Source organism: Zootoca vivipara, chromosome 9 (genome assembly GCF_963506605.1).
Source record: "Zootoca vivipara chromosome 9, rZooViv1.1, whole genome shotgun sequence".
Classification (NCBI taxonomy): domain Eukaryota; kingdom Metazoa; phylum Chordata; class Lepidosauria; order Squamata; family Lacertidae; genus Zootoca; species Zootoca vivipara.
Window position 1 is genome coordinate 336055 of NC_083284.1, and position 65714 is coordinate 401768.

At 52.3% G+C, this 65714-nt stretch overlaps 3 protein-coding genes across 14 annotated transcripts; 2 read left to right on the plus strand and 1 right to left on the minus strand.

Annotated features, from left to right (window-relative positions):
- The first annotated feature begins 15454 nt into the window (after positions 1 to 15454).
- On the plus strand, positions 15455 to 20172 carry LBX2 (ladybird homeobox 2). The gene is made up of 2 exons (XM_035134577.2): positions 15455 to 15773; positions 19423 to 20172. The coding sequence occupies exons 1-2, from the start codon at positions 15455 to 15457 to the stop codon at positions 19893 to 19895; spliced, it is 792 nt and encodes a 263-aa protein (XP_034990468.1). The 3' UTR covers positions 19896 to 20172.
- A 1853-nt stretch (positions 20173 to 22025) lies between these two features.
- Positions 22026 to 33660, plus strand: LOC118094309 (52 kDa repressor of the inhibitor of the protein kinase). 10 transcript variants are annotated; one of them, XM_060278275.1, is made up of 6 exons: positions 22244 to 22737; positions 25521 to 25605; positions 28127 to 28349; positions 29457 to 29660; positions 29749 to 29860; positions 30325 to 33660. In XM_060278275.1, exon 6 carries the CDS (start codon positions 30637 to 30639, stop codon positions 32185 to 32187), a length of 1551 nt encoding a protein of 516 aa, XP_060134258.1. In that variant the 5' UTR covers positions 22244 to 22737; positions 25521 to 25605; positions 28127 to 28349; positions 29457 to 29660; positions 29749 to 29860; positions 30325 to 30636; the 3' UTR covers positions 32188 to 33660. The 10 variants fall into 10 exon arrangements, with proteins under 10 accessions (XP_060134256.1, XP_060134258.1, XP_060134255.1 ...); XM_060278273.1 differs by lacking the exons at positions 22244 to 22737; positions 28127 to 28349 and adding an exon at positions 22026 to 22173; XM_060278272.1 differs by having other exon boundaries at positions 25521 to 28349.
- Positions 33661 to 43040: 9380 nt separating this feature from the next.
- Positions 43041 to 54491, minus strand: TTC31 (tetratricopeptide repeat domain 31). Of its 3 annotated transcripts, none has more exons than XM_060278281.1 (18): positions 54402 to 54491; positions 54261 to 54307; positions 54060 to 54138; positions 52408 to 52655; positions 51094 to 51177; positions 50936 to 51004; positions 50318 to 50488; positions 49367 to 49507; positions 48494 to 48548; positions 48243 to 48333; positions 47409 to 47550; positions 47222 to 47326; positions 45803 to 45872; positions 45479 to 45602; positions 44348 to 44422; positions 44110 to 44212; positions 43877 to 43985; positions 43041 to 43609 (listed from the first exon to the last, which is right to left on the minus strand). In XM_060278281.1, exons 1-17 carry the CDS (start codon positions 54457 to 54459, stop codon positions 43881 to 43883), a joined length of 1767 nt encoding a protein of 588 aa, XP_060134264.1. In that variant the 5' UTR covers positions 54460 to 54491; the 3' UTR covers positions 43041 to 43609; positions 43877 to 43880. The 3 variants fall into 3 exon arrangements, 2 of the variants coding, with proteins under 2 accessions (XP_060134264.1, XP_034992662.2); XM_035136771.2 differs by having other exon boundaries at positions 54060 to 54141; XR_009558102.1 differs by lacking the exon at positions 43041 to 43609 and having other exon boundaries at positions 45479 to 45594; positions 54060 to 54141.
- Positions 54492 to 65714: the final 11223 nt, after the last annotated feature.

The following is a 65714-nucleotide window of genomic DNA, read 5'->3' on the forward strand; positions in this document are numbered from 1 at the left end:
CCAGGAGGTCACCAAGGCCCCCCCCCTCTGGAGTTCAGCCTGTCAGCGGTCCCATGTTCAGAACACCACTCCTTACAGCAGTGGTGTCCAAACTTTTTTCAAAGAGGGCCAGATTTGATGAACTGAAGGGCCCCTGGCCAAAGGGTCAACCAAAGTTGTTGAGCTTTTTTTAGGATTGAAGTTGTTGAGCATTTTATGATTTTACCCCAGGAAATAAACTGCCACGGGGGCCGGATTATGCCCCCGAAACGGACCTTGGACATGCCTGCCTTAGAGCATCTTGACAAGAGTCCCACCTCCCGTTGTGGAAATGTGTGACATAGCCAAAGATGAAGGAAGGGATTTGTTAGTCGCTGTGTTTGGTCTTGTTATTACATAGTTTGTGTTTCTATTTTGTATTTTTATGTTGCGAACCGCCCTGAGATCTACCGATGAAGGGTGGAATACAAATTTAATAAATTACTAAATAAAATAAAGATTATTGGCTGTTCTTGTTGAGCTCTGCTTGGACCTTTCCTAAGAATGAGGAACTGAGAACTAGCTGGTAACCAATTTCATCCTCATCCCCTGATGGGTTGCATCCTGCCTGTCTCATTCCAAAAGGTCTTCAGAAGATGAGGTAGAAGAATTATTTAAATCGGGTTGGACATTTAGTTATTCTCCATTGCTGGGTCGCAGTTTTAAATGAGAAACATTAGTAGCTTTGAAAGTACTGTATTTTAATCTTCCTTCACTGTTGTTTTGAATGGTTTTTATTCATGTGGTGAGATATAAGGCTGGCCCAGACATAACCCAGGAAGCTACCTTTAAGACTATTTCTCTGTCCAAGCTCCAGCGTCCTCTCCTCTGTCTGGCCAGTGGCTCTGCAGGACTGCTTCAAGCAGAGAGGGGGTGACTCCACCCCCATTTTTCTGCCCGGACACTGAGGTCCAGCGCCGAGGGCCTTCTGGCAGTTCCCTCGCTACGAGAAGCCAAGTTACAGGGAACCAGGCAGAGGGCCTTCTCGGTAGTGGCACCCTCCCTGTGGAATGCCCTCCCACCAGAGGTCAAAGAGAACAACAATTGTTGTTGTTGTTTAGTCATTTAGCCATGTCCGACTCTTCGTGACCCCATGGACCAGAGCACGCCAGGCACTCCTGTCTTGCACTGCCTCCCGCAGTTTGGTCAAACTCATGTTCGTAGCTTCGAGAACACTGTCCAACCATCTCGTCCTCTGTCGTCCCCTTCTCCTAGTGCCCTCCATCTTTCCCAACATCAGGGTCTTTTCCAAGGATTCTTCTCTTCTCATGAGGTGGCCAAAGTATTGGAGCCTCAGCTTCACGATCTGTCCTTCCAGTGAGCATTATTATTATTATTAGTGAGTGATTATTATTCCCCATCTCCCTCAAACTGATCTCATAAGCTATATAATAGAGGGATCAAACAAGGGTCCTCCGGCCACACTCCCACCCCCCACTATATAGATGCAGAGAGAGATCGAGGGAGAGAAATGCAAAACACCTCCGCACTCATCAAGGAGGCAATCAGCAGCGCATCACGGGAACAGCTCCGCACAGGCGCAAGCGGGTATACCTACCGTACCTAATCAAGACTGTGTGCCCCGTGGGTGTTGCACTGACACACAAGCCATGTGCTTTTGTTGTGTTTGAATTTGATTATTTCATTATGGGAAATCTCTTTGGGAGCCAGCTGGTGGAAGAGCAGGAGAAAAATGGAAGAAATGAAATGGACCTCTCTCTCTCTCTCTCTCTCTCTCTCTCTCTCTCTCTCTCTCTCTCTCTCTCACACACACACACACACACACACACACACGGAAATTCACATGAACATGCATGCTCCAAGGCAAACAGTCTTTAACATGCACAGCCAAACACAAGCACACAGACACACAACCTTGGGGTTTATTATTTATTTCTTGATAGGAAATTACTGAGTCTTTTCTGCTTATGGGCTGGCCAAACCTCAGCATCTTTCAGTAATTAGCTGGGTCATGATGGTGCCCTGAGACAGAAGGGTTGTGTGGTACCCATTCATTTATCACTACTCTTCTCCCAAAGGAGAGGTGCCAGGATCAAGACCTCTGACTGGAGCGCCTTTCTCTTGTGACAAGCAACGTGAAGGTAAGCCACAAGACAGAGGAACTCTGCACATACCCAGAGGCACCCTTTATTATTACGTTCCATGTTCAGGAGTGCCTGCATTGCTGAGCCCTGCTTAACCCTGTCTCAAATTACACCTTCAGCTGGGACATAGAGCAGTCAAGTGCAACATTTTCCTGTTGCCTAGAGTGGACACACAGGGGAATGTGGCTCCAGACAAGGAAGACTTCCTGTCCTACCTGCTCTGGAGCTTCCTCCCTGTGGGATGGAACATTGGGGCAGGCAAGTCACAACAGTTCCTAGAGTGTCCACTAACAGGAACTCACCTGGAGGGACACCTGACTACAGGTCAGTTCCTGTTCCCTCCAAATATGCAGATGAGATGGATTAGCTGACTTAAGCCCCAAACCAGCAGCCATTCTCTCTCTTAGCTACTTCCTCCTTCGATGGGAACACATCTCCAGAGAATCTCCAGTTAGGATGGTTCTCCCTCTTGGCCTGCTGCCAAGAGTGAGACCAAATGGAGCCTTACTTTACTAACTAAGTAGTCTCCACATGTATATATTTGTAACTTTTGTAAGCAAGCCTGCCTTTCTGAGATTATGCTGTTAACTCAGGATAAAACTGTAAGTTTTCACTGTGACCACAAGATCAAGCCTGCCTTCAGATCAAGACTGTGATCAAGCCTGCCTTCAGATTCCTGCTAAAGAAGATTGTGCTGTGTTATTACGGTAGTTTAAGAGGGGAATACAGTGGTGCCTCGGATTACAAACACAATTGGTTCCGGAAGTCTGTACTTAACCTGAAGTGAACTTTACCATTGAAAGTAATGGAAAGTGGATTAATCCGTTCCAGACCGGTCTGCGGAGTACTTAATCTGAAAATACTCAAACTGAGTACTTAAACTGAGGTATGACTGTAAAGGGGAATTTACCAGGAACACGCCAGACTGGATTGCTTACCAGTAATTAAAGGATTCTAAGTTAGTGAGGAGGGATAATATCAAAACTATATATCCTCTCCTACCATCCTTAACATTCCCACAGTTGTCCTGTTGGGCAGGACCCCTGATAGGTTGAAAGGGGGCCTAATCCATCTAAAATGAGCCCATTGCATGCATTCTTGGAGAGGAGTCCTTTTGCTTTTTGGTTTTGCAGAGCAAACCCACCCCCCAAAAAAGGGGTTTTGTTCATAGAATCGTAGAGTTGGAAGAGACCACAAGGGCCATCCAGTCCAACCCCCTGCCAAGCAGGAAACACCATCAAAGCATTCCTGACAGATGGCTGTCAAGCCTCTGCTTAAAAACCTCCCAAGAAGGAGACTCCACCACACTCCTTGGCAGCAAGTTCCACTGTTGAACAGCTCTTACTGTCAGGAAGTTCTTCCTAATGTTTAGGTGGAATCTTCTTTCTTGAAGTTTGAATCCATTGCTCCGTGTCCGCTTCTCTGGAGCAGCAGAAAACAATCTTTCTCCCTCCTCCATATGACATCCTTTCATATATTTGAACATGGCTATCATATCACCCCTGAACCTTCTCTTCTCCAGGCTAAACATACCCAGCTCCCTAAGCCGTTCCTCATAAGGCATCGTTTCCAGGCCTTTGACCATTTTGGTTGCCCTCTTCTGGACACGTTCCAGCTTGTCAGTATCCTTCTTGAACTGTGGTGCCCAGAACTGGACACAGTACTCCAGGTGAGGTCTGACCAGAGCAGAATACCTGTACAGTGGTACTATTACTTCCCTTGATCTAGATGCTATACTCCTATTGATGCAGCCCAGAACTGCATTGGCTTTTTTAGCTGCTGCATCACACTGCTGACTCATGTCAAGTGTGTTTGTTGTGTTCCCTCCATTGCAGGAGCTGGCCTTCAGGGTCCCTTCTGGCTCTACAGTTCTACCATTCTATGAAAAGACAACTTTCTTCCTGCTTGGCTCCACACAAGCTCCTTTCTGACCCAGATAACGCTTTTACATCTTTCAAGCACACCAACCACCTTCCCATTCATTCTGAAACAATCCCTGTCTGTCTGTCTGTCTGTCTGTCTCTCTCTCTCTCTCTCACACACACACACACACACACTCCCATGTGTGTTTCACATCATGTGTGTTTAACCTTGTCTGGGGGATCGCCCAATAATTAGTGTGGGCACATATCCTCTTGCCCCTTTCCAGCCCCCCCCTTCCAGTCCCCCATACCACACTGCCAAGTGCTCTCATTGCCAAGGCCAAGAGGCATCAACACGACATGTGCCCAAAGGTCAAAGGGATGCCAGCAGGAGCCTGTGGGCACAGCACAAGCCCTGGCATTTCCGTGGATGGGCACCACCTGGCTGCCTCTGGGTGTGGCCAGGACTCCATGCCTGGGAGACCCTGCAGAGGCAGCTGTGCCCTGCCAGCCAGATGTGCTGGGGCTTTAGAGCCCCTTTTCATGGCTGTCAAATCAAAGTTGGGGAGGGGAGGTAGGCAGGGGTTCCGGCATCATGCTCACAGCAGCTGGATGGAGTCCCAGGGGTGCTCACATCTGTTCCATCAATCACAGCAGGGGGAGGGGCGTGGGCAGCTGTGAGGGTCCCCCTGTCTCTGCCAGCCTCGGCTCACTTGCCCCTGAGGCCCAGGGATTCTGGTGGCCAGGGAATCTGCAGGCCGGTGCCCTCTGCCTTAGACTTACTAGGGTGGCTTCCAGGGGTGGCTCCCCTGCCTGCATCACTGGAGAGGGAGGGGGTGTCACACCCTCCTGGCCTGGGATCCTTGTCCCCAAATCCCAGGCGCTGTGTGAGTGGGAGGCTGACACTCCTGAGTGGTGAGGCAAATACACTCTGCACATGCTCAAGGCAAGCATTCAAGATTATGGGAATGTTAGGGATGTGGATTAGGATATATTATTAGATAGATCCTATCCAAGCTTGTGTTAGCAAGCTTCCAATATCAGCAGAGTGACATTCCCCTTTTGTGCGCAGCAAAGCATGTGCGTTAGATTCGCTAGAATCTCTATAACAATATTACACTTTTTAGTTCAATATTACACTTCCTGGCAAAGGTCCCCTTTGTCCCTCTTAAAAGAAATACACAACACAGTGTTTATAAAATAAGATAGAGTTTACTTACAGTTTCATCCTGAGTTACAGCATAATCTCAGAAAGGCAGGCTTGCTTAGAAAAGTTACAAGTATACATATATCTAGAGACTACTTAGTAAAGTAAGACTCCATTTGGTCTCACTCTTGGCTGCAGGCCTAGAGTGAGAACCATGCTAACTAGAGATTCTCTGGAGATGTGTCCTCATCGAGGGAGGAAGTAGCTAAGAGAGAGAGTGATTGCAGGCTAGGGCTTTTGTCTAATCCAACTCATTTGCATGTCTGAGGGAACAGGAACTGACCTGTAGTCAGGTGTCCCTCCAGGTGAGTTCCTGTTAGTGGACACTCTAGGAACTGTTGTGACTTGTCTGCCCCAGTGTTCCATCCCACAAAGATCGGGTATCATGCTATGGAAAACCACCTCCAAATGTGTGGGAATGTTCAGGGACGCAGGAGAGGATACATTGTTTGATTATATCCTATTCCAACTTGTGTTAACAAGTTCCACAATTTAGCAGAGAAACATTCCCCCTTTTAAAGTCACACAGCAGATACGTTTGCTCAGGTTCACTAAAACCTCTATAATAATAGTGTCCTGGTTTTTTCCCCTTTATTCCCTCCTAAAAGATAAGACACACAACACAGTCTTCTATAAAAGTATAAAAAGAGTTTACTTACATTACACATCATTCTGTTCACAACAGGATCCCAGAAGGCAGACTGGAAACTATCCCTTAAGGAATCATAGAGATAGCCCCTTTGTCCCCGCTTGGCTGGGCATCTTTGGCTAAGCAGATGTTTTTGCTGGACTAACAAAGTAAAAAAACAACAGAGAGATGGCGGCTAGTCCTATGCCTTTTGTTACCTGCACAGGTGAGGCCACGCCCACCTCTAGTCACATGCAGAGGAACTCTGTCCCAGCCCAGGAGAAACAGTACGTTTTGACTGGCTGGTCCAGAGATCCCCTTCTGTGTCCACTCTAGGGATGTTGTACTTGTCTGCTCTTGTGGTTTCACATCCCACATAATGATGAGGAGTTTTCTAACCAAGAGCCATCTTAGGAGTGTAAAGTTGGAAGGTACCCAAAGGGTCGTCTAGTTCAACTGCCCGCTTTTCAGGCCGCGGGAGCCACTGTCTGTCCACAGACAGCTGCCGGGTCATGTGGCCAGCAGGACTAAACCGCTTCTGGCGCAACGGGACACCTCCTTTAGCTTCCTGCTGCAGCGGTGCCTAGTTATCTACTTGCACTGGTACGCTTTCGAACTGCTAGGTTGGCAGAAGCTGGGACGGAGCAACGGGAGTTTACCTCGTTCGTTGCACGGATTAGAACCGCCGACCTTCCAATTGGCAAGCCCAAGAGGCTCGCTCAGCGGTTTAGACCGCTCCGTTTGCACCCTGCCTGCCTTCCTTCCAGCTCCAACGCGGCACCCACACGGCAGCCTAAAACTAAGGTTACAAATAATACCGCTTATATCCAATTAAGTCACGAGCCATTATTTAAAAACGTCCTGCTCCAGGGGCCCTGCCACGGCGTCTGGTCTTCGCCAGGCGCTCCTCCGTTCCCTTAAGGAAGTGGCTGCAGAGCCCAGCTCTTGACAACCGAGATTAGCACACAGGCACGCACACAAATGCACAAACACACGCATCTCAAGGCCTAGGATGGAGCTGCCGGCCCCACGAGCACATTCTTTTCCATCACTTAATTCAATTTCCCTGTCAACGCCCCAGATAAGCTGGGAGTGGGGGAGATGCTGAAGGAGAAGTGGGGGGGGGAGAGATGCAAGACCTGCAGAGAATGAGCTGGGGGCCTGCAAGAATTCCCCTCTGCAGCAATTTCCTGGTGCGTGTCACAGGGCATTATGCTAGACGGTGTGCAGGGCGGCGGCGGGGGGGGGGGGTGTCTGTACGAGGCATGGAGCGGGGAGGAACCAGGGAGGGCATTTGTCTCTCCTTGCAGGTTGAAGTGTCCCTGCGAACACGCCCTGAGTCCCTGTATCCCGCTCCCGCACACAGGCTGAACTAGGGCAGCAAAGACGCCTCTTTCTTCCAAAGGTTGTGCCCCACCTTAGTCTGCTGCAGCAAAAGGGGGGGCGGGGGCGGGGAGGAAGGGTCTGTTGCGCCTTCATTATGGCATCAAGCTTTCATACAATCGCGGGATTGTAAAGTTGGAAGGGTCACAAACGGTCATCTAGTCCAACCCCCTGCAATGGAGGTTTTGTGGGCCAGCGTGGAGTGCTTCAGATGCCTCGGGTGGGACCTTAAAGACTCCCCGCTGTATTGTGGCATCAGCCGCAGCGGCAAGACAGAAGCCAGAGGGAGGCGCGGACTCTCTCTCTGGAGGAAAGTGGATTGTCTGTCCCTCGACTGAGGGCCTTTGTCTTAGCGAGACTTCCTGGTCAGAGCGCTGGGCTAAGACCAGAGGAATCGCTGCTCAAACGCAGCCACGATGCTCTGGGTGACCAAGAGACAGTTGCTGTTTCTTAGCCTAGCCTACCTCATAGGGTTGTTGTGAGGAGATGGACAACACTGAGCTATTTGGACCGCAGCTGAGAGCCCTTGTGGCAGAATGAATGGAGTGTGGGACCTGGGAGACCTTGGAGTCAGTCCCCATCTCCTCGCCTAACCTCCCTCACAGGGTTGTTGTGAGGAGGAGAGCCATGGACACCCCCTTGAGCTCCTTGGAATTTAGAGGTGTATATAAATGTAGTAAGTAAGTAAGTAAATAAATACATAGTAGTCTGGAAGAAGTGTGAATCTGGCCCTGTGATGGGTTCCAGGAGATGCCCGTTCCGCCCTTGTAAGAAGTCGATCTCTTAGTGTGGCAGCACCTTGTCCTCTGGAATACGCTGCCGATGGACCCGCAGGCCGGCTTCATCCCTGCGCTCTTTTCTGCGCCTGCTAAAAGCACCCTTGCTTAGACAAACCTACTCAGGTAAAATGTTGGTGTTTGTTTTCATCTGATTTTAATTTATGGGTGGTTTTAATTTTTCGAATGTTTTTATCGATAATTTTATTTTTGCTCCTTTTATAAACCACTTTGAGGCTTTTTACAATACAGCAGAGTATAATTTTTCTGGGTACTGATCCCGCCAGCAAGGCCTGCCTTTCACAGAGCGCCTCCCCTGGGCTGTCCCTGAGGAGTCCCGAGTCAAATCCTGGGCGCCACCCGCGTCCACAGCTCTCATCCCACAGAAGCGCAGAGGGAGGTTCGGGCGCTGGACTGGGAGGCGGCGACGGACGGATTGTCAGTGCTAAGGAGGGAGATAAGACGGCTAAGACGAGCTCTGTGGATCCCAGAAGGGATCGGGGCCACCGGCAAACAGGCGGGCCCCGACTCGCTGGGCAAGGGCCCCTCGCCAGTCTCCAAGGCCCCACTGCAGCAAACGGATGCGCGCCGTCGGAGAAATGATTTATCCGACGTGAGCCAGGCAGCCCTTCCAGGCCCCTGGCTTTGCTCGCGGATAAAAACTCTCTTAGTCCGCCTTGGCCACCAAGACGCTAAAAACAGCCACGTTAAAAACAGACAAACGAAACCCAGTAAAGGCGCTAAAGCAGAGAAGCGAAACCCTGACTGAAATCTTGAAGAACAGCTTGCACGTAAACCGCCAAAGGAGGGGATGAACCTAGTCGCGGCGCCCAGACGAGAAAGGCCCCGCTGCGCGCGCCCGGCCATTCGCTGCCCTGCAGAAACGGCGAGAGGGTCAGAATGACCAGGCAAGTCCGATTGCAGCCGGGGAGGTGGGCGGGAGGGAGCCGGCGACTGCAGGCCGCTGAGCAAGTAGCCACCCGGCAACCCCGCTTTTATCTCTCTTGCATTTCGTTACAAACGTCCACACGTCTTTTCGGCAACGGTAAAGTGGCGTACGGGGCAGGCGAGGGGAAGCGGGAGCGAGGGCGATTTGTAAACTTTGCACTTGGGGTGGTTTTACCTTGGACGAGATTTTGGGGTGCTCCTGCTTTTCCCTGCCCCCTCCCACTTCAGAGAGGACAGGAGGCAGCGGGGGCCTGCGCAGTCTCCTGAGGCCGCGGCGGATCGGTAGCCCTGGCTCCGGCTTCCCTCCTTCCTGGCTCCGCGTCAAAACTCCGCCGCCCGCGGGACTTTCGCACCTCCCTTCCTCGCCAGATGGAGCGCCTCTCTTCCCCAGTCTCGGGTCAGCGGCCTTCCACTCTCCTCGCTGCGCATCGGGATCTCCAGGAACCTACTTCTGCGGCAACAGATGCAAATAATAATAATAATAACGTTTGCTTTTCAAAACTGATGCTGCGCATCTCTACGCCAGGAGCCGCCTCGCTTTCCGCGTTGTATAAGCCGCTTGATGGAGCTTTGCCGGTTCTTCTGCATCCGATGCGCTTCCGACTGAAGAAGCATTTGGACGGTACAGTATTTTGACCGTCACCCACCCGCTCGGATAAGTCTTGGGATCGGAGCCTTTGGCGGGCAGGAGGAGAGATGCGCCTTCGAGCTGCCGCCGGTCTCGCTCAGGGCACTCTCGGAAGGCAGGAGGAAAGAGCAGGCGAGGGAAGGTCCGGCTAAGCCGCAGGTCTTGTGAGAGTGAGGGGTGAACTATGGAAAGGGAAAGCAATTAAGAAAGGACCAAAGGGAGAAAGCCCGGCCGGCGGGGCTTGCCAGACTCCCGCGCGGATCCCGGAGCAAAGCGGAGCCCGTGAGGCAGACCCTCTTGGAAGGAACCCGCGAGGGCCGGCGAGGGAGACAGACTCCCCTGGCGTGAGAGATGGGGGGGTCCCCTCTCTTCCCAAAGGCGCCTCCCTCCCGCCCCTATTGTCCAGAACCATAAGGGAATTTCGCCGGTTGGGAAAAGAAGGCGAGCTTCTTCGGGGTCGACTCTGGAATGGACGGAGGCCGGAACCTGGAGCTCCCCGCCCGGGAGACAATGCCCCGTCTTGCCCCCTCCCCGGTTCCGATCCTAATGGTTTTCATTCCCCACCCTCCCAAATTTCAATTTCCAGGCTCCCCTCCCTCAGCAAAAGCAGATGAGGCGACGCGCTGGGGATTGTTCCGACATGAAAGTCACCATCTGGCGGAGCGCTCTCCTCTCCCGATCCGCGCCCCCCCTCGGCCGCCCGCCCGCGCGGCTGTGGCCATGGCGGGCTCCATCCGCTCCTAATCGCTCGTGTAAACGGCCCATCTATCACTACGAGCGGGGATTAAAGGCCCCGAGCGGAGGGGCGCGCAGCCCGCTAGGCGCTGAGTGACAGCTGCGCTTAACCATTTCGGCTCCGGGGTGGGGCAAAACTTTTAACAGGCGGGGGAGGGCTATAGAGTGGGGGCTCTAACGCAAGAAGCGAATTTATTCGGGGTGGAAGCCTTGGGATCCGCGGGAGGAGCTTCCTCACCTGTTGTAAGCGCTGGGCCTGATCCGAACCATGGGGGGGGAGAGAATCTCTAGACGGAGGAGCCCCCCCCTACCACACTGCATTGCACCCCGCAATACCGAGGTGATTCTACGCCGGGCGTTCCTGCTTTCATTCTGGGGTTTTAGGGGTACGTGGCTTTGCGCGCGACGGTTACATAGCCCGCCGGCGGGCTTTCCTTGATTCTGCCTCGATGATATCCGAGAGACCTTTCCCCGACGTGAAATGGCGCCGAAGGGTGGTTTGGGGCCTAGCCAAGCCCGGAGCCCGTCTTCGGGTTTCTTGGGGGGAAATGGGGAGCAGGAGACCGACCGGGTTCGTGCAAAAGGAGCGGAACCTCAGCCACAGACAATCTAGGGGGCGTTCTGAACGCCGGGGCAGAATCGGGGCCGATCCTCCTTTGAAGGCTGGGCCGAGAAGAAAATGCAACCGGAAAAACGGCGGGGGATGTAACTGCCTTACTGTATTCGGAACAAAATAAAAATAAAATATAAAAATTCCTTCCAGTAGCACCTTAGAGACCAACTACGTTTGTCATTGTCTATTTTATTTTTATTTTATTTCGACGGCAGACCAACACGGCTACCTACCTGCCTTATTCGGGTTGCAGCTGACAATTTTATTTATTTAATTTAAAAAAAATTTCCCCAAACCCTTACAGCTCTAGAAAGAGCATACCGCATCCCCTTACCTGACAGATTCCTCCCACCTTTCCTAATATTTATCTTATACAGCATACGTTTCCTTTGTTCTATGTTAACCTAAAACAAGCAAAAGATTAAAGAAGGGAGCAAGAGACGATAGAGGGGTGGATGGCGGCTCCGTCCAACCTCTTTCCTACCGGGAAGGAGCTGGCCTTGCTTGGGCCTCTCCTGGGTTGGCCCTGGGAAGCCACGACCCGGCAGCCAGCGCTTTTTTCAGGCGCCGGCAGGACAGGACGCCGCCTGCGCCTCACACCTGCTGTTCCACCTGGCCGTCAGGATGCAGGGTCGGGTAATGGGGACCGCGGGACTGGGAGACGGGGCGTGGGAACCTCTTTCACAGATCAGGCCCGCAGCTCTGGCGCCCGACACGCGAGTCGGCTGGACCTTCACTGCCTCCGCTGGCCAGGAGTTAGCCTCAGAGACCCTCGTGCCCCAGGCCTGTAAACTGAACGTCTAGACGTGTTCTTGCGGGGCGGCGATTATCATGCGAATGAGCATTCTGCCCAGCGGAGGTTGTACCTTCCTGTTACAAACCCGGAGCCATTTTTATCCTCATGAATGTTGGGAAAGGAATGGGAAACAAAAGGCGACTTGTGAATCTTGCGGGGTTTCTGGCTAACAGGCGCCTTATGGTCGCCTTTCAGAGTGATTGGAGGAGCGGGCAACAGGGCTGCTGGCTCTGAATGCCCGGTGGCAAGTGGTCACGTTCACACAGCCAGAGAGCCCCCCCCCGCAAGTGTTTTGCAGTGTCTCGTGTGAACGCATCCGCCCTTTCCCTATTCTTTCCTCCGGCCTCTTCTGGCCTTCGGTGTGGGCAGAGACTACGGCTTGTAGGACGAACGACTCTCTTAGGACTTTCCCATAAATCGCGCGCCCACACCGAAGAAGATTCCTTCCAGGAGCACCTTAGAGACCAACTAAGTTTGTCATTGATTGGTATGAGCATATCTGAAGCAGTGTGCATGCACACGAAAGCTCATACCAATGACAAACTTAGTTGGTCTCTAAGGTGCTCCTGGAAGGATTTTTTTTTTAATTTTGTTTAGACTACGGCAGACCAGCACGGCTACCTACCTTTAACTAGAACCGAATATGATGTTATGGATTGGCTTGGGGCGAAGAACGTGGTGGAAGTCGGTCACAGGGCGGATGCGGAAGGCGAGCGGAAGGCTGCCGGCCCGTGGCGAGGGCTGCCGGCTTCTCCTGGGCCTTTCGCGCTTTCTCCGGAGGTGTGAGGTGGCTCTGGGATATATTGAGGTCCATGTTCCATTTCTCTTCAGCCCACTGGCTAAGTCCTCCGGGCAGAGGTTGGATGGCCATCTGTCAAGGATTCTTTAGTTGTGCTTCCTGGATTGCAAGGGGTTAGACTAGATGGTCCCCGGGGGTCCCTTCCAACTCTACAATTATATGATTGTGAACCGGAGGAAGGAATTTTCCTGCCCTCCCCCACCCCGTAACCTTCTGAGATACCGCCCCAATTCCCTCTTTTTCTGCCTGTCAACCTTTTCCCGCTTGCTCTGTTGGATTTCCTGGGGGTCTTGTGCCTCCTTCCGGCCGAGTCCGACCGGCTACAGGGCTGGGGCCCTCGGTGCGCGTCCACCGGGAGCCCTTTGCGCACAGGCGAACCCGAGGTTTGGACAGGACGGGCCTGGCCTCTCAGCAGCTGGCTGTGGAGGGGGACAGGCTGGGAGGGAGGGAAGGAGAGGGGGGGTTTACAGGCGTGCGGGATCATGGAGCTATTTGTATGAGGCTTTTACGGCCGGTCCGGGCAGTGAAACTCAAAACCTGCCCAAAGCCCCGCGCTGCGGGCCTTAATCACTCCCAGACGCGGCGCTTTTATGGGCCATTTAGAACTGGGGAGGCTATAAAACTCCAGGCAGTCGAGGGGGGGTTAGAATAGTCGGGGTGCATCCTGGACGGGAGTGGGGGACCCCATGGAGGCCCCTCTCTCCGGAGAGGCCGGGCTAGCCGTCGGGGGGAGGTCGGGCCGCCCAGCCTGTCTACAGACTCCCCTCCCCAGCAGGCGACCCGCAGGGGGCTTTGAAATGCTCTTTACAGCGCTTGGGGGGGGGGGAGCCGCTTTTTATGGCTCCCTTTACGGGGATGTTGCCCGTCTGCCTTGCATTAGCGGCGGGGGTGGCGAAGGGGCCTCGCGGAGCGCCCAGCTGGGCCGCAGGCGGCGAGGCAAGCAGCCGGAGGGCCCGATCCACCAGAGTCCCTGGGATGCAGCCGAAGCCGCCCTGCACCTCGGGCGGGGCAGCGAGTCGGCTCACTCCCAAGAGCGCAGGGAAAGAACCGGAGGGCCGGAAAGGGGGAAGAAGAAGACCCTAAGCTGGCCTCGATGGGTGGGAAGGAGGGCCCGTAGGAGGGCACACAAGGAGACGCGAGGGGCAAACGTGGAGCGGAGGCCGCGGCTCCTCTGGGCAGCGTCCCGCCAGTCTCGGATTATACGGGCCACGCACGTCAAGGACGCCCGCTGAACAATCCGGAGCCGGCGCTAAGCGAGAGGGGAACCTGAGGGTGGCCAATATAATAAAAGCAGCAATAGCACGAAAAATAGTACTACTACGAATAGTAACAACAATAGTCACAGTAATAATAACAAAGCACATCTTCAGCAACTGCAGCAGCAACAAAATTTCGTGCGTCCGCGAAGGAGAGCGTGGAGTGGCTCTCGCGGGGTGCGAAGCCTGCCTTTCTCTTCCTTCCTTCCTTTCCCTACACCAAGCGAAGGAAAACCCCTCCGTCGCTCTGTTGGCTCTGGAGGAAGAGGAACCTCTCCCCGAAGTCCCCGCGGGGCTATTTCGGGGCCGCCAAGCTGGTGAAGGCGCTGCAATTGTGCGTAATTGCGCCGACAGGTAAAACCAGAGTCCCGAGAACAATAAGCGAGGCTGCCACAAACCCCCGAGGGATATTTAGCAGGAGGGTCTCCGCCGCCCGAAGGAGAAGCAGCCGGAGGGCCCCGGAAGAACCTGGCGCTTCTCCTGCTTGGAAGAATCCTTGTCACACAGAAGGGCGACTGGCGATTATGAACCGCACTAGAGGGAGGGTGACTACCGGTATCTCTCCAGAGGGGAAGGCCACAAAGGGCGCCCCATATGCTGGTTAAGGAATGCTCCTCTCCTCCAAAGCAGACCCGATCCAGGCCAGGCGGCTCAATAAAGCTGCTGGAGAGAGGCGGGGGTGGGGGTGGGGGTGGGGGTGGGAGGCGAAGAGACAATGCCAAAACTCAGGGGGCTCCTTGAGCAGAGACACTTGCGGCAGCTTAAGACAATTGCCAGAGATGAGCCCCGAAGGGGGAGGCAGGGTCCTCTATCGCCCACCCCAGCTGCCCTTCTTGTATCTACATCCAGTTTGGCAGGGGGCGGTGGAAGGGTCTGGAAGGAGCGGGGACCACCGCGGAGCACACATACCGGGAGCTGGAGAGGCCAGGCCCAGCGTGATAAGCCGAGAAGGGGCCAGCCCGGAAGGCGCTGCTTCACGGCCGAAGCTGTCCTCGGCTAGCGGAGCCGGAGAAGCTGTTGGGTCAGGGCCCTGGCGCAGGCCTACGCCGCCTAACCGCTCCCGCGACGCCTCTTTGCTCCCGGGATCGGGGCCGCCAGCTCAGCGGTGGAGCCGAGGGAGGCCCCAGGCAGGCCTGCGAGCAAAGGCAGAGCCGCCGGGCGGTGGCCGCTTCTGCAAGGCGGCCGGAGAAGCGGGGACCCCCTCCCCTCCCCGCGTCCCCCCCCTACTCGCTCCCCCCTCTGAAACTTTGCTAACACTTCCGCGCTGGCTCCTCCTACCCGGGTGCCCAATTGATGGCCCTGCCTGTGCGTCTTTAAGGCTGGAGCGCCCGGGCGGACTTGGCTAGGACTGAACGGGCTCACCGGCGGCCAGAGGCAAGGAAGACCCGACGGGACGCCCCCTCCCCAAGCCGCGCCGGGCGAGGCCAGGCAGGGGGATGGGCCGGGGGGGCTCTTGTGCGGCGCCGCTCTACTCTTAGGCTCGGATCCAGCGGGCAGCGGGGCGGGGGGGGGGAGAGAAGAGGAGCTTCCGCGCTCAAAGCTGGAGGGGGCGGCTCAGAACGGCTGGCGCGCAGAGATAACAACGCCGGGGGATCTACAGCAGCAGCACCATGACCCCAAGGGGGTGCTGAGCCCCATCCCTGCTCCAGGAGAAGCTGGGGGGCTCCCTCCCCCTCCCTCCCGCCTCCCTCCCGCGGGCCATGACCTCCGCTAAGGAAGGGAAGGCGGCCCCCGCGCTGCCGCAGCCGGCCACCGAGGAGCGGCGCCGGAGCCCGTTGGACCAGCTGCCGCCGCCCGCCAACTCCAACAAGCCGCTGACCCCCTTCAGCATCGAGGACATCCTCAGCAAGCCCTCCGCGCGCAAAGCCCCCGCCGCCCGCCTGCTGGACAAGGTCGCCGGCTCGGCCGGACCTCCCCGCAACGGCGTGCCCGCTCCCGCTTCTCCGCTCTGCGCCCTCGAGGAGCTGGCCAGCAAGACCTTCAAGGGGCTCGAGGTGAACGTGCTTCAGGCGGCCGAAGGTAAGGGTCCGGCGCGGGGCTAGCGGGAGAGGAGGGCCGCGCTTGCCTGTTCCGCTCCGAGGGGTGACCTCCTCGGTAGCTCTCGGCCAAGGGGCTTTGGCAGGCTCGGTAATGAGGTGGCACCCGGGGGCCACCTTCCCACAAACGCTGCTGGAGGGACTGTTGAACTGCGAAGCGGAGGGAGCGGCGGCCCTGCCCTTCCCGTCCGGAGATTTATCGGGCAAAGCGAAGGGCGAGGTTCGGACCCTCCTTCGCGGTTTGGAAAGCCCAGGAGCCCCCTCCGGGGCTGGCGGGTGTCCCAAGGAGCCGCCGTGGCCCCCACTTTCCCGAGAAAAGCGCGGAGCTCCCGGAGGCGAGGAAGAGACTCATCCGCCGCTTTCCTTCGGATATCCTGATGCGGAGGTCTAGCGGCGTCCGAGGCCAAGGGCTTGTCCGCCCAGCCCTCTTTCCACAAGGTCCCCCAAACGCCAACGCCGCTTCCTCCCCTTTGGCCTTTCTAATCATTTTTTTCCTGCCCCGCAAGAATCCGCAGCCGGTTAAGTCAATATTATGTCAGCGGTCTGGATTTGTTTATCTGTCCCGCTGGCTCCACTTGACGGGCAGAGTCAGTCCAGACCGCGAACCGACACACAAACCGCCTGCGCTCTGAGGACAGCAAATGGCTGCCGCGTTGGGTCTTTCAAAACTAGACCGTTTTCTCTCTTTCGGTCCCGCCCGACGAGAAAGAAAAATGCCACCGGCCTAAACGGCGCGAATTCGTTTCTGGCGGGTGCTAAAGTCCGCGGCGGCGGCTGGGTTCGTTTACCGCGCGCTATAATTTCTCCTTGCTGGGTTTCACACGCCTGCGATTGAATTCTGCCTTCTGCTTCTGTAAAGTGACCCCCCTCCGGCCCCTGCAACACACAGAGAGACACACTATCTAGTCAAATTAGCCGAAGGATGAACGCCGAAAAAGGGCCCCAATAGAAAGGGAAACGCGCTAGTTTGTTCGGGGCCGTTTGCTCCGATGTCCAGGAGAGAAATCCGGGAGTCGAGCCGGTTGGAGAACGACCGGATAATCGAAGTGGGCACGGCCCTGCCCGGACCCCCATCTCACAAAAAAAAAAAAAATCCGCCATTTAACATCCGGCTCCTCAAAAGATTTCGCCACCCCTTTTAAAAAATGTTACTGAGAGTGAGAGAGAACATTTCGCCTCCACTTCTCCGGGGAGTTGGACCTTCCAGTTGTCGCCGCGGCTAGAAACCTTTCAGGCCGAGCAAACAATTTTCCGCCGGTGCCCCGAATTCAGGAAGGTTGTTCCTTGCTGAGCCACGCTTCCGAATAGTCAGCCCCCCCCCCAATTGTTTCCTGGGCGAAAAGCGAGTGAAGGCCCCGGTCTCTCCTCAACGCTTCTCAAAGGTACCCAAAGAGCCACTTGGAGAGGCGCAATCGGACATTATATTAATTAGTTCAAATTAATTATATTAAATCATATTCTTTATATTTTACAATTTCCCGTATTTCTTGTGTGGATAGTTACAGGCAGGTAGCCGTGTTGGTCTGACGTAGTCGAAACAAAAAATAAAAAAATTTCCTTCCAGTAGCAGCTTAGAGACCAACGAAGTTTGTCATTGGGATGAGCTTTCGTGTGCATGCACACTTCTTTAGATACTCCTCGTCAAGTACTCCTCCTTCGGATATTCCTCGTCAGTCTTTCAGCTTAAATTGCTTGCAACTCTCCAAAACCATGTTTCAACTTAATATAAATATGAGCGAGCATGCTTCAGACGACTCTCTCCCCGCACCAAAATGGGTAATATTTGAGTTCCTCTAGTTTTTCCAAAGAGCCCGTGAAACTCTCTTTTCCCCTGCGTTGTGAAATTAGCCGGGCCTCACCAGGTCCCGTTCAGCGCCCTTCGGGCAAAATTCTGACTAGCCAAGGGCGAGGGAGGCGGCGGGTGTTTTCCTTCTAATCGTGAAACAACAAAGATTAGGAAAGCGTCGTTTGTGAATGGTGGGGTGGAAAGTGGGACAGAAAGAGAATTTAATCCCATTTCAAATCCAGGCTTGTTGCTATTTTTTTCCAGGGCACTTTCAAACTTTCAGTTTAATACGTTCTTGCATTTTCCACAGCTGAAGTGGAAATCATGCGCAGGAACAGAATCTCAATAAATTAAATTGAAATTAAATTCCGGCGCATGGAAATGCATTTACTTTCTCTTTCTGTCCCACTTTCCATCCTACCATTCACAAGTGACGCTTTTCTAAGGTATTCGCAGGACGCTCAAACAGTTCACTTGCACAAATTCGGATTTCAGACCTGGGAAAGGGAAAATTGAGCAGCATATGCGAAAATAGCCACAGAGGAAAGCGGGATTTGAGAGCGCTTAGTGTCAAATGGCTATTAGTTTGGATGAGCCCATCCTGAAGAGAAGGGCCCGATCCTGTGGATTCACTCAAACGGATTAATTCTGTGAGGGGTCACAGGGTTTCCTGGAGGCGTCGGGCTTCTCTGCTGTGGGCTGAATCGTTTTAATTCTAGACTAGGCCGTCGCGCGGGCTCAACCGCCGCCTGCTCTCGGGCAGGTCCCTGGTCTAGTCACTCCCCGGCTCGTCCTTAAGACTTCTTGTCCTCTGGCGGTGGTCAGGGGGGCGGCCAGGGTTGCCCCGCCAGCAGCTGAGGTCAAGGGTCCCGCCCGCCCTTCAGAACAGCCATTTGGTTTCGTGACTGCCTCTTGCGCGCCTTTCTTAGAGGTGGAAAGGAGAAATGGGAAAATAGAACCAGGAGACCTTCGCTCTCCTTTCCCATCACACAGGACGAAGAAAGAAAATATCACTGCTATGCGGTGGTTGTTGTTGTTTTTATATCGTTATTATTATCATCCCCACCCTGACTTCAGGATAAACCTGTAGCAATTATTCATTGATCTGGAATTTTGTTCCAAATATCAGATTGGTGCCAAACATTAATCTCTATCTCTCTCTCACTCTGCCCCCACGCCAGCCCAGTTCTTTGGGACAAAGGTCGGCGCCTTGACCGCCTTGACTTCGCTGCGCGAGCGAGCAAATGGTCGGCGCTTCGCAGAGTCTGCTTTTCAACAAAATGTTATCAGCGCCTTTGAACAACGGCGGCCGCCCAGCACAGTCCCTCTTTGTGCTACTTCACTCGCCCTTCCGTCCCCACTGGAACTGGGTCCGCCTGACTGAATGGGGAGAGAGAGGGGATGCCGTGGGTTTTCCAAGATGCTCCGTGTCCCGCTAGCAACCCTGGGCTTCCCGCTCCGCGCTTCAGCCTCGGGGCGGGGAGGTTAAGCTATATGTCACCCATCGTTCTCAGGGGAGCCCCCACCCCACTCCCACCGCACCGCACCATCGGGTCTCGCCCTGCGGCCAGTATAACGCTTTCCTGCGCCCAAGGGGAAGAGGTCTCTCCCAACCCAGCAGAAGGCACAGCGAGAGGCCTTCCCAGGCCTCCAGGCAGAGGAAGCAGAGACTCCCGCCGCCCCTTCCAGCCCTGGTGGGGTAGCTCTGGAGTCGCCCCGACGGCTGCAGGTTCTTTGGCGACTCCGTCCAGACTGGGCTAGGGCAGGTGCGGGATGGGGGGCGCTGGCACTAATGCCCAGCGGGGGCAGCTGACCGCGCATCCTTCTCATCTGCCTCCCTCTGCAGGCCGGGACCCGCTGGGCGCTTTCGGGCCGCGGCAGCAGTCGAAGAAGCGTCGGAAGTCGCGCACGGCCTTCACCAACCACCAGATCTACGAGCTGGAGAAGCGCTTCCTCTACCAGAAGTATCTGTCGCCCGCCGACCGGGACCACATCGCGGCGCAGCTGGGCCTCAGCAACGCGCAGGTCATCACCTGGTTTCAGAACCGCCGGGCCAAGCTGAAGCGGGACTTGGAGGAGATGAAGGCCGACGTCGAGTCGCTCAAGAAGCTGCCCCCGGCCGCCCTGGAGAAGCTGGCCAGCATGCCCGAGCTGGAGCCCCAGCCTCAGCCTGCCCGGGCCCGCGGGGGCAGCCTGCCCCGCGCCTCGCCCCCCTCTTCGCCCGGCGCCTCGCTCCGCGCCACGGACCCCTTCTCCGACGGCGAGGACGACGACGACGAGGAGGAGGGCGAGGACGAGGAGATCGACGTGGGGGACTGAGAGCTTCGCGCGGGGCCAGCCCGCTCCCCCAGCATCGAACCAAGGGACGGGGGATTGAACCGTTGGACCCCATAGCCTACCTCCCTCTCTTTCTCCCGCCTCACTGCCAGCAAAGGGGCTTGAGAGGGCGCCCCAGCCCAATAACAGAGCCCCCACTTTCGACGTCCTGCACCCCAATTCCCTGACGCCCCAGGATTCCATTCAACCCGCTTTCCCTCCATCTTTATCCGCCCGCCCCGTCCATTCATCCCTTGCCCCGTCCCCGCCCTGCATGTCGTCCATAGCCTGCACCTCATAACCCCTCCCCCGTTCCTGGCCGTTCCTGGCCCCAGCTGACCCCACCCCAATATCTCGTCCTCCTTCACTGACGTGGAAGATTTGGTGCAATTTCTCCCCCTAAAAATTCGATTAATTTTATTATTATTATCATTATTTCTCAATCGTCGTTTGGTCCCTGCTGTGATCTCGAGTTCCCCCCGTCCCCGTCCCCTTGCTGTTTGCCTTTCCTCCACGAGTCCAGACTGGGACACCCACCCGGAGGAAACAGGGGACTGTGGGGGTGGGGGTCTTATGGGAAGGCCGCATCTAGCACATTCCAAAAGGGGGCCCCGGCGGCTGGGCCTGGAGCTCTGGTGGCGACTCCGCGAGGAACCAGCCCTCTAGGGAAGGGGGGCTGCCTTTCCTCCCAGTTTGGGGTGGGGGCAGCTCCCCCAGCCTCTCGCGCACCCCCACCCCACCCTCAGTTTCCCGGTTCTCTCGGTCGTGTGTGCGTGTATATATTTTGAATAAAAGGACACACCGGATGCCAGGTTCCAGCAGCTTACGAAGAACTGGGGCGGGTGGTGGTGGGCACTGGTGGAATCCGGGCGGAGAGGGAGCCGGTAGCCTGAGACACAAACTTTCAAGGGAAAGGCCGACTGAGGAACCGGGAACCGGGCAGTCCCGGAGCCAGGCGGCGTCGCGGCCGGAAGGTGGGCGAGGGCGGCGTCGCAGGAGAAGACGGGAGCGTCTCCCCCCACCATCAACCCACGACGGATGGATCTCCTGCGGAGAGGACGCTCCCACGAGTGGAGGGGAGTCGCCTCTGAGAGCCCCCCCCCAAGTCTGTCTCAAGCACAGGAAGAGGGGCTGGGAACGTGGCCCCCGCAGGGGATTCGCTGCTAAATGGAGGGGCTTCGGGGCTTGGTTGGAACAGGGGTGGAGGTGGTGGTTACAGCCTGGCCCAGCCCTGTAATTGTCAATTTGGGAGGGGTTCCAGAGGGTCATCCAGTCCAACCCCCCGCAATGCAGCAGGAACAGCAGCTATAGCATCCCTGACAGATGGCCGTCCAGCCAACCGAGGAGAGACCGCCACCTTTTTCCGAGGGAGTCATTTCGCCTGACCTTGGGGCTCGTAGTTTCCCGTTGCTTCTGGTTTAGGAATGGTTTCAACGGGGAGTCGGGGGCGGGGCGGGGGGCAAGGCAGGCGGCACAGAAGGTTCCAATGTTCCGAACTAAAAACAAGACCGAGAGGATCGGCTTCTATAGCAACGTAGCCAAGCGCGCCTGCCCATGTGCAGAGAGCAGTCCTCCCTCCGCTCGCTTCCAGAAAAATCCGGCATCCCTTCCCAGCGTTAACCGACGGCAGAGGGAGGGCCGCTCTCTGAGCAGCAGCCGGGCTGGGGGGTTGCCCCTCCCCCACCCACCCCACCGCCATCCATCCATCTCCCGCCGCCGCCCCCTCTCCTCCACGCCGTGCCTGCGCCCCGTACGATTCAATTAGGCGCTGGGAGCCGGCCCTGCCATCTGGTTTGTGAATTCGCCCTGCTGATGGATTGGAGCCCCCGCCCCGCCTGTCGAGGGGAGGCCAGGCCAGGCCAGCAGAGCAATTGATAAGGGTGGGGGGGTTGGCGATGAATGAACCCCCACCCACCCCCGGCCTTTTGGAGAGGAATGGGGGGGATTCGTTCCGGAGGGGAGGGCGTCGAGCGAGGGGACACCCCGGCTCAGCCGCCCCCTCCTTCCCTAGCGCCGCAGACAGCGCCTTTTATGAGCGGGACGTGCCTCGGCCACCGCGGGAGGGGGCGGGGAGAGGGGGGGCGGGAGGAAGCCCCGCCTCCGCCGTCGGGACTGGCCCCTCCCCCTTCTCCCTCGACACGTGGTCAGTTGCTCTGCCGCTGCGAAGGGTCCCTCTTCTCCTCGGAAGGGCGCCTTCACTTTTGTGGGGGGGGATGCACTTTGGGAGGAGGCGGCGGCGAGGAGAGAGAGAGTGCCGTCGAACAAGGTCGCCGTCTGCAAGGTGCGAGAGAGACCCACCGCGAACACGGAGGGAAGCCCTGGGGCTGGGTGAGGGGCGAAGGGAGAGTCCCCATCACAGGGATGGGGGGCAGAAACAGACCCTTGGCAAGGGCGGGCGGACGGCACCCCTTTCAATGGGGTGAGTGCACACACACACACACACACACACAGAGATCGCTAGCAGGAAAGCGTCACGTGTGCACCCGCGCCCCCGTGATGCGGCCGTCGCCGCCGCCCTCCTCGCGGGGCTGCCAGGATCTCTCGCGGGAGAAGAAGCCGAGCTCCTCCGTCCGTCCGACGAGCGGCTGCTTTCCTCGCGCAGGGTCGGGAGGAAGGTCCTTTGCGGCCAGCGGCCGGCCAAGAAGGGGTTAAGGCCCTCCGAGTGGTACGTAGCTAGAGAAGACGCCTCCACGCCACGCCTCCGGGGAGGGAGGAAGTGACGTTGTTGGGCTTCCTCCCTCGTGAGGTTCTCTCCGCGGCCTCCGCTCTTCGAGGCTTCCCGGGGCTCCAACCAGGTTTCTTCCGCTTCGGCTCAAGTCTCTCGGTTCTTCCCATTGAGCTCGAGGTGCGTTTCGCCCAGTCTTGAGGGGCTCATTCAATGTAAATAATAATAATAATAATACAGTAATAATAATAATGTAGCGCAGAGAGGCGAGGCGTTTTTGATGGGGCCATTGTTGTGTTCTAAGAATTTTAAAGTCTTAATTTATATAAGAAATGTTCATAAACGTACCAAGCTAAAACATGCAAGAAGGCAATCCTGAAGCCATTTTTGACTCTTCCCCAAACCCACCAAATGTTTCTCTGAAAGGAGGAAGGAAATGAAAAAACCTCCCCATTCTCTCTGGGCTCAGAGATCCTGCCTTAAGGGCACATTTAAGGTGTGGGTGGGGTGGACCTGAGACCTGGAGTCCGGAATTAGAATAACAAAAGAGTTGCCAGGCTCCCAGGTAATCCAACATTTTTAGGGAAGTTAAAGACCAACTAAGTTTTTATTTTGGTATGAGCTTTCGTGTGCATGCACACTTCATCAGATCCCAAGTGTGCATGCACACGAAAGCTCATAGCAAAATAAAAACTTAGTTGGTCTTTAAGGTGCTACTGAAGGAATTTTTTTTTATTTTTAGGGAAGTTTTTAATCTGTGATATTTTAATGTATTTTGGTATTTGTTGGAAGCTGCAGAAACCCAGCCAGATGGGCGGGGTATAAATAATAAAATAATAATAATAATAACAGGTTATTAATTATTATTATTATTATTATTATTATTTAATAATAATAACTGCCAGACAGGAGATAAACAAGGTACTCAGATTTCTGCTGTAGACCACTCTATTTCTGTGATGCAGGTAGGACGTGTCTGGGGGGGTGTCTTGGGCTACACCCCTTCTGTGATGTATGTATGATGCTTCTGGGGGTGGCCTTGGAGGGCAATTTTAAATTGTCTATATAAGGGCAGGCCCACTTTTGTTCTGGGTCCTTTTTTCTGCTGTGTGAGAGAGAACACCCTGTTGCGACAGTAAATAAAGATCAAGCTTATTAGCTGCTTTGCTACTCAATATTCTCTGGTTGGCCTCTTGTTATTTTCTCCTACTGATAGAAAACCTCCAAAGGACTCTACAAGGGCTCTTGTATACCCCTGAAGGGAATAAGGGCAGATTTTGTTTATTACAGTTGCAACGCAGCAAAGAGATGAGAGGTTTTCTACTTACTTTGCTTTTTTAAGGCTTCTCAGATTCTTTCATCTTTGCCCTTGTGATTTTGCTATTGAGATTCTACAGTAAGTCCTCCTTTTAAATTTCCAGATTCAGGTAGGTAGCTGTGTTGGTCTGACGCAGTCAAAATAAAATAAAATAAAATAAAATAAAATAAAATAAAATAAATTGTCCAGTAGCACCTTAGAGACCAACTCGGTTTGTTCTGGGCATAAGCTTTTGTGTGCATGCACACTTCTTCACATACAGGGAAACAGAAATCACCAGATCAGGGGTGGGCAAAATAAGATCTGGGGGCCAGATCCGGCCCAATCACCTTCTAAATCCGGCCCGTGGACGGTCCGGGAATCAGCATGTTTTTACATGAGTAGAATGTGTGCTTTTATTTAAAATGCATCTCTGCGTTATTTGTGGGGCATAGGAATTCGTTCATTTCCCCCCCTTTAAAATATAGTCCGCCCACATGGCCTGAGAGAGATGGTGGACTGGGCCAAGGCTGAAAAAAGTTTCTGACCCCCCCCCCCCCCCGCTTCAGACCCTTACATATAGAGGGGGGTGGGTATGGTGAACCTGTTGATGACTGTTAAGGACTGCAATTACCGTAGTCCTCCAGGAAAAAGCAAGAGATAGTATGCAGATGACCAAAAATACAGCTTTAGCATGTGTAATGAGACAAGAATCCAATACCTCTATTCAGACCAGGTCTCTCCATAGTAATAGGTTTTAATTCAGCAACTTCTCTTTCAAGTCTATTTCTGAAATTCTTTTGTAATAAGACAGCTTTTTTGATATCCTGTATTGAATCTCCCGGGAGATGGGAGTGTCCTCCTACTGGTTTCTCTGTCTTGTGATTCCTGATGCCAGTTATTTTCCCGTGTTTTTTTTGAGCATTTTCTTTCCTTTTTTGATTTTAAAATGGATAGCAAGAACGCCGTTGTTGAGGAAAGCCACAACTTATGCAAGCTTATGCAGAATAATTTCATTCAGTGGCATTCATTTAGAAATGATTCTGAAGTGTATTGAACAAGAGACGCTCCAATAAAGAAATGGGTGTAGCTATATCTGTTATGCAGGACAGTGTTTCGGACCAAGAAGGGTGAAACTGCTGCTCCAGTGCTTTAGAGCAGGGGTCCCCAGACTACGGCCCGGGGGCCGGATGCGGCCCAATTGGCCTGCCAATCCGGCCCGCGACGGCCCCCGCTGCCCGCCGCCCGCTCTTATGGCGCGCAGCGCAGCAGCGCTCTCCCGGGTCAGGAAAAAAGCGCCGAAAATCCTTTGTGCGCATGCGTATGGGCCTCTCCCGACCCGGAAGAGGTCATTTCTGGTGCACTTCCGGGTCGGGGGAGGCCCATACGCATGCGCACAAAGGATTTTCGGTGCTTTTTCCACCCTGGAAGCGCGCACTCCCCCGCCCGCCGGCCCGCACAGGCGCACGCTCCCCCGTCCTCCGGCCCGCCGCGCGATCGGCGCGGTGGGAACCGGCCCAAACGCCGGTAAGTCTGGGGACCCCTGCTTTAGAGTTTGCAAAAAGCTTTAGATTTGCTCTGGTGGGTGAATAAGTGGCAGCTGCAAGAGATTTTGACTTAATTTTTTTTGTGGCATTAAGGATCTTTTTAACTATCAATGTTTCAGCTGCCAGTTGTGAAAGAAGTTTCTCAAAACTTAAATTAATCGAAACGTATCAGAGATCTACAGTGAGCCAAGAAGCCATGAGCCAGTGAGTACGGTAACCTAGCGATACTGTCAATTGAGAGAGATTTCCATGTACATTTTGATACTGTTGTTGAAAAAGGAGCACAAATGAACACCAGGCTATTTGAGTATGCTGCCATTTAATGCGTTTTACTTTAATTACATCGGTATGTCCTTAAAAGACAATGCATATGCTTGGGAGGGTTAATGGGTTCAATAATGGGCTGGTGGAAGGGACTCGGAGATCGTTACCAGTCCACGGGTTGGGGGTGCAATACTTGCTTTGCCATGAGCTCCCGTTGCTCGGTCCCAGCTCCTGCCAACCTAGCAATTCGAAAGCATGTCAAAATGCAAGTAGATAAATAGGTACCGCTACAGCGGGAAGGGAAACGGCATTTCCGTGCGCTGCTCTGGTTCGCCAGAAGCAGCTTTGTCATGCTGGTCACAGGACCTGGAAGCTATACGCCGGCTCCCTCGGCCGATAATGCGAGATGAGCGCGCAACCCCAGAGTCGGTCACGACTGGACCTAATGGTCAGGGGTCCCTTTACCTTTGCCTAGGAGCAAGTCCAGGCCTGTAAGGTGCAGGGGGCGGGGACTGAACACGGATAGTCACTTTCTCTTTCCTCTCTCTCCTTTGTTCTGCAGCACAGTGGGGGGGAGGGCATCAGCAGAAATGAAATTTATCCCTGAAGGTGCCTTTGAGTCTCTCTGCAGGGAATAGCTTTTAATTTGACAGTTATGAGACGCATGCAGCAGGCAGTTGCGGGGGCGGGGGGGGGGAGAGGGAGGAAGCCTAACATGAAAAGCCGCCCCACGCCACCAGTCTGCCCCAAGGGATGTCCTGGAACAATCCCTCTCTCAGCACAAGAACTTTGAATCATAGAATCTTTAGAGTGGGAAGGGACACGAGGGTCATCTAGTCCAACCCCCTGCAATGCCAAAAGAAAGTCTTTGGCCGTGGGTCCTTTGCACCCTGACTCAGGTGGGGGGGTGTTGGGGTGAGGGGCAATTGGAAGCATTGAATTGTAGCATTGGGAGGAACCCCAAGGGTCATCCCGTCAGGGGTGCAGGGCAGCTGGGCATCTTCACCCTCCCACCCCCAGCCTTCACTACATGGTTAGTGTTGCTCGGAGAAGGTAGGAGCGGGATTCTCGGCCCGGACCCAGCTCTCGGTGAAGTCCAGAAATAAACAGTAAATTGCAAGACCTCGGGCCAGGAGGAAGATGAATTTCAAGGAAGTCTTCAAAAGGTTTTATTTATGTAATGCTAAGATGAATTCAAGGACCCAGGTGGCGCTGTGGTTAAACCACTGAGCCTAGGGCAGTGATGGCGAACCTATGACACGCGTGTCAGACGTGACACACAGAGCCCTCACTGCTGGCACACGCCCCCATCGGCCCATTCACGCTGTTGTTGTTGTCCCCCCCCCCATTTGTTCTCCCGCTCCTCCTCACGCTACAGCTTGTCTTCGCTGTTAAAACCTGTTGTCTCCGCTGTTAAAACCCAGATCCTTTTTTGTTGTTGTTGTTGCTGGTAGCCAGAGATTGTTTTTTAACCCTTTCTGTGCTGTTTTTTCTGGCGCTTTGGCAGACTATGTTGGTGCTGCGTGTTAGTTCCAGCAAAGGTATTATTCGTCATTTATTTCTGTTCTCTTTCCCCCCCCCAAAAAAAGTGCAGCAGCTTTGGGGCACCCCCCCAAAAAACCCTCCAAAACTTTGGTCAGCAGCTCCCCACCAAAAGCTCAACAACTCTGGGCACTTTGTGATAAATAAGGGGTTTTTGGTTTGGTTAAATAATTAGTTTTTGGTTTATTAAATACAGTTATATATTACAATTATAAATGTTTGTTATTTAAACTATAAATATCATGAAATTATGGTTTTTTTTCTCGAAGTGACACACCACCCGAGTTATGCTCGGTTTTTTGGCGAATTTTGACACACCAAGCTCAAAAGGTTGCCCATCACTGGCCTAGGGCTTGCTGATCAGAAGGTCGGTGGTTCGAATCCCCGCGACGGGGTGAGCTCCCGTTGCTTGGTCCCAGCTCCTGCCAACCTAGCAGTTCGAAAGCACGTCAAAATGCAAGTAGATAAATAGGAACCGCTCCAGCGGGAAGGTAAACAGCATTTCCATGTGCTGCTCTGGTTTGCCAGAAGCGGCTTTGTCATGCTGGCCACATGACCTGGAAGCTATACGCCGGCTCCCTCGGCCAATAAAGCGAGATGAGCGCGCAACCCCAGAGTCGGTCACGACTGGACCTAATGGTCAGGGGCCCCTTTACCTTTAAGATGAATTCAAATAGGAATCAGCAATGTTTTAAATGGTCAGAGTGTACATTGCTGATGAAGAATTGGCGAAACAGGACCTTGTCCTGGGATTTTTTCCACTGGAACTTATTTTTATTTGCCTCATTATCATACTGGAATTGAGTCCTATTTGAATTCATCTTAGCAATACATAAATAAAACCTTTTGAAGACTTACCTGAAATTCATCTTCCTCCTGGCCCGAGTTCTTGCAATTTACTGTTTCTTTCCGCACCCAGCTCTCAGCTACGGCTCCCCTAGATGGAGAGGAGGGGTCACGGCACTTACAAAAGGAGCCCCGGGCCCCCACCCCGGTCGCCCCTTTGGAGGGAGCAGGCGCCTCTTGGCAGACACAGGCCCCGTCTTTGTTTCTGGGGAGGGGTCCTACAGAAAGACTCGATGGGACATGCCAGCACCCTGAGGCACAGCAAGGAGTGCAGGGTGCGTCTGAGGAAGCTGGAGGTGAGAGCAGAGCCATTTTAACCTGGGGGGGGGTGGCAGGGGTGCGGGAAGAGCTGACAGCCAAGTGGAACAGAGCCCATCGGAGCACCGCAGGCTCTTCTGTTGCGGGCGGCTCAGCACAGGTTCGGGGGCCAGCTCCAGCCTCCTGTGCGCCTGGGATTGGCATAGGGCCATGGAGAGGCCTGCCCAGCACACTCTGCTCACACCACAAGGCGCCTGGCTTCGCTCAGATGCCGACGCCTCGGGGCTCTGCTTGTGTCGGTTGCATGCTGCCCACCCCCAGGCTCCCAGCTCGGCCACGCTCAGCCACCAACGCCTCGGACTCCTCTGTTTCACAGGGCTCTGCCTCTGTGCGCCCAAGTCCAGGGCCAAGCGAGGCGCTGAAGCGGCCAGCCAGCTCTGCCCTGCCCTGCCTGCGCACCTCGACGGCCCACCCAGAGCGTGCTGCCCACCCGACAAGGTGCATGGTGACACCGTTCTCGTTTACTTGACTCCCCGGACCACGACAGGGCCTACTAGCTAGCGCGCGCGCACACACACACACACATACATACATATACCCAGTGAGGGGGCAGGTAAGAAATGAGTAATTTCTGTAGAGAATATATGTTAAGGAAAAAATAGATAGAAACGGTAATATTCAATTAATAATAAATTAGTATCGAGTTTATTAAGAAGGAAAAGATATGGGATGGCAAGTCTAATGTTAATGAAGAAACTTATTGTTTGAAAGTTATTATTATTATTTATTATTTATACCCCGCCCATCTGGCTGGGTTTCCCCCGCCACTCTGGGCGCCTTCCAACAAATACAAAAATACATTAAAATATCACAGATTAAAAACTTCCCTAAACAGGGAATAACCAAAGTTGTTATATTCTTTATGTGTTTTATGAGTGACTGCGTGGTCTCCGAGTATTCCTGGGTGGCGGCTAGCTCTTCTGCATTGCAATTATTGCATGGACTCTAGCAAGATTTCACCTTGAACTCTTTAACTGTTCAGTGTTTCTGAGTAGTCACGGAGAGAGACCCATTGATTATTTGCAGTGCAGTGAGAAGATAGACTGCAGGGGAATCACAGCTCCAGGACTTTATTTTTTTTCCAGAGCAGAAGGTTTCTTGTTCTGGCGGCTCTGCTGGAGGTGAATTTCCAGTGAAACCTCTCCATCTGCCCTGCGTGCCTTGACAGCCCGGCCAGCGTGCCAGGGGCGGGCTCATCTGCTGTGCCAGGTTCTGCACCCCCGAGTCCGGGACCGAGAATGGACAGCGCGGACGGGGAGGAGCCAAGCAGAGTCCGTCCAAACGGGGAGGTAAGCGAGGCGCGAGCCTTGGCCAGGAGTTATTTATTCACGCGCCACCTTCATGTGCATCTACTTTTTCCCCACTTCATTTTTGCAGATGGCTGATGGTAAAAAGACACTTTCAGGTTCCGAAAACAGAAAGAGGAAACTCGAGAAAGAAGAAAATATCAAGACATTGACGACTCCAATTGGAACTTTTTTTCAACCTAGTAAGTGAGCTACTTACTTGCTCCACGTATCTTATTTGCGTACATTTATTATTAAGTGTTTATATTTCGACCGACTGAGAGGATTTATGCAAATCTTGAAAATGAATAGGTTGTTGTTGTTTAGTCACGTCTGACTCTAAATGACCCTGTCGACCAGAGCACACCAGGCACTCCTGTCTTCCACTGCCTCCCGCAGCTTGGTAGCTTTGAGATATAAATAAATAGGTATAAGTATTAAATAGCAAGTTTCCAGATTACTTTTATGGATGTATTTTAGGCAGATACTGGCATTGCAGCCCATTTAGAGCAATTGTTGTGTGTCATATCTGGCACAACAGCCGGCCTTAAATGATTGTTTCTCACAAGTTTGGATTTGTACCTACAAAGTGCTCTTGAGGTCTACTGCTCACAGAGTCACGATTCTAAATTATGTGTATTAACCTATGTTATTTCTGTTTTAACAGGTACGTCTTTTGCAACGGAGGATGTAGAAGGAATGCCTTCCAGATATTTGGAACTTACTGCGCCTGTTTTACAGAGATTAATTCAGATAATTAAATTTTTGCCGTGTCAGCATTTACCATTGAGAGGAAATACTCAAAATTTGTTTCAACCAGATGATGGAATTTTTTTGCAGTTAGTTAAGTGTTTCCAGATTTGATAATATATTGGCAGAGTATATTAATCGTATTCAAAATGCTGGACACCGCCTGGCTCATTATCTGGGCCCTAACTTTCAAAACGGATTGATCAATATAGTAGGTGAAAGAATAAAAATGACCATTGTTAATCTTTTGAAACAAGCCAAATATTATTCTGTTATTGTGGATTGCACTCTTGATGTGTCACAGGAGGAACAACTCGCTGTTGTCGTCAGGTTTGTGCACCTTAACCCAAAAACAAAAAAAGCTGAGGTGAGAGAGCATTTTTTAGGATATTTCCCTGTTACTGGCACCACTGAAGAAGCACTAGCAACATTTTTGTTGGATTTTTTGAAATCTTCAAAAATTGAACTAGACGACATGCGAGGTCAAGGATATATGAGAGGCAAAAAGATAGGCCTCCCCCAAAAAATCTTGGCTATAAATCCACGTGCTTTCTACGTTCCTTATGCAGCTCACAGCCTCAATTTAGTAGTGATTGATGCCGCTAAAAGCTCTCTGGAAGTGGTGGGCTTTTTTTGTTTTGTTCAAGAAATATATGTATTCTTTTCCAGATCGACATCATGTTGGCAAACTCTCATGGACCAGGTGCCCACGTTAACCTTGAAACCATCATCAAACACGCAATGGGCAAGCAAAGTGGAGGCATTGAAAGCACTTCGTTTTAATATGGAAAAGGTTTACGACGCCTTATATTCCATTTTTTCAGATAACGAGAGCGAGTGTTACATAAGGAACACAGCAGAGGCACTGATGTTGAAACTGAAGTCTTTCAATTTCATTTGTTCTGTAGTGACGTGGTATAGCATATTAGTGGAAATTAATACTGTTAGTCAAACCTTACAAGAGTCTGATGTCGTTCTTCCGGAAGCAGTTAAAATGATGGAGCAGGTGAAAAATGACTTGGCTACAAATCGTACCGACGCCGCGTTTGACAAAATGCTGCTAGAAGCTAAATCAATTGCAGAGGAACTAGAATGGGAAACTGAATTTACAAGCACTCCACGCCAACGTCCTAGTAAAGGATTTCCCATTTCTGAGCATACCGATGAGCAAATTGAAGATCTACAGAACAACTTGCTCGACGTGACAATCACAGAATTAAATGAAAGATTTGAACTGTTAAGTGAACACAATGACAATTTTTCATTTCTACACAATATAGAGAAATGGAGAAAATTAGAGAAAGGCCAGAAAAGAGCACAGTTTTCAAATTTGCAACAGAAATTGACTTCCAAAAGCGGGGCTGATATAGATGGAGAAGATTTAGTTCACGAGCTAGAACTCGTACCAATTGATTTCCGTAGAGAGACAACTCCGCTGGATCTTTTGAATTATATATATTCAAATAAGATGATGTTAGTATTTCCAAACTTGTCCATATTGCTACGTATATATTTAACATTACCAGTGACAGTAGCCGAAGATGAAAGATCCTTTTCGAAATTTAAATTTGTAAAAGACTATTTAAGGTCAACTTTGACTCAAGAAGGATTGGCCAACCTAGCCATGATCAGCATTGAACAGGACGTAGCAATCGATGCAGACGACCTTATCAAGGATTTGGCTGCTCTGCGCCTGGAACTGCAAGACTGTACTGTAAATGATCACATTTCCCAAGTGTCTGATAGCCAAGTTCCCCTACTTTTCACAGACTGGGAATAGTGGCTCCCTCCGATTGTACCCATTCTGGAATTATACTTGAAAGTACTATTGCAGTTAAAACCTGTTCCTCACTTCCACTGTGTATTCATAAGGGATTTGATTTAGATTGGTCAGTTGGTTTTTTCCTACTTTCTTCAGTTTAAGCTTGAATTTTGCTAAAAGAAGCTGATGATCTGAGCCACGGTCAGCTCCAGGTCTTGTTTCGGCTGACTGTAAAGAGCAGGCACCCCCAAACTTCAGCCCTCCAGATGTTTTGGACTACAATTCCCATCATCCCTGACCCCTGTAGGCCAAAACATCTGGAGGGCCGCAGTTTGGGGATGCCTGGTATAGAGCTTCTCCATCTTTGGCTGCAGAGAATATAATCAATCTGATTTTGATGCTGCCCATTTGGTGATGTCCATGTGTAGAGTCGTCTCTTGTGTTGTTGGAAAAGAGTGTTTGTGATGACCAGCTTGTTCTCTTGACAGAACTCTATTAGCCTTTGCCCTGCTTCATTTTGAACTCCAAGGCCAAACTTGCCAGTTCCTTTTATCTCTTGACTCCCTACGTTAGCATTCCAATCCCCTATAATGAGAAGAACATCCTTCTTTGGTGTCATTTCTAGAAGGTGGTGTAAGTCTTCATAGAAATGGTCAATTTCACTTTCTTCAGCACCGGTAGTTGGTGCATAAACTTGGATTACTGTGATGTTAAAAGGTCTGCCTTGGATTCGTATCGAGATCATTCTATCATTTTGAGATTGCATCCCATTACAGCTTTCGCCACTCTCTTGTTGACTATGAGGGCCACTCCATTTCTACTACAGGATTCTTGCCCACAGTAGTAGTTATTATGATCATCCGAACTGAATTCGCCCATTCCCTTCCATTTTAGTTCACTGATGCCCAGGATGTCGATATTTATTCTTGTCATCTCATTTTTGACCACATCCAGCTTACCTCCATCCATGGTTCTTACATTCCAGGTTCCTATGCAATATTTTTCTTTACAGCATCGGACTTTCCTTTCGCTTCCAGGCATATCCGCAACTGAGCGACCTTTCAGCTTTGGCCCAACCGCTTCATCAGCTCTGAATCTACTTGTACTTGTCCTCCGCTCTTCCTCAGTAGCATGTTGGACACCTTCCGACCTGAGGGGCTCATCTTCCAGCGTCATAACTTTTATATGCCTGTTGTCTTTGTCCATGGAGTTTTCTTGGCAGGGATACTGGAGTGGCTTTGCCAGTTCCTTCTCCAGGTGGATCACGTTTAGTCAAAACTCTCCACTATGACCTGTCCATCTTGGGTGGCCCTGCATGGCATAGCTCATAGCTTCTCTGAGTTATTCAAGCCCCTTCGCCACGACAAGGCAGTGATCCATGAAGGAGGATATCATTACTAGACATCCATTTTTCAATTTCCCCCCTCCCTGTTGACTTCCCTCAGCTTCCATTACTGGTTTATTACACCAAATGTTACATTCTGCTTTTTATATAAAATACCGTGTTATCACATTGTCATACTCTTGTTCTCTGTAAATAAAATTGTAAATGTTTATTTAAATCCTGCCAGTGAGTCCACTTTTTTGTTGTTTCTGCAAATATATTGTAAAAGGTTCCCACTCTTTTTCAAAATCACTATTGTCCTTTTCACGCAGTTTGTCCGTTGACTTTGATAACTCTGCATAGTTCATCCCTTTTAGTGACTTTTTTGTGGGCTGATTCATTTTCCACATTGGACAATGTTTTATGACCAACCAATTTGCTAGACAAGAGATTTAAAAACAAACAAAAACGAGCATTTTTCTAGCAGATTTACAAGTCGCCCAAAGATTAATTTTCAGTATATGTTTATCTTGTTCTCAAATGTATGACATGACTGGTATTGAAGCTGCTATTTGATAGTAAATGAGTGTGTTACTAAGTTAAACCTGTTTGGTTCAGCAAGCAACTAAAATGATTGTCATAGTGTACTATTTTTCCTGTTGGTGTTAACTGATTTGTGAGCATGCTTGGAATTTTTTAAAAAAGCATGAGTGACATTCCCTGCAAACAAACAAGCAGTGCAGCATTAATTCAGATATTTTTGTCATTTTTTGAGAGCTGGTTTGATGTAGTGAATTTTAATTTTTAATTATTTTAAAATATGTTTGTATGTTGTTTTAAGGTCTCCCTTATTAAACCAAAGGGTTAAGGTGTTAGGACAGTGATGTCCAAACTTTTTTCAAAGAGGGCCAAATTTGATTAAGTGAAGGGCCATGATATTTTGTTAGGATTGAAGTTGTTAGGTTTTTTTAGGATTTTACCCCAGGAAATAAACTGCCACCGGGGGCAGATTAAACTGGCCAGCGGCCAGATTAGGTCCCCGAAACAGACTTTGGACATCCCTGTGTTAGGAGTAGAACCTTAGAATTTGAGGAAAAACTATACCATATAATGTACTACTATTTTACATGAATAACGCGGGTATTCTGAATTTTAAAAGAAATCAAAATAAAAACAAGGTGTTACATAATAAGATGGGAAAAGGTAAAGGGACCCCTGACCATTAGGTCCAGTCGTGACTGACTCTGGGGTTGTGGCGCTCATCTCGCATTATTGGCCGAGGGAGCCGGCGTATAGCTTCCAGGTCATGTGGCTAGCATGACAAAGCCACTTCTGGCGAACCAGAGCAGCACATGGAAACGCCGTTTACCTTCCCACCGGAGCGGTACCTATTTATTTACTTGCACTTTGAGGTGCTTTTGAACAAGTCGTGAACGACTCTGGGGTTGCGGCGCTCATCTCGCTTTACAGATGAGGGAGCCGACGTTTGTCCGCAGACAGTTTTTCCGGGTCATGTGGCCAGCAGGACTAAGCGGCTTCTGGTGAAACCAGAGCAGTGCACGGAAACTCCATTTGGCTTCCCACCGTAGCCATACCTATTTATCTACTTCAGGGATCTCCAAACTAAGGCCCGGGGGCCGGATGCGGCCCAATCGCCTTCTAAATCCGGCCCGCGGACAGTCCGGAAATCAGCATGTTTTTACATGAGTAGATTGTGTCCTTTTATTTAAAATGCATCTCTGGGTTATTTGTGGGGCATAGGAATTTGTTCATATATTTTTTTTCAAAATATAGTCCGGCCCCCCACAAGGTCTGAGGGACAGTGGACTGGCCCCCTGCTGAAAAAGTTTGCTGACCCCTGATCTACTTGCACTTTGAGGTGCCTTCAAACTGCTAGGTTGGCAGGAGACATAATAAGATAAGTTGTCTTAAATCTGCAAACAAACAAAAAACAAGAAAAAACAAAACAATGTGGTGGGTGTTGTCTACTTAATAATAAGTGCATTGTTAATTTGATTATGTCTCCAATTTTCTTTTCCCAAGCAGAGAAAGTGTGGTGTCAGCTCCCTTAAAAAAAGGGGGGGCAATCTAGGGGCGCTGGACAGATCTCTCCCCCCCCCCCAGCGCTGCATATGCTTGTTACAGAAATTCCAGGGGCGGGGGGGAGGCACATCTTTAAAGTTGTTACAATGTTACAAATATTATGCCTGAATATATCCTTTCGGCTTGACAGCTCAGGGAAGATGCGTAGCTTTATCATATAAAATCAGTAGTTTGTCCAATTCCTCCATTCCAACGCCATTTTTGCCCTTAAGGAAAGGACTCTCTTCCCTTCTGTTGTTGTTGTTTAGTCGTTGTTTAGTGAGCATAGCCTGGAGAAAGCCCGGTGATAGGCTTTTGGAAACTAGTTGTTGTTTAGTCGTTTAGTCGTGTCCGCCTCTTCGTGACCCCATGGACCATAGAACGCCAGGCACTCCTGTCTTGCACTGCCTCCCGGTTTGGTCAAACTCATGTTCGTAGCTTCGAGAACACTCTCCAACCATCTTGTCCTCTGTCGTCTCCTTCTCCTTGTGCCCTCCATCTTTCCCAACATCAGGGTCTTTTCCAAGGTTTCTTCTCTTCTCATGAGGTGGCCAAAGTATTGGAGCCTCAGCTTCAGGATCTGTCCTTCCAGTGAGCACTCAGGGCTGATTTCCTTCAGAATGGATAGGTTTGATCTTCTAGCAGTCCATGGGACTCTCAAGAGTCTCCTCCAGCACCATAATTCAAAAGCATCAATTCTTCGGCGATCAGCCTTCTTTATGGTCCAGCTCTCACTTCCATACATCACTACTGGGAAAACCATAGCTTTAGCTATACGGACCTTTGTAGGCAAGGTGATGTCTCTGCTTTTTAAGATGCTGTCTAGGTTTGTCATTGCTTTTCTCCCAAGAAGCAGGCGTCTTTTAATTTCGTGACTGTTGTCACCATCTGCAGTGATCATGGAACCCAAGAAAGTAAAATCTCTCACTGCCTTCATTTCTTCCCCTTCTATTTGCCAGGAGGTGATGGGACCAGTGGCCATGATCTTGGTATTTTGGATGTTGAGCTTCAGACCATATTTTGCGCTCTCCTCTTTCACCCTCATTAAAAGGTTCTTTAATTCCTCCTTGCTTTCTGCCATCAAGGTTGTGTCATCTGCATATCTGAGGTTGTTGATATTTCTTCCGGCAATCCTAATTCCGGCTTGGGATTCATCTAGTCCAGCCTTTTGCATGATGAATTCTGCATATAAGTTAAATAAGCAGGGAGACAATATACAACCTTGTCGTACTCCTTTCCCAATTTTGAACCAATCACTTGTTCCATATCCAGTTCTAACTGTAGCTTCTTGTCCCACATAGAGATTTCTCAGGAGACAGATGAGGTGATCAGGCACTCCCATTTCTTTAAGAAACTAACTGCTCAGCAATTGTCACCCTGGGTGGCGTATGTGTGTGTGTGTGTGTGTGTCCTCACGCTTGAGGGATTATGGCGGAAGGTAGAAGGGAATTATGGTGCTGGAGGAGACTCTTGAGAGTCCCATGGACTGCAAGAAGATCAAACCTATCCATTCTTAAGGAAATCAGCCCTGAGTGCTCCCTGGAAGGACAGATCGCGAAGCTGAGGCTCCAATACTTTGGCCACCTCGTGAGAAGAGAAGAATCCTTGGAAAAGACCCTGATGTTGGGAAAGATTGAGGGCACAAGGAGAAGGGGACGACAGAGGACAAGATGGTTGGACCGTGTTCTCGAAGCTACGAACATGAGTTTGACCAAACTGCGGGAGGCAGTGCAAGACAGGAGTGCCGGGCTTTGGTCCATGGGGTCACGAAGAGTCGGACACGACTAAACAAGAACAACATGGATGTTTTCCTTAACATGCTTAAGATGGCCCTGGGCGAGAGACCCGGGTCATGTCAAACAGGGAACGTTTCTCTCTCCCCCCCCCCTAACCCAGCAACATGTGTCCCACCCCCCTTCCTAATCGGAGTCAGGCAGCCGCCGCCCCCCCAGCTTCATATCTGCAGCCCGGGTCCCTTTCTAGCTCTAGGGAAGGCGCTTTCCTCTCATCGTTTCTGCTTCAGCCCCCAGGAGTCCCTGATCAACCGTTGGAAGCAGGCCGAAGCCCTGGTCAGCGTCTGGTTGGCAGCCTCAGAGGCAGGGCCAGGCGGGCATCAGGCCAGGCGGGCACAAGGAGCCAAAAGTGACAATACAGCAGTGTGTGTGAGTTGGTGCGTTATGAGGAACAGCTTAGGGAGCTGGGGATGTTTAGCCTGGAGAAGAGAAGGTTAAGGGGTGATATGATAGCCATGTTCAAATATATGAAAGGATGTCATATAGAGGAGGGAGAAAGGTTGTTTTCTGCTGCTCCAGAGAAGCGGACACGGAGCAATGGATTCAAACTACAAGAAAAAAGATTCCACCTCAACATTAGGAAGAACTTCCTGACAGTAAGAGCTGTTCGGCAGTGGAATTTGCTGCCAAGGAGTGTGGTGGAGTCTCCTTCTTTGGAGGTCTTTAAGCAGAGGCTTGACAGGCATATGTCAAGAATGCTTTGATGGTGTTTCCTGCTTGGCAGGGGGTTGGACTGGATGGCTCTTGTGGTCTCTTCCAACTTATGATTCTATGTGTGGAGTCCGGAATCCCTTCCCAAGCCCAGCTCTCTCCACTCCTGCACACACACGCCCCAAGAATCAGGTCTCGCTGCCCCTGGGCTTTGCTGGGATGCCCCCTGGGGGCGAAAAGCCAGCTCCTCCAGCGCTTTGGGTTTCTGTTGAGATAGCCCCACTTGCAGTCCATAGAATCGTGGAATTGTAGAAGGCGGCCCACCCGCTGCAATGCAGGAATCCTGCCCACAGTCATTCCTGGAGAGGCTCAAACCACCAACCTGGGAAGACTTACAAATCCCATCTGCGCGATACACGCAAGGCAGTCTCACCCCCTCCCTCGCCCAAGAATGATGGGGACTAGTTCGCTTCAGGTGCCATTCCACTCCCATCATTACAATTCCCAAAGGGTCCTGGAAACGGATTGTTTCACTGCTCTGGGAATTGTGGCACTTGGAGGGGGGGGAGCAATACTGCGTTAAATGTGTAGGGCAGGTGGGGCCTTAGGCAGGTAACCAGGCGGTGAGCCCCCACTCGGCCTACGGTAGGAGGGGGAGCGGCTGTTGGCTGCTTCTCCATAATCAAGGCAATAATCTCCATAGCCTAAAACAGCTCAAGGCCTGACTTTTCCTATATGAACCTACCCAGAGCTCATCCTCTGAGGACCCTCTTCGTGTGCCTCCTCCACGTGAGGTCCAGAGCGTGGCCACAAGAGAACAGGGCCTTTTCTGCAATGGCTCCCTGCTTGTGGAGGGCTCTCCCCAGGGAGGGTTGCCCTGCACCCTCATTTTATATATACAGGATTTGGTAAAGGTAAAGGGGCCCCTCACAATCAGGTCCAGTCGTGTCCGACTCTTGGGTTGCGGCGCTCATCTCGCTCTATAGGCCAAGGGAGCTGGCGTTTGTCCGCAGACAGCTTCCGGGTCATGTGGCCAGCATGACAAAGCTGCTTCTGGCGAACCAGAGCAGCGCACGGAAACGCTGTTTACCTTCCCGCCGGAGCGGTCCCTATTTATCTACTTGCATTTTGATGTGCTTTCAAACTGCTAGGTTGGCAGGAGCTGGGACCAAGCAACGGGAGCTCACCCCGCTGCAGGGATTCGAACCGCCAACCTTCTGATCAGCAAGCCCTAGGCTCTGTGGTTTAACCACAGCGCCACCTGGGTCCCTTGCCTATATATATAGATGTATATATGCTACATCTTTTTAAATGTGTCTTTGGGAAGGAGTGTGTGTTTGTGTTTTGTTGTTTTCTTTTACTTGTTTTTGTGTTTTTATCCTGTATTTTACTTTGTGAACGGCCCTGACATCTCAAGGGTGGCCTATAAATCTGGCTGCCCCCCCCCCACCCAAGCGGAGGCTGTGGATGAGCAGGGGGCAACGCGGCTGCAGCCAGTCTCCTCCTTTCCTAAATGCAAACGCACCTTGTTGAAACCACCCTGTCGCCAGCAGTCCATGCGATGAGAAGAGTGCCTCTGGGTGTGTGCAGAGAGCAACATCGCCACCAGGCAGGAAGGAGGACCCGCCACCGGGCCGTGATCTCCGGGTCCCTATCCTACCAGGGTGCAGAGGAGGAAGAGGGCGAGAAGCTGGTTAACGAATCCTAGAGCCGCAGAGCTGGAAAGGAATCCAGAGGTCATCTAGCCGCCTTTCGCAGGCAGAGCCCCTTGTCCAATTTGCCGCTTGATTAGCTCCGCGCCTGTTTCCCGACACTCGCCGCTGTTGGTCTTAATTTCCTTTAAGTGGTGATTAATTACTCTTCCTCTCCCGCGTCCATCTCCTCCCCTCCTGCCACCAAGCATTTGCATATTAATCAAATCTGCCTTTGATGGCCTGACAGGCGAGGAGGCGGGGGGGGGGAGCGGGAGGCAAAGGCGGCCCCTCCCCTCCCCTCCCCACCCCCGTCCAAGAGCCATTCCCCGGGATTGGGACGGACGGCTGCCGTCGGGGCCAAACGCGGGGAGGAACCTGGTGGAGGAAGAACGAGGAGGAGGACATACGAGTTATGGGCTCATTCTGTGCTGGATCCAAAGCTATGGATTTGGGGGAACCCCCCCCCGAAACTCAGCCCCTGGAGGAGGAGGACCGAAGAGCCCCCCCCCCATTCTTTGCAGGGCAACCCGACGGGGAGCCGGGCGAACTGCATCTCCCCGGGCGCCTGGCAGAGGCCCGGCTGCAACGCATGCCGGAAAGTGTAGTCTTCTCGCCCCGTCCGCCCCGTCGGGGGAGCCGCGGGTGGAACCGAGAGCGGGTAGCGAGGGGTTGTAAGAGGCTGACTTTGACGGGGCGGGCGGGGGCCCTTCCTTCGCTTCCAGGAGGAGGAGAGGAGGCAAGGCGCGCATTCCCAGAGGCAGGCGCTGCGGGGCCTCTGAGCGCATGCAGAGTGCGCTTCCCGTGGGAAGAAAGCGCGCTCCGCAGGGCGACCGGGCAGCAGCCAGCCAGCGCCTGGCCCGAGAGGAGAGCGCCCCCTGCTGCCCGAGGGAGGAAGCGCCGCCTTCTCAGCGCACGGAGCCAAGTTGGCTGAGGCTGATGGGAGATGTCGCCTGATTGATTGATTGATTGATGGCATTTGTATCCCACCTATTCCTCCGAGGGGCTTAAGGCGGCGGAGGTAGTTCTGAATAGCTGGAAGGCACCAATCTGGGGAAGTCGAGGAGGAAGAGGAACGATGGCCGAAGCGGCGCAGCTTCGCCCTTCGAGGAATGGAAGGCTGTCGAAATTCTGCCTGCAAGATCAGCTCACCCTGACCCCCCCCCCCGAAGACACCCACTGGACCACTTCCATCAGAGGAACCAGCGCCGTCCCAGGGGACACAGAACAGCTGTTCCGCTTTTGCAAGAACCTGCACTTTGGAATTCCCTGCCTCTTGAATCCAGGCAGGCGCCTCTTTTCCGCTTCAGCTTCATTCTTAGTGTTCAGACAACCCTACCCAAGGGTTTGAATGGTTTCAGCCTATTTTGACTTTTTGAAAGCTTTAAATGACTGCTGCCAATTTTTCCTTTTGATTATTTTTGTAAAGTGCTGTTTTTCAAAATAAAAATAAAAATCCTATTTATGCAGCGCATAAGAATAATTTAAAAATTAAAGTGAGTTGCATATGCTCCCCAAGACAGCAGCATGCCTTGGTCTCAGCTGATGGATCCAGGGAAAAGCCTGTCCCCCTGAGAGCACCCAATAGTTCCTGTGAGCTCCTGCCCCCTTGGGCAGTTCCGTGACTGATGTGTGAGCAAGGATCGCTGCCCTACCCAGGAGAAAACCTGCTCCCCGGCTGCCCCTGTTGCCATGCCCCTGGGCGCAGGGCAACTCCTCAGGCACCCTCTCCGCCTGCCCCTTGGGGCTAGCCAGGAGACTGCCCTGCGCCACCAGCTGTGCCAGCCTCTCCAAAGCATGCCAGGAATTCAGACGCTCCCAGGGGGGAGCACAGCCCGGTGGCGGCTTCAAAGGGCGCTGGGCTGTTCATATTTCTGCAGCTGCCTGGGATTCCTGCCCTGGGAACGGAAAGCCACCAGCACCTGAAACGGAGCCCCATGAAATTGGGGGTGGGAAAAGCAGGAAGAGGCAGAAGTGGCCACAGCTGCCAGGCTGGGAGAGAGAGAGAGAGCTCCCAACTGGGGCAGTGCCCAGCTGGGGGGCAGCAAGCGTCTCCCCAAAATGGGGCAGCTGTGCCGGCTGCTCTTTCAGCAAAAGGCTGGCAAGACTCACGGTTATGGGTCCCAAAGGGGGAACGCCTGTCGAGCAAACCAGTGGCAGCAGGACAGGGTGGGGGGGGACCCTCCAGCCGTGCCCCCAAGCAAAATACTTCTAGCCTGGAGGCTACTAAAGATGACCCACAGGGGAGGGAGAGCAAGGGGACCCAGGAAGCTGCCTTAGGCCAAGTCGGAGACTTCCAGGGTTTGGGGCAAGGAGTCTCTCCCAAACCTACATGGAGATGGAAAGAGATGAACCAGCAACCTCTGGTCCTTGCCCCATGGCACAGGAGTTGGGGCAATGGACGAGGACATTGAAGCTGCTCACTGTGAGCTGCCCTACCTTGCAGGGTGGTTGTGAGAACACAATAGGGAGGGCGGCTGCATGTGGCACCTTGAGCTCCTTGCATTGCATGGTGGGATCTGCGTTGGATGCCAACCTTAGATGCAAGGGCAGGGAGAGGCTCCGCTGGCAGAGGGGAGGAAGATCTGGGAAAGGGGAGATTAAAGGAAGGGGTGAACTTCAGACCAGAGAGAGCTGCAAGCACAAGACCCTTGAAGCTGATGGGATCAAAGCAGGAGGAGAGGAGGGTCAGTGTGGGGACCAGAGGAGAGGCCAGGATTGTGGCAGAAGGGGCAGCAAAGAGAGATCTTGGGGGATGCAGATAAGGAAGCGGCAACGAGAGCCCCAGACCATGTTCTGCACGTGGGGAGAAGAGAGTGGAGGGGGGAGGCTTTCCTAAGCATACGGAAACCCTCTCTCCAGGATAGTGATGGACGCAAGTGGCGTGCGTGAGTGGGCCTCCATTGATGGGGAAAAAGGTGTGCCGGGGGGGGGGGCAGGCTCAGCCCCACACCATGTTCCCTTTGTGGCAAAGCCCTGAATTCATTTGGCTCAGATTCTGGCAGGATGAGCCCCCCCCCTCTCACTCTTAGGAAAGGAACCAGTCAGCTTTTCATGATTTTATTGTGAACAGTGTAAAAACCACATGGCAGGCGCAAATCCCTGAACACACCGAGCGGAACAAAAAGGGCAGGGGGAGAGGAGAACACTCCTGCCTTCAGGGCCCCACAAACAAGGGGGCACCCCAATGCCACCCATCAGCAACAGCAGCCCCACACCCTCAGACGCTCCAAGCTACGGCCACAGGCAGGGGGACGCACACACCAGGGAACTTCCGGCCCTCCCCATTCTCGGCAGGACCTATTGCACGGGGTTCCTGCGAGGGGCACGGCAAAAAGGAACAGTAGCAGAAGAGGACTTAAGCCCCACAGAGGCAGTAGAGTATGGGGGGGTGGGGGGCTGAAGAGGCAGCTGCTTGCCCTACTGCAGGTGCATCATTCCACAGACGGTGGGGGCAGAGACCTGCTTTGGAGAAGGAAGGGCTGCCCAGAGCAACAGGAGGGCAGAGCCCCCTGCCCCACTCCTTGGCCTCCCTTTCCCGGATCTGCATCCGGTCTCGTCAGCTGGAGAACGTCAGAAGCCAAAGGGAGGGCAGAGGGGAGATTGAATGGCCAGTTGCAGAGGCCGTAGCTGAGCCAGCAGTCCCACGTGCCTGGGGGGGCTCCCACAGGCAACTGCGCTTGCGCCCTCCATCGCCAGTCGCCGTCCGTCCGTCCCCGACCCGCAGGAAGGGTGCAGCGGACAGGCCTGTCCCCCCATCTTCAGCCGCAAGGGGCCCAGGCGGCATCTCAGGTTGCAAGCCCAGCAACTTCTCCGCCGAGGCGTTTCGCTGAGGGAGGTGCCCGAGGCCGCGCAGCCAGGAGGAGCTCAGGAAGGCGGGAGGCGGCGGAGGAGTCTCCCTGGAGGAAGAGGAGCCGGGAGAGGGATTGCTGCTGCTTCCTGGGAGTCCCTCGGGAGCTGGGTCCCACTAGCACCCCACTTCGCCCCTCCATCCACCAGGGGGCGGCAGGACACCCTGCCCATGTTGCTGGCTCTCTTTCTGCTCCCCTCCTTCCACGCCCAAAGCCCCACACGGGGAGAGGGGCCCTGGGGGAGAGGCAGCAGCCCGCTCCCTTACGGCAGCCTGAAACGGCCGCCCGCTCTTCGCCCACCGGCTGCCTACCTACCGCTTCAGAGGTGTTGCCTGCCGCCGCCAGGGGCCTTGACAAGGGGTGGAGTGGCGTGCACCGGGTGCTTCAGCTGCAGGACAAGGTGGCAGCCTTCGACTTCCGCGCCCTGGGAGGGAAACACAGAAGCCCCTTTGTGGCCACAGCTGGGGGGGGGGCGTGGGCAGGAGCAAGCAATGCCCCCCTCAGCCTGATCCAGCAGACTCTTAAGGAAGGGGGGGGAACCTCCTCACCTGCAACGCCACATAGGCCTTCTCGGCTGCTTCCCTGCAGGCGTAGTTGACGAAGGCGCAGAACCTTCGCGGGAGGCAGCGGATGGAGTCAATGGGCCCAAACCTGCGGCCCAAGGAGAGTCGGGGTCAGCAAAGCGCTGGGGATTTCGGAAGCAAGGCTCCCTTCCCAGTCTGGGTCAGCTGGCCACCAGCTGAGGCTCCGAGGGCCAGGGGAGGGGGGAAGGAGGGGCATACTCACGGCTGGAAGTAGCGCAGCAGGACCTCCTGGGTGACTGTGGCCGTCAGGTTCCCCACCCACACGGGAAACCTCTCCCTGGGACAAGAGCACACCCGTCACCCACAGCCACAAGGGGAGCCAGGGGACTCACCCCCTCCCTCCCAACCCACAGCTCCCTTGGGCTCGCAAATCCAAGACTTCCGCCCCACCCAATTCTCTGTGCGATACAAGCTGGAAGTTTCTAGCTGGAAATTTCCATTCTGCCTGGAAACAAGCAGAAAGGTCCTAATATTTGAGCCTTCGGAGAAGCTGAGCTCAGCTTATCTCTCGCTTCCTGTAAGAACAGGCCAGGGGGAGCCTGGGTTTCACTTTCTCTTTCCTTCTTGGCTCTCTCTACCTACAGTACTTTCGTTTCCTGTGTGGCGATCTGTTCAGAGTACGTTTAAGGGCTAAGTTTTTAGTCTTATTTTAAGTGCAAGTGAAGGTTTTTGCTGCAACTATCCCAAGCCAAAAGAGTTGGCTTCACAAACTGTTCTACTCATTTCCCTTCAGCAACTAATACTGGATGAAGCTGACTTGAATCGGCGCTATTTTGGGAACCCTGCATGGAGTTTAAGCTTTGTTTACTCAGCTAGCTAAGCGTTGTGACTTGGGCCAGAGGCAAAGTTGAGCAGAGCGCCAAAGTTTTTTTTTTGTAAAGTACTTTTGATTTCGTTTTATAATGTATACAAAACATCTATTTTTTTAACCTTTGATAATAATAATAATAATAATAATAATAATAATAATAATAATAATAATATTTATACCCCGCCCATCTGGCTGATTTTGTACATGCTCAACCCCCGCTCTCAGAAACTGTCTGGATGCTGCAGTTCACGAAAGGGCATTGAACGCAGGAGAGGCAGCAAAGGAGCTCGGGTTCATAGTGTCCATGTGGTCCGAGTGTTGGACTGGGACCAAGGAGAGAGCAGAGTTCAAATCCCCACTCAGCCATTAAGCTCCCTGGGGGACCTTGGGGGCCAGACATTCACTCTCAGCCTCACCTACCTCACAGGATAAAATGGGGCCGAGAACCAACCCCTCCTTGGAGGAAAGAAGGTGGGGTAGAAATGCTCTGGAGCCCTGAGACCTCCCCCCTGGCGGCCTTACCTGACTGGGGCCTGCACAGCTAATGGCGGCAGCCCTTTGCCCTGAGAGTTGGTGATGGTGAGAGATGCCAGGTGCCCTCCAGCCTGGGAGATGCTTCTGACGGGTTGCCCACCTGACTGCTCACCTTGCCAAGAAGGAAGCGGGAGAAGAGGAGGGGGGAGGAAGAGAGGAGGAAGAGGAGGAGGAGGAGGGAGCAATGTGTTAGGACCAGCAGGCTCAACGCCCCATCCCAGCCCATGGGGTGCTTGCGATCCCCACCACGCCGGGTTTCTGTCATGTGTGCACTGAAGGAGCTGTCCCTCTCCTTCCTGAGAGCCCTCTTACCAGCCGGGAGCGAGGAGGCTTCTCTGGCACGGACGTTCCACTCGGGAGGGTAGTGGCCAAAACCGTTTTCCTGTCCAAAGAAAAATATCATTCGCTTCATTTGTACACTACCGTGTTTGTTTTTTAAAAAACACATTTTTATTAAAGATTTCTTAGTTTACAAAAATACATGTGTTGTCTCTTCACAAGACAGAGAAACCAGTAGGAGAACACTTCAGTCTCCCAGGTCATTCTATAGGAGATCTCAAAGTAGCTGTCTTATTACAAAAGGATTTCAGAAATAGACTGGAAAGAGAAGTTGCTGAATTGCAACTTATTACCAAACTTAAAACCATGGAGAGACCTGGTCTGAATAGAGGCATTGGATTCTTATCTCATTATACGTGATAAAGCTATTTTTGGCCATCTCACGCCTTGCTTTTACCTGCAAGACCAATTGCAGTCGTTAACAGTCGTCAACAGGTTTACCACTCCTATAAGCCACCCATTCCCACCACCCTCCTGAGTAATACCCCTCCCCACCCTCTCACTATATATAAGGGTCTGGTGATGTCTGTTTCAGTGTATCCTGAAGAAGTGTGTATGCACTTAGTTGGTCTCTAAGGTGCTCCTGGAAGGAATTTTTTTACTCTTTTTTTCAGCTTGTGTTTTCTACAGATCAGTTTCATTTGTGGTGAGATGTGAGTGTTATACACGCTCCCTGCCGTGTTTTGATATTTTGGTGATTAACAAAATCACAACATGGCAGAGCTGGAAGGGACCCTGAGCCATCTACAGCGGTACCTCGACTTACGAACAACAGAATTTTTCGACTTACAAATGGGGGTAATGGCCGAGCGCTTATGAATGTCTCAACATCTGGGGGGTGGGGGAACTGCGGCGGTTTTAGATAGGGATTTTTTAACTTACGCATTTTTAGATAGGGTTGCTTCGACTTAACGAATTTTTCCGTTTCCAATGCATTCCTATGGGAAATCGTGTTTCCAATGGCGTTTTTTGACTTACAAAGGTGCCTTCGGAACGGATTAAATTTGTAAGTCGAGGCCCCACTGTAGTTCAACCCCCTCCAAGACAGGAATCTCTAGCTGCGATTCCTCCAAGGAAGGAGAGCCCACAACTTCCTGAGGGAGACCAGACCGTTCCACGGCCCAACAGCTCTTACCCTCAGAAAGATCTTCCTGGTGTTCTGGTGCCCAGAAATCTCCAGTGTTGCAATGGGCCCATGCCAGTAGCAGAACGTGCCTAGCGCTGCTCTCCATCCCACGGAGACCCCCTTCCTTCCCTCATCTGATCCCCACAGATGCCCTGACCTGTGCAGACTATCCCTGCCAAGCTGCACTCCTGAATCCTGGCGGCCCCAAGCCCGGCTGCAGCCCTAGGTGCCCTCCTCTTAAGGGCACGGCCTCCAGCTCAGCTCACCAGCAGGAGCTGAACCCGACACTTCTCCAGCTGGATGGCAGCGTCTCCACGGAAGCCGTCAAAGTGCAGGAGCTCCTCGAAGGTTCTCACGGCCTCTGCGTAACGCTGGCGGGAGGGAAGAAGAACAGTCGCTATCCAGCCTTGCCAGGGACACAGGGGGCCACCCTCTCACCCGTTTCGCCCCTACCTTGAGGCCCATCAGGGCCTTGCCCTTGCGGAAGAGGCCTTTGGGCCAGCCAGGGTGCAGGCTGAGGGCAACCTGGGCATCGCGCAAGGCCTCCGCGTAGCACCGCAGCCTCTCGTAGCAGAAGGAGCGATTCCCAAAGAACCTGGCGGAAGGGGGAGGGAGAGGGTGAACTCACGGGCATCCGAGGAAGATGGATGCTGGGCAAAAGGAAGTCCAGGCAGGGAGGACCACCAACGTGGGTGGCTTTAAAGGACAAGACAAAACGTTGGGAGGAGAGCTTTCGAGGGCCAGTGGCAAGGACAGCTAGGCTCCTCCTCCACAGGTGGAGGCTGCAATGCTTCTGAAAATCAGCCGCTGGAAACCGCAGGAGGGGAGAGTTGATCTTGTGTGCGAATCCTGATTCCCAAACTGTGAGGACAGGAGGATGGGCTAGACGGGACAGTGGCTCGATCCTCGTGCAGAGCCTGCTCCCTGTTCCATCTGTCTCAATGCAGTCCTACCACAATCCGCCCTAGCTCTCCAGGGATTCAGAGAAGGGTCTTCCCCAAGCCCTGCTTGGAGACGCCACCGTTTGAACCCGGAACCTTCCACACACAGAGCACATGTCCTACCACGGAGCTGCAGCCTTACTTGGAGTCACGTAATGGGCGGTCCCAGGGCTCGGGAGCAGATTTCTACCCAGTCAGCTTAATGCTCCTGGGGAGACTCCAGGGAAGGGGTTCTCCGGATCCTGCACCTGACCCTGCCAGGTCCCCAGAGGCTCCCACAGACACCCCCGTCCCGCTGGGTCTCTGGCACAGCTCCCGCAGCCACGCACAAGGGAGGGGACCTCACCTGTATTCCCGTGGGTTGAGCTTGACGGCTTCTGTGAACAGGAGCACAGCCTCCTGGTAGCCCCCCTGCTTGGCAGTCTCGTTGCCACAATCTTGAAGGGTCATGCAAGAAGCAAGAAGAAAGGGAAGGAAGGGAGCTTGCTGAGAACCCGCCTCCAAGGCTTTGCCCTCTTCAGGCTAAGCGCTCCTGCTCAGCACCTCTGAAAAGGGAGGCAGGGGGCAGGCGGGCAGCACTCCTAGGCGAACACACACCTGCCAGAACCATGCTCTGCTCCACAGGAGTCATCTGGAGCCCAGACTTCGGAACCTGGAAGAAGAAGCAGCAAGGAAGGGGAGCCTGAGTTCCTGTCATTCTGCTCGAGAGGAAACAAGGCCACCATTCCCCCACCTGCCGTTCTGAATCTTCTACAGCAGTGGTCCTCAACCCCCGGGCCATGGACCGGTACCAGTCCGTGGATCAATTGGTACCGGTCCGCCCAAGGAACATTAAATACAATTAAATTAAAATTATTAAATCAAAACAATCTAAATAAAATATAAATAATCAACGCCCCCCCCCTCGGCGGGCCACAAAACAATCAACGGCCCCCCCTCAGCGGGCCGCAGTAAAATGATCAAACGTTGACTGGTCCGTGGCGATAAAAAGGTTGGGGAGCACTGTTCTACAGAAGCAGAATTCTAACCAGAAGTGCCCACGAGTGACGAGGATTCCTTGCATGCACAACTTAGGGGACAGAGAGCAATGGGCCGTCTTCAACTTAAGTTAGAGCAGATCTACTGAAATGAATCGGCCCGAGTTAGTCAAGTCCATGAGTTTCAATGGAGCAAGCTTGCTTTCTGCTGCTCCAGAGGGCGGGACCCAAACCAATGGATTCAAAGGACAAGAAAGGGGACGCCAGCCAAATGTTGGAAAGAACCGCATTGCAGGGGCTTGGACTAGATGACCCGCAGAAGGTGGACGACTCTCTTTTGCTGGAGGTTTTCAAACTGCAGTTAGGGGGCCACCTGCCAGGGATTCTCTGGTTGAGTTTCTGGCATTGCAAGGGGTTGGGCTAGATGACCCTTGGGAACCCCTTCCGACTCTATGATTCTATGAAAAACAACCCCTCTTCAACCTGTCCTCACCTGCTGCTGCTCTTTCACCTCGGACTCCTTTCTGCCAGGTTGGGCTGCCTTCTCCTTTCTCGGCAGCGGCTGTGGGGGGGCCTTGGAGCCCACCTTGAGGCGAGCTTTCGAGACGAAAGTGCTGGTCAGATCCAGCTCCTCCTGCAGTCAAGAGACACGAAAGAGCAACTCTTTGCCACCTCCTGAATCTCTTCCCTAAAAAAAACAGCACTTCCCCCAAGAGAAGCCGGGTCACAAAGGCCTCCTACCCGCCCCAAACAGGACTCACGTGGAAAGGCAGCTTCCTGTTCCATGGGGCAGGGATGGGCCAAGCCACAAATACAAACAGCCTCTCTCTGCCCCCTGACCCTCGATACCCAGTCTGCATCAAGCCAAGGCCCACAACACAGAGGTCACAGGGAACTGGGGCAGAAGGCCCCATTGAACAGCAGCCCCATTGGGGCAGAAGGCCCCATCAGATGTCAAGGACTTTTAGAAGACATCTGAAGGCAGCCCTGTATTTTAATGTTTGGTTGAGAGCCACCCAGAGTGGCCGGGGCAGCCCAGTCAGATGGGTGGCATATAAATAATAAAATGGTTAGTGTTGTTGTTATGAGAAAGCAAGTTCTGCCCGGCTTCTTCTTTTCAAAGAACGTAGAAAGAAAATAGCTGCTCCTGCTAGAGGTTGAGCCATACTGGGACCCCGACACACAAGAGGAGAATAATTCCTCCACCCCCACAATACACATTTCCCCCCCTCACAGGGAATTTCCCCCTAAACAAGAAGCGCAGACAAGCCCCAGCTGTGCCAAAGAGAAATTCAGGGACGGCCCCAGGTTGCCTGCCCAACTCGAAGGGCTGGATTGTTCTCCAAGACCCACAGGCCCCCTCTTCCCCGACCCACCCCCCTTGCTGAGCCTGTCTCCCTCACGGGTTTCCCACGGGCCAGGGGAGTGTACGGGTCCCACTTGCCTCCGTTTCCTCCTCTGTGCTCCTGCTGGGACTCCTGCCCGGGGAGGCCATGTTCTCACTGAGGTCCTGGGTGGAGCTCTCCTCCGAATTGGGAAGGGCAGGTCCCAAGGCACTCGGAATGGCAGCCAGGCAGTCACAACCTTGCACGCCGCTGCGGTTCAAATACTCGTCCTGCCACAAGGAGAGACACAGCCTGGGAGGGGAGCAAGGAGCCACCTGCCTCTGGGGCAAAACCAAGGGATTTTCTGCAGAGCTGGGGGCTCAGCACAAGCCACCTCTGCCATGCTCTGCCCAGGCCAACCCGGGTCAACTTTGGGGCTCTATGCTAAATACAAGGCCCTCGCTTGCCAATGAGCTTCGCTAACTGTGGCTCATTTTGCCAGCCTGGAAGCAGCGCAAAGGTTCAAGGTGAGGAGAAGGGTTTCTTCCTGAAGGCCACTTTCCCGAACCCTCATTGCAGTTTGCCTGCAGGGAGGTTGTGCGATGCTGCAAATCCATTTTAACAGAGCACCTTGAACCTGCCAGCAAGCAGCCCAGCAATGTTCTGAAAGGGCTGCACATTCCCCCCCCGGGGGGGGCAGATCTGCAAAGGTGCCGACTCCTACAGTGGCCACTCACTGCCTGAGCTATGCTCTTGGCCATCAGCTCCTGGTCTCGCTTCTCCTGCTTCTTCCGGTCCTTCTGCCTCTGGAGAGGAAAGAGAAAGCAGCACACGCAATGGGGTCAATGGGCGGACACGGAGGCGCAAGGACAGCCTCTCCCCCAGCGGATCGCACCTTCTTCTTCATCCTCTTCTTCTCAGCCTTCTTCTTGATGCGCTCCTCTTCGGCCACCAACTCTGCTCCGTTCCTCGCTGCTTCCTGAGAAAGGTCAGGACAGGGAGACCTTTCAGCAACGTCAAGCAGGCGGGCACAGACACACACCACTGTCCTTACCTGCCCCAGCACACACTGAGGCTCCCCACAAAAAGGGAGAACAGAATTCAAGCGCGGGCTTCATGACAGCCCTCTTTAGGGAAGTTTTTAATGTTTAATACTGTATTGTGTTTTAATATTTGGTTGGGAGCCACCCAGAGTGGCTGGGGAAACCCAGTTAGATGGGCGGGGTATGAATAATAATAATAATAATAATATTTTCAGGAAGTCTGAAGTCTGTTGTGGCAGGCAGCAAAGATGGAAAGGACATGCCCTAAGATAAAAGGCTTCTGGGAAATGATTTATAATGAAATGAAAAAGATTTATAAAAACACATTTTTGAAGAAACCGGAAGCCTTTCTACTTGGAATAGTAGGGGAAGAAATCCCCAAAGATGATGTTAATTTGTTCATGTATGCCACCACAGCTGCCAGGATTCTAATAGCAAAATATTGGAAAAAAGAGGAATTGCCTTCGTTGCAGGAATGGCAAATGAAAATGTTGGACTATATGGAATTGGCAGAATTGACAGGAAGACTCCGGGACCAAACAAGTGACAAAGTTGAAAAAGATTGGAAAAGGTTTAAAATATATATAGGGAAAGCATTTGACAATTAGATTTTGAATATCCAGGAAAATAAAGAAGTTAAGGCAATAGGGAGAAAATATAAGATTAAAAGTAACAAATTTTGGTAGATGGTATAAAGATGAAATTAAGAAAGGTTAAAGGGATTATACGATGGGTAAGAAAGATGATTTAGAAACTGCTATAGAAGTTTATAAAAATGAAAAATCAGATAGTGGGGAACTGGGGAAGCCAGAGGACAATGAATACTAAAATGGATTGGAGATGATATGTGTTTGTTTTATGTTGTTTAATGTGGATGTATTTTTGTATTTTTGTATTTTGGTATTTTTATGTTTTTGTATTTTTATTTGTATTGGATAAAACGATTAATAAAAAAATATAATAATAAAAAAAGGAAAGGACGGCAAATAAAAGGGAATGGGAACCCCCCCCCCAATTCCTTCCAGAGAAATAAGTTGGCAGCTAAGGGTGAAATCCAGAGAATGAGGCAAGAGCCATGGGGTTGCAGGAAGTCAAGGGAAGAAACAGCTGCCCTGGATCAGGCAAGGCTGGAGGAGAGCAAAGAGGCCCTGGCTGCAATGCCTCACCTCAGCTGTGAGCTGCTGCTTCCGGGGCAGAGAAATGCCCAGCAGAGGGCTGTCTTGACTGCCGCTTGCTGGCGGGGCAAAGGCAGAAGGCTTGCAAAGGAAGGATTTCTTAAAGCCACAGAATGTGGCTGGGCTGCCATTCTGGGCCCTCTCTTCCTCCAGTTCCTCCTCGTCGCTCCCCCAGTCGTCGTCACTGTAGTCTTCACTGGCTGAGGCCTCACAGAACCAGCAAGGTCTGTCGTCCACGTCTGAAGAGAGAGCACACAGTCAGCGTGAGCTCTTTTGGAGGACAGGCAGGGGGGAGGGGTAGCCCAGCTGAAATACCCTGGCTGTGGCCTGGGGAAAATACCCAGCAAAGAAAGGAAAGAGGCACCGTTGCCGAGAAAGCAGTGGGCAGGGCAGGCACACAAAGACATGCCCTCTTGTGCCCTCTTGTCCAACCATCAACTTAGAGCTAGCCCTGACTTAGTCTCTGCTGTTATGGCAGGTCCGAAGCCAGGATTTCTGAAATATGCTTAGCCTTTGCCTCTGGTGAGCTTCTGGGACAAAATGTGGCAGCTGTGGGGCAGTCCCTAAGCACCTGTCTCAGCGGATCAGAGCCATCCTGATGCAGAAGCCAAGCTTGCAGGGTCAGGCCAATGGGCTATCTAGTCCAGCATCCCACACTTGGGGCCCCAACCAGATGCTCCAATGGGGTGCACCACCAGCAGGAACCTGAGCAAAACACCTGCGATTCCCAGAAACTGGTGCTCAGGGGCATAGAACTTCCCCGACTAGACGCGCTCCTCTTCGGCAACCAACTAGCACCATCTCCCCTCCCCCCCTCCAGCAATATTTTTGTGTATATCCTAGAACCGTAGAATTGGAAGGGACTCCAAGGGTCATCTAGTCCAACCCCTGTATACACATCTAGGCAGTATTGTTTAAAGGTGGTCGGGAGAGGTTGTTGCTGTTATTGATGTTACCGTTGCATCTTTAGTTTCAGATTTTATTATTTATGTGGAAATTGTTTCCATTTAATTGTGTACTTTTTGATGTGTTTTAGTTATCATTTGTGACTTTTGTTACGTTTGTGATTGTGTAAATCTTGTCATTGACTAAACAACAACAACAACAAATCTTGCCATGTTGTAAGCTGCCTTGAGCATGCTTTCAACCGGCACGTGCGTCGGCGGGAACTGGCCCAGTACACCTGAAGGAGCATCTCCACCACCATCGCTCAGCCCGGTCACTGAGGTCCAGCTCCGAGGGCCTTCTGGCAGTTCCCTCCCTGCGAGAAGTGAAGCTGCAGGGAACCAGGCAGGGGGCCTTCTTGGTGGTGGCTCCCGACCTGTGCAACGCCCTCCCGTCAGATGTCAAGGAAATAAACAACCACCTGACGTTTAGAAGACATCTCAAGGCAGCCCTCTTTAGGGAAAGTTTTTAATGACTGGTGTTTTAATGTATGTTTAATCTCTTGTTGGAAGCCGCCCAGAGTGGCTGGGATATAAGTAATAATACTTATTATTATTATCCTTATTCAACTATGGAAAGGCGGCATACAAATAAAATGCTGCTGCTGCTATGCATTTGCATGTGCGTGCCCCCCCCCAAAGCAGGCCCAGTGCACCTGCGGCCCTGAAGTGGGGCATCGCCCCCCCCCCGCGCCTCACCTGAGCAAATCAGTCCCGCCTCCGCGTTGGCTTCGTGGACAAGGTAGGGCAGCGGCTCCTCCAGCTGCTGCGCCATCACCTGCTGGGGGTGAGAAGGAGGGGCGGGGCAGAAGCGGGGGAGTGACCGGCGTCGGGGGGGGCTCCTCTCTCGACCCCTCCCCCTCCCCTCCCTTCCCCCTCCCGCGCTTCCCGCCCCCGCACCTGCCAGCGCTGCTCCAAGAGGTCCAGGGGGCCGCCCGGAGCCGGACCTGCGGGGAAGTGGAAAGTGAGAGCCTCGCCCGCCCCCAAGGCGCCCCCTTCTTCAGCCCGGCCCCCTCCTCGGCCTCCCCGCCCCCCTCGTACCCGCCTCCCTCGGGCAGCCCGGGCGGGGCAGAGCCTCTTCCGGCCGCGCGTGAGGCATCTCGCCGCTGCGCCCGCCCGCCGCCGCCACCCGCTTCCTCCCGGAAACGGAAGTCGCGCCTGTGGGAAGTGACGCCTTTCTCCCGGAAACGGAGAGGCGGGCGCCATCTTGGTCGAGGGAAAGTCACCCCGGGCGCCATCTTGGCTGAGGGCAAGCTCGCCCGAGTCCCTTTTCCTTGCTCTGATGCGGAAGCGGGCGGAAAAGGAAACTAGAGTCTCTGGCAAACACATACAGAAGTATGTAAGCCACGTGTCTGAAATAGTCCAGGAGAGCAATCCTGAAGCCATTTTGACTCTTCCAGTAACTTTAAATATTCTCCCCATAGTCTCTTTGTTCACAACTCCTGTCTTTAGGGCGTATTTGTGTATGAATAGTGTTAAATAAAATTCCCTAACAAATAAAATTCCCTATAAAATTCCCTAACAAATAGGGTGAGCCTGTTTACCTATTTATCTACTTGCATTTTGACGTGCTTTCGAACTGCTAGGTTGGCAGGAGCTGGGACCGAGCAACGGGAGCTCACCCCGTCACAGGGATTTGAACCGCCGACCTTCTGATCAGCAAGCCCTAGGCTCAGTGGTTTAACCCACAGCACCACCCGCGTCCCATTGGTCTTGAGCTACAGGGTGGCAATTTCAAAAGTTTATATAAGAGCTTGCACATCAATGTTCTGGGTTCCTCCTCCCTCCCTGCGTGGGGTGAGCGGGGGTGGGGGCTGTTGCAACAGTTCTGGAGTTCTGGGCCCTATATACTTTTGAAATTGCCTCCCCTGTAGCTCAAGACACCCCCCCCCCCAAAAAAAAACACACATCATACATACATCACAGAAAGAGGTGGTCCCCAGCAGAAATTTGAGTGTGTTGCTCCTCTCCTGTCTGCAAGGATACCATCAATACCAGGATACCATCAATACCAGGAAGGATTCTAGAGCAGATCATTAAGCAAACGGTCTGTGAGCACCTAGAAAGGAACGCTGTGATCACTAAAAGTCAGCATGGGTTCCTGAAAAATAAGTCAGACTAATCTGATCTCGTTTTTTGACAGAATTACAAGCCTGGTAGATGAAGGGAACGCTGTGGATGTAGCCTATCTTGATTTCAGCAAGGCCTTTGACAAGGTGCCCCATGATATTCTTGTAAAGAAGCTGGTAAAATGTGGGCTAGACAATGCTACCATTCAGTGGATTTGTAACTGGCTGCCTGACCGAACCCAAAGGGTGCTCATCAATGGGTCCTCCTCATCCTGGAGAGTAGTGACTAGTGGGGTGCCACAGGCATATGTCAGGAATGCTTTGATGGTGTTTCCTGCTTGGCAGGGGGTTGGACTGGATGGCCCTTGTGGTCTCTTCCAACTCTATGATTCTATGATGCCTGATAATGCCTTGTTGTTGTTGTTGTTTAGTCGTTTAGTCGTGTCCGACTCTTCGTGACCCCATGGACCATAGCACGCCAGGCACTCCTGTCTTGCACAGCCTCCCACAATTTGGTCAAACTCATGTTCGTAGCTTCGAGAACACTGTCCAACCATCTTGTCCTCTGTCGTCCCCTTCTCCTAGTGCCCTCAATCTTTCCCAACATCAGGGTCTTTTCCAAGGAGTCTTCTCTTCTCATGAGGTGGCCAAAGTATTGGAGCCTCAGCTTCACGATCTGTCCTTCCAGGGAGCACTCAGGGCTTATTTCCTTCAGAATGGATAGGTTTGATCTTCTTGCAGTCCATGGGACTCTCAAGAGTCCCCTCCAGCACCATAATTCAAAAGCATCAATTCTTCGGCGATCAGCCTTCTTTATGGTCCAGCTCTCACTTCCATACATCACTACTGGGAAAACCATAGCTTTAACTATACGGACCTTTGTTGGCAAGGTGATGTCTCTGCTTTTTAAGATGCTGTCTAGGTTTGTCATTGCTTTTCTCCCAAGAAGCAGGCGTCTTTTAATTTCGTGACTGCTGTCACCATCTGCAGTGATCAAGGAGCCCAAGAAGGTAAAATCTCTCACTGCCTCCATTTCTTCCCCTTCTATTTGCCAGGAGGTGATGGGACCAGTGGCCATGATCTTGGTTTTTTTGATGTTGAGCTTCAGACCATAATTTGCGCTCTCCTCTTTCACCCTCATTAAAAGGTTCTTTAATTCCTCCTCGCTTTCTGCCATCAAGGTTGTGTCATCTGCATATCTGAGGTTGTTGATATTTCTTCCGGCAATCTTAATTCCGGCTTGGGATTCATCTAGTCCAGCCTTTCGCATGATGAATTCTGCATATAAGTTAAATAAGCAGGGAGACAATATACAACCTTGTCGTACTCCTTTCCCAATTTTGAACCCATCAGTTGTTCCATATCCAGTTCTAACTGTAGCTTCTTGTCCCACATAGAGATTTCTCAGGAGACAGATGAGGTGATCAGGCACTCCCATTTCTTTAAGAACTTGCCATAGTTTGCTGTGGTTGACACAGTCAAAGGCTTTTGCATAGTCAATGAAGCAGAAGTAGACGTTTTTCTGGAACTCTCTAGCTTTCTCTGTTGTGTATTGAGTCAAAGGATTTTATATCTGTATTATTATTGTCTGTATTTGCATTAGGATAAAGTAACTGCCTTTTGGTTCCAGAGGGTACAGCTACTATTGGTTCATTTAAGCTGCTGTATTTGGATCCTCTGTCTTATTGGTTTCCTCCAAAAGGCAGCACTGTGATTGCTTGATATTGTTCCCTCCAAAATGTATCCCTTCCTAGCTAGTCCCCTGTCCCTATAAATGTAGCTTTCCTCTCCTCAGTCTTCAGTCTTGTTCACTTTAATAAAGAGCTGTTACTAGAGAACTGTCTCCAGCATGTTATGTCAAGAGAGCTGAAATCACAAACCCCACGTCACAACAACTGGCGACGAAGGTGGGATCCGGAATGCTGAGGAGCGGTTAAACACAACCCTGCCTCAGAGTCCGGATTGCAGCTGAGAACAAGACTCACTGGCCAGCTGAGAAGACGACCCTGCCCGCTAGGACAATGGAGAGTCCTAGGGTATTGGAGCCCTTCCAGCCATCAGAGCCCCACACCTGGGAAGACTACGTCGAACGCTTCGAGTTCTTTGCAGTGGCTCAAGGGATCACTGATGCCAGCAAAAGAAGGGCCACATTCCTGAGCTACTGTGGGCCCGAGACCTTCAAGCTAGCCAAGGCATTACTTGCTCCAGCGAAGCTGAGTGAGACATCTCTCCAAGATATTCTTGCCTGCCTAACAAGCCACTTGGCGCCTACTGAGACCAAGATGGCTGCGGATGGAGTTCCATAAGAGGCAGCAGCATGCTGGGGAGTCTGTATCCGCATTTCTGGCTGAACTCCGGAAGCTCGCTCAGCACTGCGGCTTCCAAAATCTGGAAGAGACTCTCCTGGATCGGTTTATTGGTGGTCTGAGCAGCAAGAAAGCCAGAAGACGCATCGTGGCTAAAGAAGAGGTTACCCTTGCTTCAGCCTTGAAGGAGGCCACCGCCACGGAGAATTATGAAAGAGAGGAGCTTGATGCCAGTCGCAAGGCCACTAAGCCACAGATAGAAGTTGCGCATGCCATGGACGAGCTAGAGGCTACTCCGAGCCAGAGCCCAGTCCGTGGGGTCGAGTTGGTGCGTCAGGCCTGCACAGTGCACAAAGATCACCGAGGCAGTTGCCCAGGTTGTGGCGGAAACCATGGGCGGAAGAGTTGTCGTTTCAGGGATGCTATGTGCCGGATGTGCGGGAAGACAGGTCACATCGCCAGGGTCTGTAGATCGGCGGCGTCAGGAGCAACAGGAGCACCTAGACTGGAGCATCGCAGACCGCCCACAGCAACTCATTTTCGAAAGGACTGCCACTACATAACGGAGATCAACGGGAGGGCCGTGCAGTTTCCAGCGCAAGGCAAGGCACACGTCAAGGTGAAGATTGAGGGTCAGCAGTGCGACATGGAGGTGGACTCTGGATCTGCATTCACCATCGTGTCGGACCAGACCGCGAAGACATTCTTCCCCAGGGGTAAGTTGCCCCCTCTGGAGCCCTTCCCGGCAACCTTGCAGTCGTACTCAGCAGGCCGCATCCATGTTATGGGAATGTGTGCTGTGAGAGTACAGTTCCGGGACAAACAGGCTGTACTCAAACTGGTGATTGCGAAGGGCAGTCGCCCCAGTCTCCTGGGCACTGACTGGTTCCCCGCCCTGGGACTGAGTATCTCAGGGCTTAATTCAATCCAAACCTGCCCTGAGATGAGCGAGGCATTATGCAAGGAATTTGCTGGTCTATTTAATGGAAAACTGGGTTGTTATAAAGGGCCCCCAGTTGACTTCGAGTTGGACCCCGGGGTGGCCCCAATCCGACTCAAACCAAGGCGAGTGCCATTTGCACTGCAACCCAAGATTGAGGCAGAGCTGGATAAATTGGTCAAGCAGGGAGTTCTCTCACCCGTGGACTCTGCTAAGTGGGAGACTCCAATTGTCACGCCCCTTAAAGCAAATGGGGAAGTCAGGATATGTGCAGATTACAAATGTACTATCAATAAGGCACTCAGGGGAAACTCATACCCCATTCCAGTCGTTCAGGGGAAACTCATACCCCATTCCAGTCGTATCACATCTGTTGGCTAAACTGGCTGGGGGCAAGGTGTTCGCCAAAATTGACCTGGCACAAGCTTACCAACAGCTGCCAGTAACCCCACAATCAGCGGAAGCACAGACTATTGTCACACATAAAGGGGCGTTCAGAGTTAACAGATTACAGTTCGGAGTTTGTGTGGCCCCAGGGATTTTTCAAGGGCTCATGGAACGCCTGTTAAGGGGTCTGCCGGGGGTCTTGCCATTTTTTTGATGATGTTTTGATTGCTGGAAAAGACCCACAGGAACTGGTTGCGCGTGTCCGTGCAGTGTTGCTCAAGTTCAAGGAGGTGGGGTTGCAACTGAAAAAAGAAAAATGCAGTTTTGGGGTGCCAACTGTGGATTTCTTGGGGTTTAAAATTGATGCATCAGGCATCCACCCCACAGATGCTAAGATTAAGGCCATCATCGAGGCACCACGACCACAGAACAAGACGGAGTTGCAGTCATTCCTGGGACTTATTAACTTTTATCATTCGTTCTTACCCCAGAAAGCTTCGGTAGCTGAACCATTACATAGACTATTGCAGAAAAAGAATGTGTGGCGATGGGGGCGGGAGCAGCAGAAGGCTTTTGACTCCTTGCGAGGAATGCTGAGTAGCAGGAGCGTCCTTGCTCATTATGATGAGTCAAAGCCGCTGGTCCTGGCATGTGATGCCTCTCAATACGGTCTGGGGGCTGTGCTGAGTCATAGGGAACCGGATGGGTCGGAAAAGCCCATCTCTTTCTATTCCCGTACGTTGTCGCCCACAGAGCGCAACTATGCTCAAATTGATAAAGAGGCACTGGCTATTGTGTCCGGAATCAAAAGGTTCTATGATTATTTGTACGGTCGCCATTTCTCCATTGAAACGGACCACAAACCACTGTTAGGGTTGTTCAACCCAAACAAACAAACGCCACAAATTCTCTCCCCCAGAATGTTGCGTTGGTCAATATTCCTGAATGGGTTCCAGTACACCTTGACCCATGTGCCGGGGAAACAGTTGTGCCATGCTGATGCGCTGAGTCGATTGCCCCTTCCTGGCGGGAGCAATGAGGATCCTGCTCCGGCGGAGCACATTATGATGCTAGAAACACTTCCGGGGGCTCCTGTAACAGCTACGGATATAGCTGAGAAAACTAGGAAAGATGCTGTTCTCTCCCGTGTGCTCACTTGGGTGGGGAGGGGGTGGCCAGGTGGTCCGCATGAAGAAAAATTCAGGCCTTATGCGACAAGGCAGCACGAATTGTCCATGCATAAGGGTTGTCTCCTATGGGGAGATAGGGTGATAATCCCAGCACCACTGAGAAACAGGGTTCTTGAGACGCTTCACATGGGACACCCGGGAATGGTCAGGATGAAGTCGCTAGCCCGATGTTATGTGTGGTGGCCTGGAATGGACCAGAACATAGAACAATGGGTACGAACATGCAAGGCATGCCAAGAGGTGCGGCCAGAAGTGGCCAGAGCACCAGTCCACTGGTGGGAGCAGTCCAGGACTCCCTGGAGCCGGCTGCACATAGATTTTGCTGGGCCATTCCAAGGGAAGGTCTTTTTGGTTATCGTTGATGCATATTCCAAATGGTTAGAAGTGGCGATGGTCCCTAGCATGGCATCAGCTGCCGTAATCAAGGTGTTGAGGCAGCTGTTTGCAACCCACGGGTTACCTGAGACCATTGTATCAGATAATGGGGCAGCTTTTGTATCCCAAGAATTCAGGGCATTCTTGGCTGATAACTTCATAAGAGGGGTCACATCCGCGCCCTTTCACCCATCCTCCAATGGGCAGGCTGAGCGCATGGTAAGAACAGCCAAAGAATCCATTGCGCGCTTAATGGAGGGTAACTGGTCGGCTCGCATTGCGCGAATGTTATTTTTGCAGCATGCAACGCCGTGTACTGCGACGGGCAAGTCGCCAGCCGAGCTGCTCTTAGGTAGAAGACTGGTAACGGTGCTGGATTATGTCCACCCAGATAAAATGCCAAACCGTAATTCAAGAGCAACCCCCCAGGCTGAGACTGACACAACAAGGTATCTCGCCCCTGAAGATCTGGTCTGGGTGAGGAACTATTCACGAGGTCCGCGGTGGGTGGCCGGTGTGATCACCCGGGCTAGTGGACCTGTGTCCTATTATGTGACCTTGGAAAATGGGCAAGTTTGGAAGAGACATATAGATCAGCTGAGGCGCCGGGCGCTCAGCAGGGAGGAGTCAGATAATTCATCCCTGGCTAATGACGCACAGCTGCGAGACCAGAGTGAAAATGGTCCAGAGGTACAGTCACCAGGGGCTTCAGCAAATGAACCAGGGTCTGCTAGTCCTCATGATGACGAGGTACAGGTCGGGGACCCTGAGATGTCTGGGACTCCATCTGTTCCTGATGAAACCCCTATAGCAGCCCCTCCACCACAGGTAACACCCAATCCAGAACCTGCAACACCTGTTGTCAGGAGATCAGGTAGAAGTTGTAGGACCCCACAGTACCTGAGGGATTACGTCTGCTGTGCTCACTAGGGGGGGAGGGGTGTTGTGTATTGAGTCAAAGGATTTTATATCTGTATTATTATTGTCTGTATTTGCATTAGGATAAAGTAACTGCCTTTTGGTTCCAGAGGGTACAGCTACTATTGGTTCATTTAAGCTGCTGTATTTGGATCCTCTGTCTTATTGGTTTCCTCCAAAAGGCAGCACTGTGATTGCTTGATATTGTTCCCTCCAAAATGTATCCCTTCCTAGCTAGTCCCCTGTCCCTATAAATGTAGCTTTCCTCTCCTCAGTCTTCAGTCTTGTTCACTTTAATAAAGAGCTGTTACTAGAGAACTGTCTCCAGCATGTTATGTCAAGAGAGCTGAAATCACAAACCCCACGTCACAACATTCTCCATAATCCAGCGCATGTTTGCTATTTAGTCTCTGGTTCCTCTGCCCCTTCGAAATCCAGCTTGCACTTCTGGGAGTTCTCGGTCCACATACTGCCTAAGCCTGCCTTGTAGAATTTTAAGCATAACCTTGCTAGCGTGTGAAATGAGCGCAATTGTGCGGTAGTTGGAGCATTCTACAAGATAATGCCTTACTTGACTGCATTTTCTGGGTAGCCTGGCCATTCCTTGGAGATGGTCAATACTTAGTTCCTGAATCTCTTACGCATAGTGATAGTGTGCTCAGCTTAACAGATACGTACCTGCCAGACTGTATTTGGAGAGAGGTGAAAACCCCTACAATCCAAAGACGATTGGGAAGCTTTTTCCATTTCCTTCCTCCTTGCAGAGAAATATTTGAGGTCCATTTGGGAGAGTCAAAATGGCTTCAGGATTGCTCTCCTGTACCGTTTTAGGCACTATAATTACCAGTATGCATGCATGTGTGTTTGACTTTAGAATTCCTATAACAACAACCGCCCCTCTGGGGCTATAATTTCGATTCAATTGGCCCCACAAATAATAACCTGGTACTGTATGTTGTAAATGGATGTCTGAAGAGATTTGCATGTCAGGCCTCCTAAGGCTATTCGCGAGTGTAGCTGTGCACATAGCTGGAGATAGGATATCACATAAAAATAACCCATGTTGCATTCTCTTACGAAATTACTTGTGGCATTCTAGCACTTTGGGATCAACATTTTCTCAACAGTGTTCTATGCTTTTCACTCAGCAGGAAGGTCCAAAAAATGACTGTAAAAATGCAGTTTGTTTTGTTTGCCTTTTTTGTGTTCTCAGGTGTCAAAGTTAGCCTCCTGGCCCTTGCACATTCAGCAGGACTGAGGGGGGAAACTCTGGTCAAGAAGTTTTTGAAAGTCTAAGTACACACCATGTTAACCAGATCACCTCTGTCTTTATGCTTCCTGACGCTCTCAACGACATAGCTGCCAAGTTCTCCCTTTTTAAAAGGGAAATTCCCTTATGCTGAATAGGCTTCCTCGCGAGAAAAGGGAAAACTTGGCAGCTATGAGACAGGACTTGCCTTTGCAGAAGCCATGCTGGCTCTGCTTCAGTAGGGCTTGTTCTTCTATATCCTTGGTTATTTTATCTTCAACAATACTTTCTGCCTGTTTTCCCAAGACTGAAATTAAGCTAAGCATCCCAGGTCCCGTCCCCCCCCCACTTCATCCCATTTTAAAAACTGGTGTCATATTGGCTACTTTCCAGTCCTTTCATTAGACGATCAGCAATTTCACCTTCACGTTGTTTGGGAAATCTCTGGTGGATTCCATCCAGACCTGGCGATTTGCCAGTTTTTTTATTTTGTCTAAGAGACTTCTAACTTCCCCTCTTATCAGTGCTCTGTGCGTCAGAGTTGTTCAAAGGCAGTTCAGGCACTGGGATTTGCCGCACATCTTCTGCCGTGAAGGCACTGTGCCTCTGAACACCAGTTCCTGTGGGGAGAGTTGCTGCTGCACCCGGGTCCTGTTTGTGGGCTCCCTTGGGGGCATCTCTTTTGCCACTGAAACCTGCTTTGGAAAGAGCCAAAAAGAAAGCCTTGCAGTTAGCCAGAGCAGAAATGCAAATCGAAAAGCATGACCCATTCAACCGTGGGGCTCAGTTTCCTGCGCTGCAGGGGGTTGGACTAGATGACCCGTCGGGTCCCTTCAAATTCTACCGTTCTGTGGTTCGAAGTGGCATTCCAGGGCGGCTGTCCTGGGAAAGGGCCGGGAGGTGGACATCCTCTCCCCCCTTCCTCCAGGAGTGGACTGAAATCCCTAAGCCAATGAGTGTTGTCCATCCTGGATTAAGGCCACCACCAGCAGGGAAGTCCGTAAGCTCATTTCCTTCTTGTCACACTTGTCCCGGCCACCATGGAGGATGAGGAAGAGGATGCCTTGGCCAGGAGCCGCCAGGAGCCCTCCATGGAGGTAAGGCCTGCAATGGTCCCTGGGAAGCCGGAGATAAGGGATGCAGAGTCCAGAAGGAAATCTCTCCCTTCAGGGTGGCGGTCCGAGGTGAGAAAGGTGTGGATGGCAGACTGGGAGGAGTCGGACTCCGCTCTGGCTGTGGGAAGCTGTGATCTCACAGACGACAGGGAACGTCTTGTGGTAAAGAGAAGGGCGGGATCAGGTCCCGAGCGGGTTAGCGCTCTGAGGCTAACCTCTGGGCCCAGCGATAGCAGTCTGGGCTGCGCGTAAACAGAAACCCATGCAGCTCAGGTGTCGAACGGAGACGTCAACAGCCGCACAGCTTTCCGAAGGCATTTGATGGCAGCCCTGCGGAGGGAAGTTTTAAATGTTCGACGTTTGCTGTGTTTTTATCACGTTAGGGTGGGGCAACCCAGTCAGATGGGCAGGGTGTAAATATTATAACAGTATTATTGTTATTAGTTATGGTGGGCTGTGCTTCCTCCATTGCAGCGGGTTGGACTAGATGACCCTTGGGGGCCCTCCCAGCACTGTGATTCTAAGGACAGAGGGAAAGGCTGGCAGAGGCAGGCAGGCAGGTGAGCCAGAGAGGCACGGGGGGGGGGGGGCTCAGGCTCGGCAAGGGGCTCTCTCGTACCTTTAAGCATTATTAAAGGCAGGGTGCTGGTGCCGCCCTTGCTAGGATTTGCACCCCAAGTGCAGAATCATGGACCCCCAGCAAAGCAAAGGGGTTGGCGGAGCCCCTCTGGGCCAATGCTGGTTGGAACTAACTGGCTGGTTGGGAGGGGGGGCGGATCCTGGGCTTTTCTGTTGGAGCCTCACTTGCCCATTGGAGCAATGTGCTTCAGTCACCGCCGGAGCCTGCTGCCTTTCTGGGGATTTGGTGGTTAATGAGGATTACACGCTTTGCGAAGGAAGGAGGCGGAAAACTAGAGGGTTAGAGGCAGAGACACGCAAGCCGGGCAAGGCAGGTTGGGTCCTGACTTAACCCTGTGATAAGAAAAAACTGAGAAGAGAAGAATCCTTGCAAAAGACCCTGATGTTGGGAAAGATGGAGGGCACTAGGAGAAGGGGACGACAGAGGACGAGATGGTTGGACAGTGTTCTCGAAGCTACGAACATGAGTTTGACCAAACTGCGGGAGGCAGTGCAAGACAGGAGTGCCTGGCGTGCTCTGGTCCATGGGGTCACAAAGAGTCGGACACGACTAAACGACTCAACAACAACAACAAGAAAAAACTGCTCCTTTTCCCTTATGGGGTACCCAAGAGCCCATATCGAGTCCTTTTGTAGGTTCTCTATCGGCAGAGAAGAGAAAATAACAGAGGCCAACCAGAGAATGTTGAGAAGCAAAGCAGCTAGGAAGCCTGATTGTGATTCAGGCTGTTGCAACAGGGTGCTCACAGCCACATGCAGGAGGGACCCAGAACAATGGTGTGCAAGGCCTTTATATTATAGACTTTTTAAATTGCCACCCTGCAGCCCAAGGATTCCCCCCCCCCCAATACATCATACAGTACATACATCGCAGAAGAGGCCGCTTATAGCAGAAAACCTGCCTGCCAGGTTACCTGAGAATGATCACTGATTACGTTATTTGGGTAGCCTGGCAATTCCTTTGTGATGGTAAATGCTCAGTTCCTGAATCCAGGTCACAGGCTCACCCTATTCATACACGTTGTTGTTGTTTAGTTGTTTAGTTGTTTAGTTGTTTAGTCGTGTCCGACTCTTCGTGACCCCATGGACCAGAGCACGCCAGGCACTCCTGTCTTCCACTGCCTCCCGCAGTTTGGTCAAACTCATGTTCGTAGCTTCGAGAACAC

Coding starts and splice junctions, on each gene's coding strand:
- LBX2 (XM_035134577.2), top strand. CDS start 15,455: ATGACCTCCGCTAAGGAAGGGAAGGCGGCCCCCGCGCTGCCGCAGCCG. Junction 15,774..19,422: donor CGTGCTTCAGGCGGCCGAAG/GTAAGGGTCCGG, acceptor CTCCCTCTGCAG/GCCGGGACCCGCTGGGCGCT.
- LOC118094309 (XM_060278273.1), top strand. CDS start 30,637: ATGACCATTGTTAATCTTTTGAAACAAGCCAAATATTATTCTGTTATT.
- TTC31 (XM_035136771.2), bottom strand. CDS start 54,459: ATGCCTCACGCGCGGCCGGAAGAGGCTCTGCCCCGCCCGGGCTGCCCG. Junction 51,178..52,407: donor AGCAGCAGCTCACAGCTGAG/GTGAGGCATTGC, acceptor GACCTTTCTCAG/GAAGCAGCGAGGAACGGAGC. Junction 47,327..47,408: donor AGGCCCTGATGGGCCTCAAG/GTAGGGGCGAAA, acceptor CCCTCCCGCCAG/CGTTACGCAGAGGCCGTGAG.